Source organism: Temnothorax nylanderi, unplaced genomic scaffold (genome assembly GCF_030848795.1).
Source record: "Temnothorax nylanderi isolate EJ_2023f unplaced genomic scaffold, tnyl_v1.0 TNYL_tig0507_pilon, whole genome shotgun sequence".
Classification (NCBI taxonomy): Eukaryota; Metazoa; Arthropoda; class Insecta; order Hymenoptera; family Formicidae; genus Temnothorax; species Temnothorax nylanderi.
Window position 1 is genome coordinate 11,598 of NW_027249569.1, and position 72,089 is coordinate 83,686.

Sequence of the window (72,089 nt, forward strand, 5' to 3'; positions counted from 1 at the left end):
GGAAAAAAATAGTTTGAAATAACTATAATGTTTAAATTTATAATTTTTTAATTCAAGTCATACAATTAGTATCCATTTCATAGTAAAATAAAATTATTTAGAAATTACTTTTAACAAGTTATATTGTATAGGCAGCATTAATCATACAAAAATTATAAGAATCATATTTCATAATATTTTTAAACATTTTTTATTATTTATACATGTATGATATACATTATGTATAATATAATATACATATACACATTTATATATTATACATATATAAATAATTAAAAATGCTTAAAAATATTATTATCACCAAATTTTATTCTAACGTATATATACATACTTTCTAGTAGGTTATTTCTTGTACGAGGGCGAATCAAAGTCACGTCCTCGACCGTCTCTCGCCGGCGTCGCGTCCTTTCACGAGCGACGGGCCGTCGCGCACACGAGACACCCGCGAACGTGGTACACGATCTCCCACGGACGGGCGCGGTCTTCTAAATGTATATCGTCGCGATCACGTCGCGATCGTGGCACGATGGCACTAGCGGAACTGCGGAAAGAGACCTATATTATAGTATGATATGCACAACGTGTTCTAACCTAGCTTCTAACCTATATGTACATACCTTCAAATAGGTTATCTCTCGTACGAGGGCGAATCAAAGGCACGTCCTCGACCGTCTCTCGCCGGCATCGCGTCCTTTCACGAGCGACGGGCCGTCGCGCACACGAGACACCCGCGAACGCGGTTCACGATCTTCCACGGACGGGCGCGGTCTTCTAAATGTATATTGTCACGATCGTGACACGATGGCACTAGCAGAAGCGGAAAGAGACCGCGAACTTGCGCGCGCCGCTATGGCGCATGCTATCGAGGTTATATAATTCCGGCGGTAATTGAAATTATGTTATATAACATTTATATAATATCAACGCAACCGTTGTTGTATAACACGCATATATTGCAGTTGTATTAATGTGCATTTATTATAACATATAAATAACGGAGCAGCATAATAGTTTTATAACCTAGTTATATTATAATAATAAAGTAAAGTTATATAACTGTTATGCTACTACAGTATAATACCTGTTATATTATCTGTTACTCCTACGTTATATATCAATTATATTTGGTGTTTGCTGGGCATTTTCTATTTTTTTAAATTTATAGGGAATATTCTAGGGAGTATTAGAAAAATATTAAGACTAGTCCGAAGTTGCGCAGAAAACTTGGGAATTTTTTATAGATTTTTTTGTGAGACAGTAGTAATATTTGACTCACAAAAGTGTAATTAAAAACGCGTTTCAGACAATTCTGAATCTATTTAGATATACTTTTTTTTAGTGATTGACGTTACTATGATGAAGATCTCGGCATAGCACACGACAATTGCGATGAGCAGTGTGGGAAAGGCGAAAAAAATAGATTTATGAGGAAATTTAATTCATTAAGTACATTTATTTAAGAACATATTATTTATTATTTTATTATTTTGTGCTCAGTATAATTATTCGAAAATGAGTAATCTTTAACAATTAATTTATAATTTTTACTTGGTATGGCGCAGTGGACATGTTGAGTCTGAGGTATTCTTTTCGTTTGATCGTACCGACCTGTCAAAAATTCGGCGGCGATTTCATAATTTTTTTTGTCCCAATACTTGACAGTGATGGATGGCAGTGTGCCCGGTTCATTAGCCCAGTTAAATAAATACATCGGTTCCAAAATTTGTTGGTCGGTAGGACGTTGAAGACTTGCTCGCGCAGCTAAGCGTTTCAGCGTCCCACCGATTCCATCACATGGCCCTTTGCCATGAGCAGTGGCAAAGAAGTGCCATTCAGCGCGAACACCAAAGTCGACCTCGTGGTAGTAAATGTTTGAGAAATTTTTAAAATTTTTGAATTGCTGCGGTGCTCCGTCAGAAAAATAAATTATTTTCGAGATGTGTGGTACGAGAGACTTCATGAATTCGTTCACAAATCGCGAAAACGCCCAAACCGTGATGGCGTCGTGATGCAAACAATCCGAGATGATTGTAAGACTTTTGTGGCTCAGTATTCCATTGGATTTGTAATATAAAACTACAGGATAGACAGTCGCCTGATTATTGTTCCAATGAAATCCTGGGGCCGCGTCCTGAATGATGATTGCATAGTTTTCGGCGAAGTCGCAAATTGCCATACATTCATTATTTGCTAAATTATCTTTGACGAATCTCCGATAACTAGATTGTTGCTTAGCTATGAAAGATTGTTGCAGAAGAGATCTTGCTTTATTGCAGAAAACTTCTACAAATTCCTCAGCGCTGCAAGTCTTTGTTATTAGAGTGCAGCGCGGCTTCGTTATCCAAGACTTGTACGTAACGGATTCGACATTATTTTCGCTGAATAATCCTGTTATTATTTTTTTTAAAACCGCATCTCCAGGACATTGAGCGCAACGATTGAAATGACAAATAGGATTGAAATCGCGGCATATCAATAGCTGTAAAACATCCTCGTACGTCTCGAACTGGACACTTTGCTGGCGTGAAAGAACTTGTAATTTGCAACCTAAAAAATAAAAAATCTTATTGTAAAATTAAATTAAAAAGTAGACTAATTAATTAATTTGTTCCGGCTGTAGTACTTGATTATAAAATTTTTTAATATTCTCTACACACTATCGTAAAAAAACAAAGCGATTGATAAAAAAAATTGTAGATCACCAATAAATCAATAAATTGATCGGAACGATACATAGCGGATTGTTCGATTGTTTGTCGCTCCAATCGAGAGTGTAATAAATATTACAATTCTTTAGGTCTGAAAAAAGTGAACAATTGATAATGCACGACAGTGTTCTATGAGTAACGTGAGTTTAATAAATTATCTGTTAATTGTTTATAGATCTATGTGTATAAATAATATTTATATTTTCAAATTAACAATGAGAATTTTACCATAATATGGCTGTTTTCCACAAGAATTATTTTTTAAACCGCAAAATCAATCACTACAATAAAAAAAATTTTCGGCACAAATTAATCATTTGCGTGATAAAAAACATGAATTGAATTACCTGTCATCATTAATTTAAAGTTCTGGTGGCTCGAACAAACGCACACAGTATATGGGTTCCTCCACTTCCTGCCAGAACGCAGTAATCAGGACGCAGTTCTGCAAATGATGAGAATCCGATAGACATATCGGAGTGGATCTCTTTGAATCGGTGATATAATTCTCTTAGATTCCCAAGAAGAAGGCGCTTTTGGTGCTGAACTCGAACACCCTCATTATTACGACGAGACAAGAACTCTTTTTTATCGGGCCGGAAAGAACTCACGTCATCATCATGGTAAAAATTGATCACTTCCTGCACTAGCTCGGCTGGCAAACACCTGCCTAAAGTGAGATGATAAATTTTATTTTATTCACTTTTATTAAATTCACTTTTATTTTATTCACTTTTATTAAATTCACCTCTCATTATATTCACCTTTTCTTTTTAGGTCCATGGATAATACTTCTCCCTGTGTTGCGAGGTTTTTTGCTATCTTTGCCATGTGATATGTCGAACCGAGTGGCACCCATTTGACCACGTTAATATTGACCACGGTCCCGATTGACCACGTTGAAATTGACCACGTTGCGATTAACCACGTTGATATTGACCACGTTGCGATTGACCACGGTCCCGATTGACCACGGTCCCGATTGACCACCGTCCCGATTGACCACGGTCTCGATTGACCACGGTCCCGATTGACCACGGTCCCGATTGACCACGGTCCCAATTGACCACCGTCCCAATTGACCACGGTCCCGATTGACCACAGTCCTGATTGACCACATTGAGATTGACCACGTTGAGATTGACCACGTTGCGTTTGACCACGTTAATATTGACCACGTTGCGATTGAGCACGGTCCCGATTGACCACGGTCCCATTTTACCACGATCCCGATTGACCACGGTCCCTATTGACCACGTTGAGATTGACCTCGTTGCGTTTAACCACGTTGAAATTGACCACGTTAATATTGATCACGTTACGATTGCCCACGGTTACGATTGACAACGGTCCCGATTGACCACGTTCCCGATTGACCACGTTCCCGATTGACCACGGTCCCGATTGACCACGTTGATATCGACCACGTTCCCGATTGACCACGTTGATATTGATCACGGTCCCGATTGACCACGGTCCCGATTGACCACGGTCCCGATTGTCCACCGTCCCGATTGACCACGGTCCCGATTGACCACGGTCCCGATTGACCACGGTCCCGATTGGCCACGGTCCCAATTGACCACCGTCCCGATTGACCACGGTCCCGATTGACCACATTGATATCGACCACGTTCCTGATTGACCACGGTCCCGATTGATCCTATATAATATATCAAAGTACATGTATGGGCGGGGGGGGCTTTGCCCCCCCCTCCACCCCCCCATTGTGTGAGTAAACTTAAAAGTGTGGGCGGGGGTGCCTCGCCCCCCACGCCTTCGGCGTGCCCGGCTAGGAAATGTATTTCGCTTTAAGCGTGAGCGGGGGGGGGGCTTCGCCCCCCCTGCACCCCCCATGCACGTGAGCCTCACTTTATAAATTATTCGAGACCGTGGTCAATCGGGACGGTGGTCAATCGGGACCGTGGTCAATCCGGACCGTGGTCAATCGGGACGGTGGTCAATCGGGACCGTGGTCAATCACAACGTGGTCAATCGCAATGTAGTCAATTGCAACGTGCTCAATATCAACGTGGTCAATCGGGACCGTGGTCAATATTAACGCGGTCAAACGGGACGCTCCCGTCGAACCAATTGTCTGCGCCATGTGCGAAATACTCCAAGTCTTTGGTAGCATTGTCATCAATTCAATTTTCCGTTCATATAAAGTCCCCGAGGCATGGAAGGCTTCTTTTATTTGGGCGATCATCAGAGCTAAGTCGTGAATAGCTATTTCAGCTTCCCCAAACTTGACGCCAAACATTTGCTTCAAGCTTTGTGATACTCGTTGTATCTTGGTAGCCATCCAAGAGCTCGATCCCACATTCTCGCGACAACGTCTTTTTGGAATCGGAGAGTTTCCAATCAATTTTAGTCCCTTATTGATCACTGGTAATTGTATCGAGACACTGAGCTCTGAAACTTCTCGTTTCAAACATCTAATTGTTAAGTAGTGTGAGTAGACCAAGAACAGACACCTCCGGACTCGGGTGCAACCGAGGGGAAACGGGGGGGGCCGCGCGCACGCGGGGGAACGCCATAAGAGATGGGCGAGGGGGACGAGGGGGGCATGGGGTGGGGATGGGTGAGGGGGGGGGGTGAAGGGTGGACAGGTTCAAGGGGAAACAGGGGGGGGGTGAAGTGGACAGGTGTGAGGGGAAATTTCCCCCGTAACCGGACAAACATTCCCCTGGAACTGGACAAAGGTGTATCGCTGTCCAATCAGATCGCGGTACGAAGACTCGAGGCTGTCCAATCAGATGCGAGTATTTTGTGGGAACACCTGTCCCTAGGCGGGTGATGGGGAATTTCGCACCGCAGTGTTGCCACCTTGCAATAACCTGAAAGACGTATATTCCCTAGGCGGGTGATGGGGAATTTCGCGCCGCAGAGTTGCCCTTGGGGGTTGGGGGGATCGTCGTTCCCGGACGCTCCGAGAGGGCGCTCGGATCGGCGTTATCGACCGCGTTATCGGGCGCGAGCGGAAATCCGCCCCGATTCGCGCGTCATCGCGAATAATGTTATCATCGCGCGCGTTCGAACTCGTTCGAGGTCGCTCTTGTCAGTTCCTCCTTTTGTTTTTTTCGCAGGATGCGGCGAGCGGATGTCCCCTTCCCGGAAGGGTGTATCCTGTAGGTACATTCTCCGTTGAGATAACAGCGGATGTCCCCTTCCCGGAAGGGTGTATCCTGTAGGTACATCCACCGTTGAGATAACGAACGAGTATAAATTGAATTGGCGCGACGGCGTAAAGCGCATCGGAACGGGATAAGTTAATGTGGGTTTTTTTCTTCTAACGTGGTATGAGCGACGAGTACGTAGAACTTTGCAAACCGGTGCGCGTGAAAATCGGAAAACCGATCGCGAAAATCAACGACCCGTTCGTGAGGAAGTGTTGCGGATCGGATTTGTGGAGAGTCAACGTAACGAGATATCTGATCGATCGCGAAATCGGAATTCCCGATCGTCGATCGAACCGGAGGTCTCTTCAATACCAAATATTTTGGAGAAGAGTGGCGGAGAATGGAATCTGTTACTATTGACTGAGACGCGTTAGCGGCGCTATTGCAGCAGTATCTAGAGAGAGTGGTGCGACGTAAAGCGCACCGGGAATGGGATAAGTTACTGTTGTTTTTTTTATTTTTTAACGTGGGTATGAGCGACGAGTACGTAGAACTTTGCAAACCGGTGTTCAATTCTAAAATCGGAAAACCGATCGTAAAAGTTAGCGAACCGTTCGGGAGGAATGGGGATCCGCGGCGCGTCGACGTAACGAGATATCTTATCCGTCGCGAAATCGGAATCGTCGATCGCCGATCGCACCGTACGTATCTCTATAACGAGATACTTGATAAAAGAATACATATACGCGACGATGTCGGGGATGTAGTTGGTTTTAATTTCGACGTGTTAGCGTTGCTGTTGTAGCATTAGCGATGCGTACTCGCGAATGAACGATCGCCGTTATTACTCGTCCGAGGAATCGGACGGCAAACTGCGCTGTTACGAGTCCATGCCCAAGTTCTCGTCCGATTCGGACGACAAATCGGCGAGAGTCGACGCGTCCTTGCCGTCAAACGTATGCGCGTCGGTGGCGAAGGAGGACGCGCGATGGAATCTGGCGACTCATCATCTGCGAAGGGAGACCGGGGCGCGAACTGCGCGCGAGCGAGCGTGGATAGAGACGACAATGGCAAACTCCGTTAGGGCGAAGGATTATATGCGTTGTCTGCCGCTCGAGTATTATCTTTACTATCAGACGGTGGACGGAGGAGAGAAGATACTTAGGATTCAGACCTACAAGTCTTGTCGTCTTTTCGAACGAGTGAAATCGTTCAGTGTTCCCGAGGGTGGAAGACCCTTCTGGATGGGATGTGGGAAGAGTGCGACGAGTTGCTCGCCGCGGACGTCCGCGACGCGGACGGGTACCGCGCGTGGGGACGACGATGCGACGAGTGTCTCCGGCTCTTGCGGGAGAGGTGTCGAGTCAGACAATCTGGGGGGCGAGGAAACACGGGAGCCGTGAACGCTCTGGTGGCTCGATTAGCGCGATTGGAAGGTTCGAGGGAGGATCTGCGCCGACAATTCGAACGCGTCGTAGGTGCCGGTTTGGACGGTGGGGACGGCGGTAGCGGCAGCGGCGTTAGCGGAGGATTTTTGTGGGTCGAGATCGATACGGCGTTCCAAAGTCGCGTACTCACCGGCGCTGTGACGAACTCTACGTACATCGAACCAGCGCGATTTCTCGAGGATGCGAAGGGCACCGTGCTCGAAAAAGTGCAGGATAATTTGAACAGATACGTGTGTCTGAAGGTCAATACCATATTCAATGGGGAATTCGTAGCGGACGTTAAGACCGATGTGAAGAGTATCGCTACGCGGAACGAACAGCTCTTCCAAGGATCCGATCTGGGCGAGTGGTACGAAAAGCACGTGCGCGACGCGATTCTAGCGACGTTGGACGAATTTCAGGAACGCGACAGCGGATGGGCGTTGTCGCGAATACTCAACCTAACGGTGAACGTGAACAAGTGTAATCCCATGCGCGTGGGATGTTGGATGAAGATACCGCTAGGTATAAGACTTAAACAGGCGGTAATCAACGTGCTGTCGGAGAACGACACGTGTTTCGGGCGTGCGGTGGTCGCGGCTCTGTATCCCGCCAAACACAACGCGGAACGATGCGGCTCGTATCCCGATTACGCGACGGTGCTGAATCTCGACGGGATCAAGTTTCCCATAGATCTGAAACAGATCGAAAAGTTCGAACGTCAAAACGACGTATCGATCAACGTATTTACAACTCGGGAAGGAATCGAAAAAAAAAGATAAGTTCGGACGGGGCGCCGACCGCAACGCGATCGTGCCTCTGCGGTTAACCGACGATAAAAGGGATAGACACGTAAATCTCCTGTATCTGCGCGATACGCTACGCGGCGTCAACAGGGGCCATTTCGCCTGGATAAAGAATCTGTCGCGATTGGTGAATTCGCAACTGACCGCGAAACGGTGCGCGAAGCACGTTTGCGATCGGTAAGTAAAGCAACCTGAGGAATAAGGAAACGACGCGGTGTTATTTTATATACGCATAGTAATCGCACGCACGTTACTTCGCAGATGTCTACACTATTTCTATACGCGTGAAAAGTTGGCCGCTCACAGCGTCGACTGCGGCCGAATGAACGACTGCGCCATCGTTCTTCCGAACGAGGACGATAAGTGGCTGTCGTTCGACAATCACGACAGAAAGGAGTGACTCCCCTTCGTAGTGTACGCGGATCTGGAGTGTCTTCTCGAACAGCGGGAGAGGGAGAATGCCGAAGAAGGCGCGAAAACGAAAAGATACGCTTATCAGCGTCACCTACCGTTCAGCCTGGGCTACTATCTGTGCTGCACCTACGACGATACCGTATCCACGTACAGATATCGTCGCGGCGACGACTGCGTTTCGTTGTTCGTGAACAAGCTTCGCGTTCTCGCACGTCACGCAAAGATTAAATTCTCCACCAATATATCGATGGTAGAACTTACGGAGGACTAGAAACTCGAATTTTGGCGCGCGACGCATTGTCACGTGTGTCGGAAAGCGTTCCAACCGGAGGACAAGCGCGTGCGAGATCAATGTCATCTAAACGGACGGTACCGAGGTCCGGCGCATTCTCGTTGCAATCTGAATTACAGAAACGTGTACGTGATTCCCGTGTTCTTCCACAATCTGTCGGGTTACGACGCCCACTTTATCATCGAGAAAATCGCAAACGATTTTGAGGGTGGGGTCGATCTCCTGCCGCTTACGAAGGAAAATTACATATCTTTCTCGAAGACCGTTAAGGAGACGCAAACGGACGGAATGTATAATCGATTCGTGAAGCTTCGATTCGTAGACTCGTACAAATTTTTAGCCGCGAGTCTCGAAACCCTGGCGTCCTATCTGGACAAGGACAAGCTGAGAATAACGCGCTCGGAGAACGCGGATTGGAGCACGGAGGATCTCGATCTGCTCACTCGCAAGGGAGTATTTCCGTACGAGTACGTCGACAGCAAGGACAAACTGCGGGAGACCGAGCTTCCACCGCGCGAGGTCTTTTACAGCTCCCTGACCGACGAGACCGCGAGCGAGAGCGATTACGAGCACGCGACGAGGGTCTGGCGACGTTTTCGCGTGCGGGATCTCGGCGAGTACAGCGATCTGTATCTCAAGACCGACGTGCTTCTTCTGGCGGATATCTTTGAAAATTTTCGGGACACGTGTTTAGCGAGTTATGGGCTGGATCCCGCGTATTATTATACATTGCCGGGGTACACGTGGGACGCCATGTTGAGGTACACCGGCGTGCGTTTCGAGCTGCTCACCGACATCGACATGGCGATGTTCGTGGAACGCGGAATACGCGGCGGCCTCAGTCAATGTTCGCTCAGGTACGCGCGAGCCAACAACAGGCACGTACCGACGTACGACTCGTCCCAGCCCACTACGTATCTCATGTATTACGACGTGAACAATCTGTACGGTTGGGCTATGGGCGAATCGCTGCCGTACGCGAATTTCCAGTGGCTCGACGACCCCGAGAATTTCGACGTGACGACCGTGCCGACGGACAGCGAGGTCGGTTACATTCTGGAGGTGGATCTCGAGTATCCGCCGGAACTGCACGACGCCCACGCGGACCTGCCGCTGTGTCCGACGCGCGATAAACCGCCCGGTAAGCGGCAGGAGAAACTGCTCGCTACTCTCTACGACAAATCGCGCTACGTAACGCACTATCGAAACCTGCAGCAATGTCTGCGACTCGGTTTGCGTCTGACGCGCGTTCGTCGAGTGCTGCGATTCGCCCAGTCACCGTGGCTTCGCGGCTACATCGAGCTGAACACGACGTTCAGGACGCGCGCGAGCAACGAGTTCGAACGGAACATGTACAAACTGATGAACAATGCCGTCTTCGGCAAAACGATGGAGAACGTGCGCGCTCACGTGGACGTGCGTCTCGTGACGCGATGGGACGGGAGATACGGCGCGGAGGCGTTGATCGGCAGGCCGAACTTTCACAGCAGAAGCGTCTTCTCGGAGAATCTGGTCGCGATCGAGCTGCGGAAGCTCGAGGTAAAATTTAACAAGCCGGTCTACGTGGGTATGTGTATTCTCGATATATCCAAGACGCGTCTCTACGAGTTTCACTACGACTACATGGCGCCGCTCTATCGCGACCGGTGTCGAATTCTGTACACTGATACCGATAGTCTGATCTATTCGCTGGAGTGCGAAGACGCGTACGAGCGTATGAGACGCGACATAGACAGGTTCGACACGAGCGATTACGCGGAGAATAACGCGCACGGTATGCCGCGCGTCAACAAGAAGGTGCCCGGTCTGATGAAGGACGAGAACAACGGCGCGATCATGACGGAGTTCGTAGGCCTCAGAGCGAAGATGTACACCTACAGGGTACTCGGACGCGACGACACCAAAAGAATAAAGGGTGTTAAAAGAAACGTAGTCGCGAAGAAGATCACGTTCGAGGATTACGTGGCGTGCTTGCGGGACGCGCGCGAGCTGAGGACGCGCCAGTCGTGCATACGCTCGACGTTGCACGAGGTTCACACCGTGTCGGAGCAAAAACTAGCTCTCAGTCCGCACGACGATAAGCGATACGTGACGTTGGACAGCGAGGAAACGCTTCCGTGGAGACATTACGGAATACAGTTGTAAAAAAGAAACAATATCATGCGCTTTCTAAAACTGTTTTATCGTAGAAAAATCAATAGCACGTAAGAAACAAACCAATGAATGTGTAAATTTTTTTTATTAACAATAAAATACACAGTGCGCGTATTTACGAATGTCTAATTATTTCTGTTACACTACAGACTTATCTATCCAGGAATTGTGCGAACTGTCCATCCCCAGCCACTTCACGTACGCTCGATTGCCGCGCTTACGCAGGACTTTTTCCACGAGATAGACGTCGGGATTGGAGACGCGCAGCAACTCGTGTTCGTAGAATCCTCCGGCTATCGCTTCTCCGCGAACGTCTTTCAGCAGATACGTAACGGGATTGGTCCTTTGTACTTTGGCTACGCGAAATATCTCGGTGGTCCAATTGGGAGTGTAGCCCTTTTCGAAGATCGTTTTGAATTTGCTCACTCGCACCGGATCGTCGACTCGAAATCTCGCCGGTGCGGCGATCTTCGCGCGACTGTACACCGTACGCAACAGTTTTTCGGCGACGGTGGGCGTCACGTCCGCCGGACGCATTCCGATCGTTCTGTGTCTGCGACGATTGTAATTCGACAAGAGGCGCGGCAGCGAGTCTATCCATCTGTACGATCCCTGGAGCCATGGTGTAATAAGACAGGTGAAACATTGCGCATAATGGCGGTGGCTTGATGGAACAACCAATCACATTTGGGTCCAAATGCAACCGCGAAATTTGAATACAAAATTAATGACATGAATAAAATATAATGACATGAATAAAATAAATGTAAAATTAAGATTTGCAATCAAGTACAATATATAAATATACCTGAAATAATAAGAAATGAGTAAAAAATAATTCTCGCAATAAGAAAAATTGTTGTCCATTTTCATAAATATATTATATATATATTCTCATTTTATATATACATATAATAAACATATTACTTTACTAAAAGAAATAAATAAACGAAATGTATTAATTGTTTTAGTGGTTCAAACTTCTCTTTTTGAAGTGGAGATAATTCAATTGCCTTGTTCCAATAACACGTATGGCATGATATCCTAGAAAATAAAATCAATAAATATAAGCGTCAGAATTTTTAATTGAGAACAATACGTATTATTCTATACTACTGCCAGTTTTCTCCTAATCTCATATTTTCTTATTAGCATACGTATTGTTCAGAAACAGATAAATGATTATAATCCATAATTTTACCTGGATCAAGTTATGAGTTATTTTTTATATTATATATCAATTTTTTTTCTTGACCCAGCATAAATTATGCATATAGATTTCAAAATTAACAGTTGGTACCTGAGAATCTATAAAATATATTTTTTAAAGAGATAATTCCAATACGTTTTTTATATTTTAGCGTCCATTGCAATATTTTTCTTATTGCATATTTTATATGTCTTTTTGCCTCTCTTTTTAATCAAATTACTGTCGGCAATTTCTTTATTTATTACTCTTAATCGAATATATGTTCGAGTACGTACAAGGCATGCAATTACTTTTCTGGGAAAACTATTGCCAATTTTTTTACATACTATGTCTGTTAACTTATCAAATATATATTTTTCTTTATTAAAGAAATCGCCGTGGAATTGCACGAATTCAATATTCATAATTTCTGCTGCTCTTTGGAATTCTGGACTAGGATACATGCAGTTTCCTCGGGATATAAAGGAAAGCCAATCAGGTGGCATATGAGAAAATGTTTTAGTAGGGGAACCCAAAGTGCTATACGAATTCCGAAAACGGTGTGCAACATAACCAGCAATGTACAATAAAGCATTTTGTTCTATTATTTCATTTGCTGTTATTTGTTCAAAATTTTTTAATAATTGTAATTCTTGTAAAGTAGGTTCGTAACTACTTAAGTTTATTGCTGAAAATGAAATAATAATAGAAAGTACCGACATGAACAAATAGAAAATTAGAAACATAATTTAACAATACAAAATGTTAATTGTATACTAAACCAAATAGAGATAAATAGCTTATTAGTGTTATTATATATTTATATTTCTATTTATAGACAGACATATAATTTAACTGTCAGCTTACCCATCGGTTGTAGAAAATAGAAATAACAAATTAATAAAGATAAACATTTCAATTTTTTTACCTTTACTGTTTTCTGCCTCTCTCTGTTCTATATCATTATCTTTTCCCATTAATATTTCTTCAATTTCATTTTCTATTTCCTCTTCTTCAGACATTTTCATAAGCATTTCTTTTTCTTTTTTTTCTTCATTGTCATCAAAGACTTCATCATTTACTGATATACCAAGTGAACATGATGGTTCATACACTTCATCATTACTCGTATCTTCCATATTACTAAGAATTGTGGAACTGTTATCTCCCGCAGTATTTTCGCCTGATGAAATAGAATATCCGGAATGTTTCCCTAGTATGTACCACTTTAATCGATTTTTTAATTCTACAGGTGTCGGGTGATCGTTTCCTCCACCCATCATTCTCAAATATGAAAATAAATTTTCCAGTACGTCTTGATTTAATCGGTTCACAGATCGGTGAACAGATATTCCATTTGGAACGCCTCAGATGAATATTTTTCTTTAAGATATAGAAACATCTCGACTAGAGATTTGTTCGATATTAAAATTCCTTTTTGGAATTGTAGTAATGTTAACCTTTCTCCAACTCGCATTTCTGCTATAAATTGATTCATGTTATCAATTATTTTATTTTGGTCTTCTAAATTTACTCCGTATGCATGCGAGCCATTATGACCATATTTCAGTTTGCTGTTGAAAATATCGAACCAATCATTGAATAATTTCAGCACATTAGCAGTTTCTTCCCAATAATTACAAGCAAGTAATTTTTTTTCTCCGCACCACTGAATTGCTGACGCATTTTTATTTGAAAAGACTTGTGCTGCCATTCTAACGTTTTGCCTCTGTGTTCCTCGGACATCCAGGTGTGCTCTGCTTAACTTGTAAGCTATTTTCAAATCTCCAGCATTAATTGCCAGTAACTCCTCCAAACAGCTCTTGTTCAATAATTTTTTTTGCACTTTAAAACCAGAGTCAAATAAGTTGTTTCTAGCCAATTTCAACAAGTGAGGAACATCTGCATAAAAATATATTTTTAAACTGTTATCAGCTGGATGTGCAATATAATTTAATTTCTCGATGTCTTGTTTCACATTTCTTTTTCCGGAATGTGTTGAAATATTTATTCCAACGTTCAATTCGTTCCACAATTTCATATTTGTAGGTCCCATGTCGCACGTTACAGCTACAACTATATAATTTATTTCGTAAAGACTTTTTAACACTGTCAGCAAAGTATCTGCAGACATTGACTTATCAAAGTCATAGTATATCGGCTGTTTTCATTTATCGAATAGTCCTCGGACCATTATGAATTGGCATGTTTTATGTGACCCATAAATTTTTTGTTCTTTGCGATCCAAGTCTACTTTATTTGATATATATAATTCATCAAATGTTAATACAATTAATCTTTGTTCTATACTTAAATTCTGTCCTTTTTCTTTCATTATCTTAAGGACATCTTTCAAAATTCCGGGTGGAATGTTGAAAGATGAACACCACTTATGTAGAGTTGTTAAACACGGTAGTGGAAATTTTTTTACGTCTCGTAAATATCGGTATGCCTTTGGACTTAGCGATCGTAACGCTATAGCAGATGTAATATCCTCTGGCGTCCATCGAATCCGAACATTCTCATTTTGCGACATTAATATTTTAATTTGTCCAATAGTAAATACTTTTCCCAAAACTTTATTAACCATTTCTTCCACCTGTTTCTGTTTATCAAATGCCATTTGATCATTGGTATTCGACTTTTGCACGAGATTTGTTTCTAATTCTTTAATATGTAAACTTAATTGTTGATTTTTTCCAATAAGTTCTTGTCGTTCCTCTAAAAGTTTATTTTTTTCTTCTTCTGCTTTTTTCAATAGCCTCAGTAATGTTTCTTTATTTTGATCTGTTTCGTGAACAATTATTTTATTTCTGCAAAAAAACACAATTGTATTTTAATATATCGATATATGTATATATGTAATGAGAGAGAGAAGAATGTAATGAGGACAAAAACATATATTTGTGCATACGTTGTGCTCTCTTCTTCTGCAACATTTGATTCAAAAATATCTCCACTTTCGAATCTCTCCTTTGCATCTTTTTGCTGTTTTGTGTTTTTCGTAGTGATTGATACATCTTTATGTATCTTGATCAGTTGTTTTCCTTGTATGCATTTTAAAAGTTCAGTATTTGTCGACATACTTGTTCTTTCTCTGAAAAAGTTATTAATGCGACTACACCTGTTTTATAATATGTCTAATGTTCTTTTCATTTCCTCAGAAGTACATGTATGTACATATTTTATAAGCTATCCTATTTTACTTTAAGATACTTAAGCATATAGAATTAAGTACTTATATATTCGGTCCTAAAACGATTTGCATATATTTTTCTCAATGAAGTAATAGTATTTCACATTGTCACAGTTGAAAAAGTCATTGTTACATTACTATATAACTCAAATGCGCATAGTGCCTCTCAATTATGACAACCTGAAGTGCTGTAATTTCATTAGGAAAAATATACGTAAATCGTTCAGAGACAAGTGTAATATTTACTTGTTAAAATATTACGAAAAATACCTCTATACTTTAATGCATAAGGTGGTACACACACACACACACACACACACACACACACACACACACACACACACACACACACACACACACACACACACACACACACACACACACACACACACACACACACACACACACACACACACACACACACACACACACACACACACACACACACACACACACACACACACACACACACACACACACACACACACACACACACACACACACACACACACACACACACACACACACACACACACACACACACACACACACACACACACACACACACACACGCACGCACGCACGCACGCACGCACACACACACACACACATTTATAAATAGGAAGTACTACTTACGCTAATTTTATCTTTTTAATTGCTATTATATTTGTTTCATCTCTAGTTTTTCTTCGTCTTTGTTCCACGTTTAACATTAAAGTAGGTATAGAATTCTTTTTCAACCTACACATCTGTTTCTTTGGTATATTCGTTGAACGTGGCTTTGTACACTTTATTTCAAAACAATCCTCTTTAAAATGAAGATTGCATATTCTTGCTAAAATATTAACAGGTTAAAAACAAGTAATATTATACACATACGCACACATATACTTACCAGAATCAATTTTGATTTCTTTTTCATTTCTTCTACAGGCTTCAAGCCATTGCTGGCGTATAGTTAATTCTTTTGGGAAACGAAACAATTTTATATTTCTTGTGTACGTACAGTCTGTGCGACTTTTGCAATTGTGCACACAACACGCTGGCATGGTTTCTATATGTAGGAGAAAAAAAATAATATATATTACATATAAATAGGTGCTTTCCATTTACATCAAAACTCAGATAAATCTCACTTGTGACGTCATAACTCAGTTGAATGAACGTTCCTTTTGATGCTGGCAAGTGAGATTCAACTGAGTTTTTGTGACGCTACAGCACACGATCGAAACCGTGTGCTTTAATGAGTCTAACAGACTCAGATTAAAAGTGAGGTTATTAACCTGTATTGTTATGGGATAGTTTTATCACCAAAATAAGCAGATATGACGTCATTTATCCGTATCTCCTATGACCCTCTACTCACCCTCAAAAAATTGGCTTGTCAATCCGTTTTGTAGATATTCGGTGTTTTTCGAGCTAATTTTACTGGCCTATTAGTATTTAGATTTAAATATGGTTGATCGAGATCCGTACTACTGCGCATCCACGGAAATGAATACCTGTCTCATTACGTCATTGTTTAGCTCACCACTAATTTCACGTATTTTTTACATTAATCTTTCACAAATCTTAATTAGAAATCCATTTTAATTATATATAATTGTTTGCGTATTCAAATTTCGCGGGTGTATTTGGACCCAAACGCGATTGGTCGAAGCGCGTACTACTGCGCATCCACGGGAATGATTCACCTGTCTTATTACACCATGCCTGGAGCGTGAAGAGCTTCCACATGTCGTTTTTCAACGTGCGATTGAATCTCTCCACCACCGACGCTTTCATCACCGAATACGTGGAGTAGTGATTCACCTTGCGCGCGTCGGCGTTGTAGAATTCCTTTCCTTTGTCCGTTTGCAGATTCCTAGGGTGTCGCGCGTCCTCGCGAAAGATCTTTCCGAGAGCCGTCGCGACCTCCTTTCCGCTCTTAGTCTTGAGCGGGATCGCCCAGGCGTACTTGCTCAGCACATCGATGACCGTCAGAATGTAATTGTGACCCGCGTTTTTGCGCGAATAGGGACGCATCTCGACCACGTCGGCCTGCCACAGGTCGTCGTAACCGCGCACCACGACGCGGCGGCGAGGAAAGTTTTTTCGCGCCGGCGCGTGCAATTCCTCCACGAGTCTCCGTTTTTCCACGCTCATTGCTCAAGAAGGTTCAATATACTCAGAATTCTGGCGATCTGGATTTCGTGCTTATCCACGGTATTCTTCACAGTTACGAACTGGCTTCTAAATTCTCTTATCAGATCTTTGAAGTTCTTTCTGAGCTCCGCGATCGCTCCCTCGACGTAACCCATGTTCGTCGCGTCGGTGCCGACCTCCGGCGCGGCCACGCGTCGTATCTTGCGCTCCGACGCGTCGTAGGAATCTTCGCGCAAGAGAAGCGCGTCGTTTCGAAACGTCGCGATTTCGTCTCTCAAACCCTGGTTCGCGTTTGTCACGATGACGCCCGTGAACTCTCGATCGACGGTGTTCTTCTTCTCGATCTCTTCGATCACGGCGCTCTTGAACCGTTCGATCGCGTCCTCCACGTAACTCCTGTTCGTCGCGTCGGTGCCGAACTCCGGCGCGGCCACGCGTCGTATCTTGCGCTCCGATGCGTCGTAGGAATCCTCGTTCAAACGGAGCGCGTCGTTCTTCAGCGTCGCGATTCCGCCTCTCAATTCTTCCGTCGCGTCGTTCTTCTTGATCTCTTCGATCACGACGCTCTTGAGCCGCCCGATCGCGCCCTCTACGTAGCTCTTGTTCGTCGCGTCGGTGTCGACCTCCGGCGCGGCTACCCCTCGTATCTTGCGCTTTCTCGCGTGGTAAGAGCCCTGACTCAAGCGGAGCGCGTCGTTCCTCAGCGTCGCGTCGTTCTTCTTGATCTCTTCGATCACGACGCTCTTGAGCCGCCCGATCGCGCCCTCTACGTAGCTCTTGTTCGTCGCGTCGGTGCCGACCTCCGGCGCGGCTACCCGCCGTATCTTGCGATCCCGCGCGTCGTAAGAGTTTCGATTCGAGAGAAGCGCGTCGTTCCTCACCGCCGCTATTTCGCCTGTCAATTTTTCGGTCGCGCTTCTCTTCGATCGTCCGATCGCGTCCTCGACGTAGCTCTTGTTCGTCGCGTCGGTGTCGATCTCCGGCGCGGCTACCCGCCGTATCTTGCGCTCCCTCGCGTCGTAGGAACCCTCGCTCATAAAGAGCGCGTTGTTGCGCGTGTAGTTACGCAGGGATTCGATCGATGAGCGTAATCGCACCGTGGACGCACCGTCGATTCCGTCACCGTTGCTCCGATTTGTCAAAGACATGCCGAATTTGTTCACGGACATCGCGCGCGCAGGGGAGGCGCTGGAGAGCGCGCGATACGTACTGCCGTCGCGATCGACGCGACCGATCAATTTACGACGAAACCGGCCTCGCGAAGTTCCTCGATTATCGACAGAATTTCGTTGTCGTGAGCGTTGTTGCCGGCCCGACGAGAAGCGTCTAGCAGTCGAAGTCGATCGACCAGCTCGTTGGGATCGTCCCAGTGAACGTAATCGATCGCGTTGTCGGTCAGTCGGATGGCCGACGGTAGTCCGGCGCCCTTCGTAGTCCCAACTGTGTGAGACGGGTGTACGAGCGGCGCTATTATTTTTGTGTACTTGTGTCCCCTGTTACCCTTGACAGACATGCCGGCGCTGCGACCGCGTTTGTGAGCGCTGGTGGCGAAAAGTATACTCCTGTACGTTCGTTTGTCCTTCTCCGTGTAGACGCGAGCGTTGGGAATTCGCATGAAGATCAACTCGTACAGACCGCGCGTGCCCTTGTACCGTACACCGTGGATGATCACGGAGTCATCCGGGGCCACGTCAAATCACTTGTTACCCAGCATCGTGCCGTGCTCGCCGAGATACACTCCGTAGACGTGGTCGATCTCCTTTTTACTGTCGCCGCTCAGAAGAGCGCTCACGTACTCCCGCCCTAACGGTCCTAGTTAGCTATTCAGAGCGTCGCGACCTTCCGCCGTGCTCAAAGACTCCCTGACGGACGTCTCTAGCGCGGGGGGTGGAGTCGTAGTCTCCGAGACGATCTCGTGTTCTCTGGGTAAAAACCGGACCGAATCGGCGTGGATCGGCGTGGAGCTCGCGATAGTCGTCGTCGCGGGAGCCGAACTCAACCGTGCTGGACGCGACTCTCCTTTTTTTCTCGCGGTCGTCGTTGTCCTTATTGGTGTAAATACGTCGTCGACGTCGTCGTCCTCCCCGTAATCGCGCTCCGGGTCGGCGCCTGCATGGTCGTCGTCATCACCGTAGTCACTATCCTTCTTCGCTCTCTTCGTCGTTTTCATCTTTCTCGCGAGCGTAAAGCTGCCGTCGTCGTCGTCGTCGTCAATCTTGCCCGGTCCTTTACCCCTGCGGTCCACGTCATCGGCGAGCCGTTTCAGAGGTTTGACGATGGGCTCGTACCTCTTTTCCAGAGCGATCTCGCTCTCCATTTTTCCGACCCTGAGAGCTGCGTACTTCCTGCAAATCGAGGCGCGCGTTTTGGCTATCTCTCGCGCGGTCCTCTCTTCCGCGATCGCGCTCATACTCGCGTCGTTCGGCGAAGCGCACTGATTGGCTCTACAGCACGGCAAAGTCGTGGAACCCCCGTCTGTACCGTCCGCCTCGCAACGCGCTGTCCTTGTCTATCACGGCGAAACCGTAGGTGTGTCGCCAACACTCGCGACAGAAGGCTCGAAACTCGTTGTTCAACATGTCGATGTTCACGTGATTGTCGTACACGTGCCGCAGATTGGTGCCGTCCTGCCTGAACAGGATCATCAGATTTTCGTTATCGCGCACGAGATGTTTCGGTATTTTGGCGTACGTCTGACAGAGATAGAAGCAATCGATATTCGAATGTCGACCCATAGAAAAGTACTCCCTCATTCTGTCCTGCTTGTCGCAGGCCACGTCGTCAAAGACGAAGACCGAGTCGGGAAGCGCCTCGTCGGGCGAAACGACGTCGCGATTGTCGGAGAACGCGCGATAGCTGATCTCCTCCATAGGATCGAACAATCGTTCGAGATATCGATACTTCGGTTGTTGCAGAGATTTTGAGTACACGTATACGTTCTCGAAACGAAGACCGTGCGCTTGTTCCAGCAGACTCACCAGAACGTTCGTCTTACCGCAGTTAGAGGGACCGCAGATGATGCAACGTACGACGTTCGGCAAGAGAGGACCGTGTCTGCGCGATTCTCCGTTTCCTCCCTCGGTCGCGCCCGAGCTTGCCTGCGTTTTGCGATCCACATTCGAGACTCCTATCGTCACCGACTGTCGCACGAATCGCATTGCGCCCTCTCTCTTTCGCTCTCTCTCTTTCTCGGTCTTTTCCGCAAGCGCGCGCTCGTTCGCGCGATGAACGCGCCCGAGCGCCGGGGCGGGGAGGGCAGCACGGACGTCGTTTCGTTTCGTCGCGCGTGCGCAAACGCTTCGCGCGCAAGTATAAGTAGCGCGAGCGCGTCGTCGTATCCGTAGAAATTCGATCTCAAAAGCAACGAATCGTTCGCGCGCGCGTCGGTGATCGAGATGTTTCCCATCCTACTGACGGACAGGCGCGATATTCTCGATCTAACGGCCGAGGAGCTGGAATTCGTTCCGAAGATCGTTCTGTTGCGTAAATTTGAGAAATACGTGCAACTGCTGTGGGACCGTTTGCCCGAACATATAAAAGCGGATCCCGAGGTGCAGAGATATCGCTCGTGTATGGAACATTACAATCGTCCGTGGCAGCGAACGCACATAGACGGTCCACCGCCGCTCGTCAAGGACTGCTACGAGTGCAACCGCGCGCTCGCTCTGAACGGTGAGTCGTCGAACGTTTCCGTTCGAATTGAGAAGAAGAAAAGACCCTCCCGCAACCGCGACCGAATGCGCGGCGCCGGTCTACTCGATCGCGCGATAAACGCTCTTCCCTTCGAGCTGCATATACCCGGCTATCAGTTTTGCGGACCCGGTACGCGTCTAGCGAAGAGACTAGCGCGCGGCGACAAAGGCATCAATCCGTTGGACGCGGCGTGTCGCGAGCACGACATAGCGTATTCGCGAAGCGGCGAGCTCGCCGAACGACACGTCGCCGATCGACTGCTCGCCGAGAGGGCGCGCGAGCGCGTCACCGCGAAGGACTCGCCGGTCAGTGAGAGACTCGCCGCGGCGGCCGTATGGGCGGCTATGAAAGCGAAGACGAAACTGGGCATGGGTATGGAAAGGAAAAAAGGAAGAAAGAGGACAGGAACGGGGAGAAACGCGAAGACGAGAAGGAAGAGGCGGAGGATACTTCCGACGGCGAAACGCGGCGGCTTCTTGCCTTTTCTACCGATGTTGGGTGCGCCCGGTTCCTTGATCGGTGGCGCGGCTGGCGTGGCCAAGGCGGTGAGCGCCGGCAAAGCGGCGCGACGGGAACTCGAGGAACTGCAGCGACACAATCGCGCGATGGAGGGTCGCGGGTTGTACCTCACGCCGTATAAGAAGCGCGGAGGTAACGCGAGGAAAATCGCCGAAAAAAAAAATTTCGCGGAAGAAGGCGACGTTAGCGGCGACGTCGGATCTGCCGCCGTACGGCGTCACGACGAACGAGCAGCTCGATCGATCGGCGCGTCGCCTACGCATACCGTTCTTCCGTGGGGTGTTCATGCGCGACGCTCTGCCGACGAGGGTGCGACACGCGGAGTGCGGCATCGTGAATCTCGACGACGCGGCGGGTCCGGGCACGCATTGGGTCGCTTACGCGAAGAAAGGGAACGCGGCGATCTACTTCGACGCGTTCGGAAATCTCCGCCCGCCGAGGGATCTCGCGCGATATCTCGGCGGTGGCGGCGAGAGCGCGATCGTGACGTACAATTGTCGCGCGTTCCAGACGTTTGAGCAGAAAATCTGCGGACAGCTGTGCCTGCGATTTCTTCGCGAGATCGATTGGGGGAGCGGTGGCGAACGATCGACGTTCTCCCGCGATGTCACTGACGCTCACGTTAACCGGAACCAGCAGCGTTCTCACGGCGAGTCACTTTCCCGCTTTGGATCTGAGCGACGGCGAGTACGAGCTGGGTTTGGCGACTTTTGAGACGTACAATTCGATACCGAACGTTACGCCGGCGAACAATCAATTCTACTTCGGCGAGGACGACCGGAAGGGTCGTACGAGCTGCGAGCCGTGAGCAGATATTTGCGCGCCGCTCTTCTTCATCGCGAACGTCGCGCCCGCGAGAGAGAGAAAGAGAAAGAGAAGAGAGAAAAACTGCAGGCCGATGGCGCTGGACGGGTAAAAGAAAATAAACGAACGGAGAAGAACGACGACGACGATAACGACGACGCTTATCGCATATACGAGGACGAAGACGACGACGACGACGACGGTTATGGCATATACGGGGACAACGACGGCAAGAACGACGACGATGACGGCGGCGATAGAACGATACTCGCTCTTCGCGCTAACGAGAATACCATGAGGAGCGAAATAAAGTGCGCCTACAGAGTGAATTTTACAAAACCGAACAACATCGGTTCTCTTTTGGGTTTCTCGCGCGATCGTATCCTAAAACCGAACAAATGGTACGTTTCCGACGGACCGGTTGACGTTATGAGCGTGAACATAATTCGCATCGAATGCAGCATCACCACGGGAGCGTACAGCAACGGACGCTCGGTGCACGCGATACACGAATTCGCGCCGAAAGTTCCACCGGGATATAAACTGTCGGAGACTCCGACGCAGATCATTTACCGCCCGATCGTCGCGCGAAACGTCACCGATATCACGGTGCGAATCGTGGATCAGAACAATCGATTGATCGATTTTCGCGGCGAGGAGATAACGATTAGACTGCACGTACGTCGTCGCCGCAGTTAGTGTGTGTGTGCGCGTATCTCCGCGACCTGAAGAGAGAGAGAGCGAGAGGGATGCTCGTTCTGAACGGATCGAGCGCGGATTGTACGAACGAGCGAGCTAGCCCGTTCTACGACGTAATCGAAAGCGTAAGGAAGAGAAGAGGTGGTGGTGGTCAAGGAGGAAAGAGAGCCGTTTTCAGCAACGCCAACGTCAGGTTCCTACGATCGCTGGGTCTCGCCGTGAGAAACGCGTCGTTTCTACTTCGAAAGGAAAGACCATGGCCGACATCCTGAGTATCGGCGGTGAGCCGATCTTCGACGAGCGCATCGTCGGAATCGAGACTCACACGTATAACCCGTACGTGAACACGACGTTCGGGCACAACGACGAGATACGGATACCCATACAGCAACAGGATCTGTATACGCTGCCGTGCGACAGTTTTCTGTACGTCGAGGGACGACTCTATGACGACGGCGCGGGCGCGACGACGTCGGAAGCGACGGATGCTCAAAGGCAATACGCGAAATTGGTCAACAACTGCGTGGCGTTTATGTTCGACGAGATTTGATACGAACTCGACGGCGTGGAGATCGACCGGTGTAGAAACGTCGGCATAACCAGCACGATAAAGAACTACGCGTCGCTGACCGCCGAACGAGCCAGGAGACTGCAGAACGCCGGATGGAGTTATCCGACGAACGAATCGAATCTGAACAACGCGTCCCGTCAATTCAACTTTTGCGTACCTTTGAATATTCTTTTGGGTTTCTGCAAGGACTACAGACGCGTGGTGATAAACGCGCGACACGAACTTATCCTGATACGCGCTCGGAACGACGTCAACTGTGTCGTAGATCCGAAAAAAACCGTGCCGAGAGATCCCGCCAAGGATCCTAAAATTACGCTACTGAAGGTGCAATGGCGTATGCCGCACGTGGCGTTAAACGACGTGACTAAATTGTCGCTTTTGCGAACGTTGGAGAGCGGACGATTTCTGAGCGTGGGCTTTCGCTCTTGGGACTTGTACGAATTTCCTCTGCTGCAGAGCACGACCAAGCATTCGTGGGCCGTGAAAGCCGCGCCGCAGTTGGAGAAGCCGCGATACGTCATATTCGCGCTGCAGACCGGACGGCGAAACGAATTCACGGAGGACTCCTCGAGGTTCGATCATTGCGCGCTCGCCAACGTGAAATTGTATCTCAACTCGGAATTCTATCCCTACGACGACGTGAACGCGGATTTCGAAAGCGACAAGTTCGCCGTGCTGTACGAGATGTACGCGAAATTTCGAGGAGCGTACTACGGGGACAGTCGCGACGACGCGCTCTTCTCCCCGCGCGAGTAGCGCCGCTCGTGGTAATCGATTGTTCCCGCCAAAACGAAGCGGTGTAGAGCGCCACCGTGGACGTGCGCATCGAATTCGAATGCAAGGAAAACGTTCCGCCGAAGACCACCGCCTTTTGTCTCATCGTTCACGATCGCGTCATCGAGTACGGTCCGCTGACCAATGTGGTGCGCAAAATCATCTAGCGGAAATGGCGATTGTAGGATACCACACCCCGGAAACGGGAGATATATATAAAGACGGGGATCCTTCGATCGTTCCTCAGATCCCGTTAAGAACGAGCAGTTTGAGCGTGAATTGTTCGACGCGCACCGACTCGATGGCCGCAGCGGCAACGACGATCTTCGTCGACCTGCAGGGATTCGTGGTGAGCGACAGATTCGTCGCGAAGGAGGTGGCCGTGCTCCGAAGCAAGACGCGCGAACTCGCGCATCACGTGTTTCGCGCGCCGATGAAGTGGGACCTCCTCACGAACGCCGAAAAAGCAAGGGCCAACTGGCTGATGGCGAACCATCACGGCCTCCGTTGGAAAGACGGGGACGTGGACTATCGCCTAGCCAGGTCGATTATTCGACGCGCGGTGTGCGACGACCTGGGCGAGAGAGAAGAGACGCCCAGTGCGCGAATATACGTGAAAGGCCTCGAGAAGAAGAGGTGGCTGGAGGAGATTCTCGGCGACGTCGACGCGACGATCGAGACCATCGACGCCGAGTACGACGACATCGATCGGCTGGAGTTTCTTCGCGCCGATCGCGCGTTTCGCTGCGGACGCCATCAACGGTGCTGCGCGATGGAGAACGTGATGAAGTTGCGCGACTGGTGAAACGAGCGACGCGAGTGTCTCTCCAGCATCGACTCCACGGATCAAATATAAATGTGTATCCATCCATCCATCTATATATGTATATATTTTAATCAATAACAAAAAGATCTATCTATCTATCTATATTTTAATCAATAAAAAAACTGATGCAAAATCAACGAACGAAGTTATTCATCCTCCTCGTCGTCGTCGTTGTTGTCTTCGTCGTCGTTGTCATCATTGTCGTCGCAGCATGTATCGGGACGCTTCGCCGATGAATCGAGTCGCGCGGCGTCCCGATACATGCTGCGAATCCTCACAGCGTACAAACGCATGTGGTTCCTCGATTTTTTTAACACCGATACGATGAGTCCTCTTCGCAAAAAATACATATTATTACTAAATATATAAATGAATATATATAAGTGGATTTATAAATAAATATATAACTGAATATATAAGTGAATTTATAAATAAATAGGTAAATAAATAAATAAATATATAAATAAATATATAACAATATAATTTTACATTTACAAACTTACATTCGATCGAACATCCGTGCGTCCTCGTCGACGCGGATCGTGACTTGCAGACAGGGCGGCGCTCCATCGACGATATTTCTGAGGCGATGCTGCAGCTGCAGCACCGCCTCGTGTAAGTCGTCCGTAGCCCTAGCTACGGACGTTGCCTGGATTTGCGCCAAATCGCACACTCCTTTCAGTTTGGATATTTTGTCCATTACGTGTTCTTAGGAAAAATTCACGTTACTAGCTCGAAAAACTGTGAACGAACTACACCCGAGTCTAGCCTCGAGTCCTTATATATATCGAGGATGTGCAATCGAAGAAGGATGCGGAATCAAAGAAGGGATGTGCAATCATAAAGGATATTGCGTGTGTAATTAAAACTATGTAAAAAATTGACCTTTGCACACAGGAAGAAATGCATTTTTCTAATCAAACCGACTCATCCACCGGAATCGTCGACGCATTTCTTCCACCCCGAGACCCCCGCCGCCACCTGTCCGCGCTATCGGTAGCGAGCATGCCCTACACGGGCCCTACACGGGCATGCTCGCAGCGTGGTAACTGCTCTACCGAGTACAACACCCCGCCAGGTACCTAAGTCGTCTACAGACGATTCCGAGTCTCGACATCGAACTCGCGAAACTCATGTTCGACCGTTAGACGCCGTGCCGTCGTAAGCGGTGAGATCCCGACGACGGGCAGAGGCGCCGTACGGCAAACCGGGCTCGTGCGACGACCGGGCCCGCGAGGACCGGCCGCCTAGTAGTGTGTCACATTGTTTTGAGCCTTTCGACTTACGAGACTTCTAGAGATATCATTGCCACCTTTGACTAGAGAGAACACGGCCTTAGAGGCGTTCAGGCATAATCCCACGGATGGTAGCTTCGCACCACCGGCCGCTCGACCGAGTGCGTGAACCAAATGTCCGAACCTGCGGTTCCTCTCGTACTGAGCAGGATTACTATCGCAATGACTGGTCATCAGTAGGGTAAAACTAACCTGTCTCACGACGGTCTACATACTTACACAGTCGCTCGTATCGCGACGCATCGTCATCGTCCATAAAAGAAGCAGGATATTGTGTAATGAAAACTATTTTTAGAAACTTTGCACACAGGAAAAAATGCATTTTTTTTTATCAAACAGACTCATCCGCCGGAATCGACGCATTTTTTCCACCGCGAGACCCCGCCGCCACCTGTCCGCGTTATCGGCAACAAGCGTCACCGCGTGAACCGCGCGTCGCGATCGCGCTTATATCGCGAAACGCCGTTATCGCAGTTCCGCCGTTTCTCTCGCTCTCTCTCGCCCTCGACCATGTAGCTCGCGCGCGTAATCGCGTTAACCGCGTGTTTTATCGCCGCGAGGTGCGTCAATCCCACGGATGAGAATTACGCACATACGATCGATTACCTGCGGAAATACGGATATCTGACCGAAGTTGTGGACGCGTTTCCGGCTCAGAGACGAAACGACGTTCTTCGTAACGCCATCGAGGAATTTCAACGATACTACGGTCTGCCCGGCGATGGAACGCTCGACGACGAAACGCTGTAATTGATGCGTAAACCGCGATGTGGTTTCCAAGATATCCTGAAGCACGGAACGGCGGCGAGTCTATCAAAATGGCCGAGGACTCACCTGACGTGGGATTTTTACGTAGCCGCCAAAGAGGAGCTGAATACCGCGCGGGCCGCGTTCGACCTGTGGTCGCAACATTCGGCGTTGACGTTTGAACGCTCCGAAACGAATCCTGACATTATAATATCTTGGCGAACCCGACGTCACGGTAACACGAATATCAACGTAAACGGCCCAAATTGCTCGGCCAAATTCGACGGTCCCGGTAACGTGCTGGCCCACGCGTATCTCCCGACGAACGAAGCGGGATTCGTCTCCGAGGTGCACGTCGACGGTGACGAGCCGTGGCATATTCACGTCGGTAAAAATCCCTCGAATACGTTTTCCCTGCATTTCACGCTGACGCACGAGATCGGTCACTCTCTCGGATTGCCGCACAATGAGCGCAAGACCTCGGTGATGTTCGCGTACTCGCCCGACAAGCAGTATCAGGTTAGGCTCGACAGATTCGACATTATCGACATTCAACGTTTGTACGGTGAAAAACTGACAAACGCGCCCTCACAGACGCCGCCGCCGCCGCCGCCGCCGCCACCGCCGCCACCGCGGTCACGGCCGCCGCAACCATCGCCGGACCTGTGCGCCCTTGGTCGCGTAAACGCGATATTGATTTTGGAAAATCGAATATACATCTCGTACGGGCGTTACGTTTGGTCGATCGATCTGGACGGTAGGACGTACAATGGACCGTTAGCCCTGTCGAATCACATGAGCTTTCTTCACGACAATTACACGCACATAGCTGCCGCCTATCAATCTCCGTCCGGTGATCTCATGGTGTTCGTAGATAATTTGGTATACATGGTTCAATATCCGGAATTTTCTCTGAGGCCAAAATGGGCGAAGACCTTGCGAGAACTCGGATTTCCCGCAGATGCGAAACTCAACGGAGCGGTAAACACCCATAGAGGCCGTTCCTTCGTGATGTACAACGGTAACTCGGTGGGCGAGATAGACGAATGTACGAAGAAAGTCGTCAGACGTACGCCTCTCGAGGCGACGTTTCCCGGAATACCGACCGGCGTGACGTCGATCTTCCGATACGTCGACGGCAATCTGTACTTCACCACTCGGACGCAGTTCTACAGATTCAACGAATTTACGAAAACCGTCACGGCCGCCGGTAAATTCGATCTACGGATGCTGAATATCGTCTGCCCTAAGACCGAACTGTTGCAGCAGTTGCGCGATCTTCTCGATCGAATCGTACGCGTCGGCGATTTAACGTCACCGGCGAGCGATTCGGACAACGACGACGACGATGACGGCGGCGGCGGCGTTCAGCTTTACAATCGCCGTATCCGCCGAAGGAAGTAGAGGACTGCGCAAATCCCCACACCACACCGCACATCGCGCGATATAAGTGAGAACTTTTCTACTTATACCGATGTGTTCCCGCCAAAGCATCAGTATTGCATCGTCAGCTGAATACGACGCGTCGAAACAGAAATCAGAAACGAACGATACTGCAACGCGCGTGCGAAATGTTCTCGACGTTGGCCGATCGACCCGCGCTGAGGGATCTTACCCCTCGCGAGACGGATTCGGAGGTGAACGACAACGGCAAAAGACGAAGGATCGAATCGACGGACGATCATCATCAGCATCATCATCATCGGGAGTCGCGTTCCAGCTCTCACCCCCCCAACGACGTTCGCAACCCCGTCGTCGCGCCTGCGGTGCGCATCCTGGCGACCCGTTATCCGCTGACGACGACTGGCTACAAATACTTAGCCATCGGTGTCACGGTTAAGTCACCGTGGTACGGTATACCCGCACCTTCGTACGTGGATATCGCCCTGGGAGATAAGCAAGGCAAGGAGATCTCTCTGACGCTCGATATGTGGAAAGGACTACTCGAGCGCAAACACGACATATTGGCGTGTCTACGATCCAACCTCGTCGATGGAACCCGCCCCCCCTCGCCAATATCGATCGGAGACCTGACGCTGCGATTTGGATTGATCAACAACCTGTCGATCTTGCGTATGGAACTACCCAACGCGGCTCGTCTGGCAATGTCGCTCGCCACCCTGCTCTCGCTGTACGATTTACAATTTTGCGTCGATCGCATCGTCTCGGCACTGAGCGCGGTCACCGAGGAAGTCGACGCGAAGTATTCGCGCTATCAGGAGATAGCCGCCAACGCGATTAAGACGGGAACTTCGGCCAAGACTGCGATACTGAAAAGCGAATTTTTCGATCCTAACAAGATCGTCGACTGTGAGATTACCGCGCTTTGTTTCAAATCCTGAACGTCACGACGCACGTTTACAAATTTATATATATATATTTATACACACAGAAACAATGTAAACGAGTATCGACGTATGTAAATACATATTTTATTTTTCAAAATAAAAAACTACCGCTCGTACGCGGATATCTCATATATGTGTTTTCTCTCTTTCTTTTCCGTATCTATCTCGTATTCCAGAGCAATTTTACGGATGAGCATTTTCTATATGCTAAGCGCATGTTACATTATATTCGTGGAACCACTACTCTTGGGCTGAAGTATTCATCACAGGAAGATTCAATCGGTTTAATTGGGTATGCAGATGCTGATTGGGCAGGCGATTCTACTGATCGAAAGTCTACAAGTGTTCAACTGCATGGGTGCATCGTATCTTGGCTCTCAAGAAAACAGTCAACTGTTAGTCTGTCATCAACTGAGGCGGAATATGTTGCACTGAATCACGCAGCTTGTGAGGCAATTTGGCTGCGGAACTTGCTTGCGGAGCTCGGATGCAAGCAAGAGAAGGCTACTGTCATCTTCGAGGACAATCAAGCGTGCATAAAAATCTTAGAAGAACCTAGAGAACACAAACGAATGAAGCATATTGACGTAAAGTACAACTTTATTCGTGAAGTGATTGCCGATGGTCTTATTCAGGTTAAATATTTGCTCTCGTCTGATCAACTGGCGGACATTATGACAAAATCATTGCCAGTTGCATCATTTGAAAAACTAAGAAGTGCATTAGGAATGGCAGATTGAGAGGGGGTGTTAAGTAGTGTGCAATCTGATCACCCTGTATATATACCCAGACAGCCAAGTCTGTCGAAAGCAGATCTTGCAAATATCTGTTACAAAAGTTTGTGGTCAGAAACACTACAGATTGGATGCAAGTTCTGATATATCATAAGATGTCGGCAGAAAGCCAACAGAAGTATAACAGAGTCCATATAACATAATCAGACAACAGATTAGCGGTAGAAATCGAACAGAGTCCGCACACATAATCTGAGAGCAGATTGGCGTCAGAAACCGAGCAGGGTCTGCTAATAGAATCTGTTGGCAGATTGGCAGCAGAAATCGAGCAGACTCTGCTGTTTGGTAGCAATTTCTAAATAGTGATGCTCGGGGGGCGGTAGAGCGATCCCCGGATTGGCGATTGAGGCAGGCAAGCAAAATGCACATAACAGTGGCAAGCAGAGCGAGGCACGGCACGCGGTGCTCGGTGAATCGGTTCCAGTACAGACTCGATCACGTCCAAAAGTGTGTTGACTCGACGACTTCCGAAGGGAGAGTCGTGTTGATCGGACGACTTCCGAAGGGAGAGTGTCGTGTTGATCGGACGACTTCCGAAGGGAGAGTGTACTGCTCGCGTCGCGCTCCTGTTGAGAACCGGCGCGAGCGAGTATTTGTTCCAATAATTGGGGGTGCCACCCGCGGGCGGGCAGCACGAGTCGGGTGAGTCGCGCGAATATTGACTTAGATCGCGATCCGCCAACGTTTCGCGCGAGTCACCAACGCGGGATCTATTTATTGACGGCGCGACTTTACCGTCGAATCACGAACACGACAAATTACTGTAACGCGAATGATCGCTAATGCTATTGCGGACAAATTAACGATTAACACTAATATGTACAGCTATGTACAGGGGGCGAGCGCCAAACATACCCGCCCACCAAAATACGCGGTATTTTCCTTAAACCGGGGCAGTCGCCGGTGGAACAGGGCCCGTTGGCAAGGGGCACAATTTCACCAAGGGACGCACCAGAGAGCCATCCGCCACCCGCACCGTGGCGACGCGCGGAACGCCATCGCTACCTGGATGTAGCGCCTCCACGCGTCCGCGCCTCCAACGTAAGGGCGACAAGTTGGAGTCCTTGATGAGGACCAGCGAGCCAACGACGATCTGATTAACAGAGGTCCACCACTTGGGACGCTGTTGTAGAGTAGTGAGATACTCCTGGTGCCAGCGTTTCCAGAAGTCTTGGTGGATTCGTTGAACGAGCTGCCATCGACTCAAGCGAGTAATCGGCAGCGAAGTCACGTCGTGCGTGGGAACGGATACCAGGGGCTCCATCGTGAGGAAATGTCCCGGGGATAGGACTTCGAGATCCGAAGGATCGGTGCTCACAGGGCAGAGGGATCGGGAATTCAAAACGGCCTCGATTTGTGCGAGAACGGTAGTAAACTCCTCGATCGACAGGACTTGATCCTCCACCACCCGTCGCAAGTGAGTCTTGAATGATTTAACGCCTGACTCCCAGAGGCCCCCGAAGTGGGGTGCGGAGGGAGGATTAAATGTCCATTTTATTTTTTCCCGCTCCGCCGCAAGGCTCATGTGAGTTTCAAGTTCGCGCGCAACCCCTACGAAATTGGTGCCGCAGTCACTGTAAAGGAGTGAGCAGCGTCCGCGTAGTGCCACGAAGCGTTGCAGCGCAGCAAGAAATGAGTCTGTGAACAACGAAAGTACTACTTCAAGGTGCACAGCTCGTAGATAGACAGACGTATGCCTTGAAGGAGGAGACGCTACGAGCTCGGCGAGTGACCAACGAGAATGGTCCAGCAAAGTCGACGCCAGTAATCGAGAAGGGCTTGACCTGACTGACTCTTTCGGTCGGCAGGGTCGCCATGAAGGGTTGAGTAGCACGCGGATTGGCTCGAAAGCATCTATAGCAGCGCGAGAGTACGCGGCGGATAGCGCGGTGTACCCCAAGAATCCAAAATCTCTGAGCCAATAAATACTGCATCGCGCGTCGACCCGGATGTAGGTGAGCGCGGTGCACCTGGTCGATCACGAGCTCCGTGAGCCTATGTTTATTGGGTAATAGTGCAGGGTGTTTGTTCTCGAAGGACAGTGCGGATTGCACGAGCCTACCGCCCACCCTGAGGACGCCCGAGGGATCGAGGAAGGGAGCGAGTTTGAGAAGCGGCTTAGGGATCCCTTTCCCGATCCTAAGTCGGCCTGTTTCTTCTCGAAATGCATCCGCTTGCACGACCTTTACTACGACTAGTAATGCGGAATGCAGCTCGAGTTGATCAATGGCCAAAGTCGCGTGATCGGACTTGGCACGGAATTTATTTACAAACCTAAGACTATACGCGATTATTCTACAAATTTTGTCCAACGACGAAAATTTATCTAACAACGAAAGTACCGCGTTGGGCGTATCGAGCGCGACAAGAGATGTGACTCGTTCTTCCTCGATAGGAAGGACGTCTAGCTGAGGTGAAGGTTCAACTCGAGGTTCGAAGCGCACGAGCCACTCGGGGCCCGTCCACCACATCGAATTAGCCACCAGATCGCGGGGATAAAGTCCGCGGGAGCAATGATCCGCCGGATTGTTCTCCGTATCGACGTGGCCCCAGGATGAGACCGGTACCTTCTCTTGAATGAGAGCAACGCGGTTGCGAACAAACGTCTTTCACCTATGTGGAGACGAGCGAATCCAGGCAAGGACCACCTCGGCATCCGACCATGCATACTCAGCATCGATTCCGAGGTGTCCCTGAAGGACTTGACGAACGTAAGCGATGAGCTTCGAAAGAAGCAAAGCTGCACAGAGCTCTAAACGGGGAATCGTGACAAGTCGAAGCGGCGCCACTTTAGATTTAGCGCAGAGTAGGCGAATAACCACACCATCCCGGGTGACAAAACGTAAATAAATCACGGTTCCGTAGCCCAATTCACTGGCATCGCAAAAGCCATGAATCTCACAACGAACGACATTGCGTGTGTCAAACGTGCGAGGGATGCGAAGCGAAGCTAACGCGTCGATTTCCGCCTGAAACCGATTCCAGCAGCGACGAATATCTGCGGGAGGCTCGTCATCCCATTCCAGTTTAAGCGTCCATAGACGTCAGATGAAACACTTCGCGGTAAACATGAGAGGAGCCAGTAAACCTAAAGGGTCGAAAATACGCGCCACCTCCGACAGGATAGTACGTTTAGTGCATCTGCGATCCAACGGATTAACCTGGAATCCGAAACTATCGGATTGTGAGTACCACCGAAGGCCCAGGACTTTAAGAGATTGATCCTCGCTCGATTCAAACGATAACTCGGATGGGTTACATAACTGCGGGTCGAGTCCATCCAACGCGGCAGGATGGCTGCTCGCCCATTTTCTGAGTTCGAAGCCGGCGCTTCGGAGAAGCGATAACAACTGATCTCGAAGCGCGCGAGCCTGCTCCACCGTACGAACACTAACCACGACGTCATCCACGTAAAGCGCCTCGAATAATGCGGCGAACGCTAAAGGATATTCTTCCCGATGTAGAGTCGCGAGCTGGAGCAAGCAATAGATCGCCAGGAACGGTGAACAAGTTAAGCCGAAAGTAACTGTCTTGAGAATGTAATCCAGGATAGGATCCGATTCCAAAAACCGCCAGACAATGCGTTGGTAGTCGCATTGCTCCGGGTTTATCCATACTTGGCGAAACATCTGTTTCACGTCCGCAGTGAGAGCCACCGGTTCGGCGCGAAATCTAATCAAGATCGCGAGTAAGTCTTGTTGTAATTTCGGACCGCTAAGTAACGTGTCGTTCAACGATAGCCCGTTCGCGCATCGCGACGAGGCGTTGAACACTACCCGTAATTTGGTGGTAATGCTATCGAGTTTGTACACGCCGTGGTGTGGCAAATAATAAATATGACCATCCGACGGGAATGGATCACGAATTACTTCCATATGACCGCTATCGAGATAGTCTTGCATGAATTTATTGTAACCGATTCTAAACTCGGGGTTCGATTTGAAACGACGTTCAAGTGCGCGGAGACGACTAACAGCTATAGAACGCGAGTCGACGAATGTAGGAGGATCTGACGCGAATGGATACGAAACCACGAAATGACCCGAGTGGTCACGATATGTGGTCTTGGCGAAGATCTCTTTGCAACGCCGATCTTCTTCTGAACAAGGAGCGTGTTCCGGCACCTCCTCTAATTGCCAAAGGTTGCTCACGGATCTCTCGATCGACTCGAGGGTGGTAGCGAACGAGCGCAGGGGTGCCGATTGCACCGTTGAGGATACCGCATCTGTCAGTACCCAACCGAAAATTGTATTGAAAGCGTCAGGTTCTCCCTTCCTTCCCTTACGGCGGCCGTCGCGCAACACAGATACAAACGATTCAGCTCCCAAAAGAATGTCAATATTACCGGGCACACAATATTCGGGATCTGCGAGCGACAATCCTTTCAAATGATTCCACGACCGGACTTCGACTTTATCATTAGGCAACGGCGAAGTTATACGCGAGAAGACCGTAGCCTCAATGAAGAAACGAGTATCGTCCCGACCGCGCGCACGAATTACAAAGGAGGTGAGGCCCCTCGTTGTAGCCGCCTTAGTCTCGTTTACAGCGAATACGGTCGCACTGTGCTTGGTGCGACGGAAACCGCCTCTCTGAAGGCAGCCTTCTGTAATGAAATTGGCCTGGCTCGCGCTATCCAACAATACGCGAACGGGTAACGCGTTGCCGTAGGCGTCTATCACCTCAGCTCGGACGGTGGAAAGCAGGACGACCCGATTGGCTAGACTAGCCATGGTGACGATTGGTTTGTCCTCCGATTGAGGAGCGTTTGCGGAGTCCGGAATGACCGGAGGCGCGGTCACGGATGCGGGCGTAGAATCAGAATTAACACTCCGATCAAAATGTAAGAGCGTATGATGTTTCACGCCGCAGGTTCTACACGTCCACGTGGAAGGACAATTGTTCATGCCATGCCCCGGTCGCAGGCAATTGAGGCACAATTTCGAATCACGAGCCGTCGACTGTCTTTCCCTCGGCGAGAGTTTGAGAAATCGCGGGCACTTCGATATATAGTGCTGTTCCTTGCACACCGGGCAATCGGCCGTGTGCGTTACAAATGACGAGACCGACGTAGACTTGGATTTGTTCGACGAGGTGGACGGACCCGCGATGGCCTCGAGAACCTTACAGTGCTCCGAAAGAAACTTCGTGAGTTGATTGTATCGCGGTATCTCCTCAGTCCTATGCGCTGATTCGAATTTTTCCCGAAGGGAGCGGGGAAGCTTGTCTAACAAAAATTTTAATAGAAGAAAATCCCACGAATCCGTCGGGAATTTCATCAAGGAGAGCGCGCGCGTATTCTTGGAGAACGCATCTAACAGGTTGCGGAGGGCCTCGGCCGATTCTGTCTTCAATGGCTTTGAGTCGAGCATTGAATTTAAATGATAGTCCGCGAGCTTTCTTTTATTCCTATATCGAGAGAGTAGGGAGTCGTAAGCGATCAAATACTGATCCGAGGAAAACGGCAAGTTTTTAATTACGTTGAGGGCTTTCCCTTTTAACGAGGCCAGCAGGTATTGATACTTTTCTATCGCGGAGAGCTGCCGGTTCTCGTGAATCGACGTATTGTACAGGGCGATGAAGGACGGCCACAGCGAGAGGTCACCCGAGAATTGCGGCAGCGCGATCTTAGGCAATTTGACAGCCGAACTATGGCCCGCGGGCTGCGTCTGAGCGTTTCCGTGCGGTGCGCCGGTGATAAGGTGATACCGGCTCTTTACGGCATAGTGCATTTTGTCGAATTCGGCTCTAATCACGTCCTCGGCCTCGAAATCCGCGGTTTCCTGAATGATTTTCAGGTGAGCGTTCTCGAAATCCTCCGCGAGTTTTGCCACGCTCGGATAGCGAGCGAGAAAATTCGCGCGGATCGCCGTGTCGGTCGCGGCTTGCAAGGAGAGATCGTGAATCTCTCGTATCCGCCTAATGCACAATTCGCGACGAGCTTCGGCGTTCTTAGGCATGGTGCGAATAAAAGATAAGAAATAGATATATGATATTTTCCCGCGAGGAGGCAGAGAGGAAGAGAGTGATTCAGCAAACAATTATTATAGCAGAGTATATACGAAGTCAGAACGGTCGAAGGACAGCGAAATATAATCTCGAGTCGACGGCAGCTCGAAACGATCCACAATATAGTCGAAAACAACGAGACACAAAGACTCTGAGTTCGACCGACAGAAAAACTGAGGCAAAACAATAACGTCCGCTCGCCAAGGTGACGAGTAACGGATGGCTCCGTTCGAAATATCGGAGTAATGGCACGGTGGAATATTTGCGAAAGAATATTCCTTAATTCTAACGTAATAAATCGTATCGTGCACTCGAGCGACAATGACGATTTGATTGCACAATTAATTCGACGGCAAGAGCGATCAGCGATAATGGCGCGCAAGGCTCCGCACGTGTATTCTCGTCGCGAGCGGTTGCGAGCGAGAGATATCGAGGCGGGCGAGCAAGGCCGATTAATACGTAGATGCACGAGCGCGAGCGAATTAATTTAACGATAGCGATCCTCTATAAGGGATGCTAGTACGAGGACTTTGATATCGAATTTACGAGGTATTCTAGCGAAAGGTCGGCGGTATTCACTAACGCGACGATCCGGCTCGAAGGACCAATGCTCGGGGGGCGGTAGAGCGATCCCCGGATTGGCGATTGAACGTGACTCGAAAGACCAGCGGGGGTGTGTCTCGGTCCCCGCAACGCGAATGAACGATAAAATACGTGTAACGAGTAGTATGCAAGCAAAAGCGACTCACCGTTTCGTTGCCCGGTGCCCTCTCGGGTGTGTACTCGAGTCGTCCGTCTCCCGTAGGCTGGCAAACCCTCCGTGATAGCGGGAAGATGTACGGCAGGCAAGGGTAGAAACAGGCGGCAGGCAAGAAAGGCACGCAAAAGAGGCAGGCAAGCAAAATGCACATAACAGTGGCAAGCAGAGCGAGGCACGGCACGCGGTGCTCGGTGAATCGGTTCCAGTACAGACTCGATCACGTCCAAAAGTGTGTTGACTCGACGACTTCCGAAGGGAGAGTCGTGTTGATCGGACGACTTCCGAAGGGAGAGTGTCGTGTTGATCGGACGACTTCCGAAGGGAGAGTGTCCTGCTCGCGTCGCGCTCCTGTTGAGAACCGGCGCGAGCGAGTATTTGTTCCAATAATTGGGGGTGCCACCCGCGGGCGGGCAGCACGAGTCGGGTGAGTCGCGCAAATATTGACTTAGATCGCGATCCGCCAACGTTTCGCGCGAGTCACCAACGCGGGATCTATTTATCGACGGCGCGACTTTACCGTCGAATCACGAACACGACAAATTACTGTAACGCGAATGATCGCTAATGCTATTGCGGACGAATTAACGATTAACACTAATATGTACAGCTATGTACAGGGGGCGAGCGCCAAACAAGTGACGTCATTGGTATTGCGAAAGTTTTACTTCTCTTTTTATTATTTTAAAAGGATTAATTTTTAATAATTATAAATTAATAAATTATAAAAATTATATTTTTACATTATTTAAAAATACAATAACATGCAATTTACATACAATTTTAAAATACAATATAAATTATATTAAAATAAATGTTAAACAATAATATATTATTAAATGTAAAAAATTTTTAAATTATAATATTTATTTTAAAAACTATTTTCTTCTCCGGTCTTCGGTCCGTAAGTAAAAAGAAAGTCAAGTCTTGAAATTTCTTCTAGCAGATCTAAACAAATTAAAACACATAATTAAAATTTTTAAGTTGTAATAAAAAAGAGAGATAATGTCTTTTTGTTCAATATGTCTGTGTCGCGCATTACACTGCTTTTAATTATAAACTGACAAAAAGACATTAAAGAAAAAAAACATGATACAATACATGTAACACTTTTCTTTAATATTTTATTATTAATAACTTTATCAAAGAAACTTTCACAGCTATAATTATTATAAAAAAGTGTTAATGTAACGTAAAGTTAAATTTATAAATTAGCATTGAAAAATGCCGATTGCGATAATCGAGATCAATTTTCGTCAAATCAATTAATGGGCACTGAAAAATGCCGATTGGTCTCCACCGAGACAGATTGGCTCTGAAAAGTGCCGATTGAGACAACCGGGATGATTCTCGTTGGATCAATAAAAATAGGTACTGAAAAATACCGATTGGTCTCCACTAGAACTGTGCGAGGAAGTCTTAGTCTTGAACAAAGCACGTAAAATCAGATCAAGTAATCGTTATACTGAAACAACAGATATTGAAGTCGATACGCGACTCAGTTCAAGTAATCATTTGAAACAACTGATTCTGAAATCGGTATCGTTATCGCATAATTCGATAACCGATATAGATTTCAAATTCAGTCATGTAACGATTATTTTAACTAAATCACGTATCGATTTCAAAATCAATTTCGATATATAACGATTACTTGAATTGATTTTACGTGTTCATGACCAAATACTTTCTCGTACTGCAGTTTTAGCCAACTGAGACAGGGCATTAAAAAATGCCAATAACTTTTCCGTTGTCCTCCGTTGTCCACCATCATCCTCTGTTATCCTCCGTTGTTGGTCCATCGCTGTTGGTGGACATCAACGTCTTCCTATCGGCATACCTGTAACTATAGACATTAAATAATTATTGTTACATGTAATATGTACGTGTGTGCTTATATGTTTGCATGCTCGCGTGTGTATAATTATTTTTTTTTTTCATATATTACTAATCATTCTTGAGCATTGTCTCTGTTTTCTTCTGGCACTACGTCGTCCCAAAAATTGCGTTGGTTCCTCGGGACTCTTGGGTTAGGCACCTGCGCACGTGGACGCAATTTGCTCCTAACTCGTTCCTTTGCCGCCCGGAGAGCTTCCTTAGCCTGGGCCTGAAACTCTGCCCGACTCGGTTTCGGAAAATGTTTATTATTGCACATGGCCTCTGTAAAAAAATGTAATATATATCAAAATTAATGACACATGATAATAATAATAATAAATACAAAACATAAAGAAGATCGTACCATATATTGCAATAATAACACGTGCATTATATAATGGTCGTTGTCGTTGCTCTCCTTCGCGGCCCCACCATGTGAATGACGACGTTAGGAAGTCCTTTAAAGCTTCCTTCAGGCAGAGATTTGTCGCTTCCTTTAAGTTAAAGCCGCCTATGTAACGAAAGTAATTCACCTAAACAAAGAAAGTAAGTACAGATTAGATAATGCAAATACATACATAAAATTAAGTGAGGGAATGAATGAGTGAATGAAAACGCGCGCGCGCGCGCGCGTGTGTGTGTGTGTGTGTGTGTGTGTGTGTGTGTGTGTGTGTGTGTGTGTGTGTGTGTGTGAGAGAAATAGAGAAAATGAGTAAGGAAAATAGAATAATAATTATATCTTCTTCTTTACTTACAACATCAGCGTAAATATTTTCATCTATATTTTCGAAGTTGTCCATCTCTGCCAGGGATGATATCGGAAGAACTTCGGGCTTGCGTGGTACACCTCGATCATCCTGTACGCATCTCAGAATATTTTGAAGCAAGGTATTCATCCGCCTGCAAATAAAACGCAAAATTTTATTGCCGAGGTATGTTATATATTGATAAATACGAAATACATACAATGCTTACTTCAATTCTGCCTCAATGCCATCTACGCGTCTTTGTAATAAATTAATGGACCTGCAAACATTAACTGACGATTATTGATATTTTTATGATGCGTACGTAACAAATCTATTTCTAGATTTTATCACCTTGTTCTATTATATTCTATTTTTACAACTATAAATATTATATTTTACTGATTAATTTTCTCGCTACTCCGTGGCAGTTCGTTGTCTTCGTGTAAATTACGTGTTGATCCTGGTCCTATATTTCCCTGAGACTGAGTTTGATATGTTGGATTATTACTGTAAATAATTCCATTCATACATATGTGTCGGAAGAGGCGCAGATGGATTTAATAAATTAGCGTTATAATTGAGAGTGAATGTATCTGAAGGGAAAAGTGTTTGTAGGATTGTGTATGTAGGTTGATATGTTTGTGATGTATGTGGTGTATGTCATGGTGTAAGTAGACAGGTGAAGCATTCCCGACGCTGCGCACTCGTTCAGTTTTTAAGCCAATCAGCGCGCGACCCGTTTTGCAAGAAAAGCAATATGGGTGCTCCCGTCAGCGCGTCTGTTGTGCGGAAAAAATCGTGTGCGTAACTTTTTTTTTTTTTTTTTTTTGACGGGGGGAAAATCCGCACGGATACCCCCTCCCCCGGGGCGGGGAGGGCGGTTATATATATATATATATATATATATATATATATGTGGGATTCCAACCCCCCCACTAAAAACCCCCCGGCTGTCCCTCTCGGCACATTTTACCTGACGTTGGGGGGGCAGCGGAAAACGCACTGATTCGTCCGCCACCCCCCCCCCCCCGTGTGTGTGTGCGTAACCACAATATGTGTACGTAATCCAACCATAAATATAAACTGATAAACAATTAAACCTACCTAACTTAAACAAGGTAGGATAATATTTGATTAACATTCCTGATTTGCTTACGCAAATTTAATTGTCATTATAGTTTATTTATGTATTAAACTCCTTTCTTCTGTCTGTGATTTGGTCAGGTAGGTTTAACCCTTAAGGGTCGGCAGGAGACCCAGGCAAACTCAGGTGCACTCAGGTGCACTTTATGCACTAAGTGCACGTTAAACTGCACTTTCACTCCGTATTTTATTTATTATAAATTTTTAAGAGCAAAAATGCAAAATCGGACTCTGTAGCGGACTGCATTATTATATAAAGAGTATATAAAAAAAAATTCACGAATCTATGTAACTTATTTTATGAGAAATCTTGTTACTATATTACGAATTACGTATTTGTAATAACAAGATTTCTCATAAAATAAGTTACAGATTCGTGAATTTTTTTTTCATATACTCTTTATATAATAATGCAGTCCGCTACAGAGCCCGATTTTGCATTTTTGCTCTTAAAAATTTATAATAAATAAAATACGGACTCGCAGCGAGTCGCAGCTAAGCCAACCCGACAGAGGTCTCCACCGTGTCTACTGCCGACCCTTAAAGTGCATAGGTTTTTTTGGTACCTTCTAAGTGCATACGTGGGTCTGTCACGTTTAACGCTATTTTTCCCTACCTTAAAGTATTTTTAAAAATATAAAAAAATTCATGAAACATCTGTCTACATTGCAATTGACGATTTTATAGTAATTTTGATAAACATCGTTTATTTAATATCTTCTGACAGGCTTGCAAGTTTTACAGTTACAAGCAGATATCACTTTGGGTCGGACGCCGTATGCAGCTTAAGGGTTAATCGTTTATTAGTTTATTCATTTATTCCGTTTTTCCTGCCTTAGTTGGGTTACGTAGGTTTAATTGTCATTAATTAATTAATTAATTTAAGGTTATTTCATTAAATATATATTTAAAATTTTACATGATTCACGCATTTTTATTTCTTATAATCGAATTTCACTTTAAAGTGAGCGCCTACAAAACGGGTCGCCTCCTGATTGGTTCAACCGCCAAACCTGCCGCCATTATGCGCAATGCTTCACCTGTCTATTTACACCATGGTGTATGTGATGTATGTGGTGTCTGTGATATATGTGATGTATGTGCTGTCTGTGATGTCTGTGATGTCTGTGATGTATGTGGTGTCTGTAGTGTATGTGATGTATGTAGTATCTGTAGTGTATGTGATGCATGTGGTGTTTAAGATATATGTAGTGTCTGTGATGTATGTGGTGTCTGTGGTGTATGTGATGTATGTGGTGTATATGGTGCATGTGATGTATGTGGTGTCTGTGATGTATGTGGTGTCTGTGATGTATGTGGTGTCTGTGGTGTATGTGATGTATCTGGTATCTGTAGTGTATGTGATGTATGTGGTGTCTGTGGTGTATGTGATGTATGTGGTGTATATGGTGTATGTGATGTATGTGGTGTCTGTGATGTATGTGGTGTCTGTGATGTATGTGGTATATGTGATGTATGTGGTGTATGTGATGTATGTAGTGTATGTGATGTATGCGATGTATGTGGGTGCGGTGGTGCGTTTGTGGGAATTTGCGGGAAATCTTGTGTATTAGATTTATCAGAAAAATTAATATTATTATCAATATCATCTATATTAGGAGATCTGTTATTTAAAATCCTTCGTAGGTCCCCGATGTCATCGTCGATCTCTGAATCCGTCATTGGTGATAGTTCACGAGTTCTTTTTCGTCGTCTGCTTAAACGATCTTCCTCTGAAGAGGTTGTCTGGTAGCGAGATGGCTTAGTAATAGCTCGCTTTGTTCTCTGCATCTATTTTTGTAAGCAAAAACGTTTATCTGTTAGAACAATACAAGATGTAGTATATACAATTTTATGTTACAGCTACGATATCAATTGACTCTTCTTTGAAATATGTACCTACACGGAAAAAAAATCAAGTTGCTTTAATTAAACGTCGACGTCACGGACTGCCACAAACATAAATAGTTAATTCAATTGGATATTATTAAACCAAATATTTAAATTATTAAAACAATTATCTGATGTTTTTTGTATATTAATATTGATGCATCAATAAATTTTATCTCAATTACACTGATGCTGTTCATACAAAAAATGATGCTGTTGATACATTATTTTTCTTCCGTGTATTAAAAACTAAAATCTTTAATAATCTTTAATTAATTTTCTAAACTTTGATTCTTTAATATTTGTTATTTGTTAGATTAACCCCTTCGTTGGCATTGACGCAATAGTGCGTCAAATTAATCGGTGCCCTGTGTGGCATTGACGCAATAGTGCGTCAATCTTTTTTTTCCTATTTAACTTGCTCCGATTTGGCATCCAAGTCTTACACGAGGGTTTTTGGGGTCGCTGATTACGAATCTGAATTCAAAATTTGCAAATTCAAAATGGCGGATCCAAAATGGCGGATAAAAATGCAAAAAATTACTTGATTGGGATGAAATTTGCCACTCGGGGGTTTTTGGGGTCGCTGAGTGCGAAGCTAAACTTAAAATGAAGAAATTCAAAATGGCGAATCCAATAACATGGAGCGAAATACAAAAAATAGGTGGAAATGTATGAAGCTTGGTACTCAATGTTGTTTTAAATGATATTAAGAATTCCAGTTTTCAAGCCGTTTTTTGTATTTTTGTCCGCCATATTGGATCCGCCATTTTGAATTTTCGAATTTTAAGTTCAGATTCGTAATCAGCGCCCTCAAAAACCCCAGAGTACAAATTTTCAGGATAAAAAAATTTTCCTGCCATTTTGGGCACTTTTTGTCGAATTCTCTCTGCCAACGAAGGGGTTAATTATTTGTACAAATATAATTAATTTTATTAATATACATATGTGCATTTTATTTTAGAATATTATATATATACTGCAAGATTGATATCATAATTGAATGAGATATTCTTGAAATTACATTTCTTTTCTTATGCCCATTCTAGACCTAAGGATGATCCTACTTGTGGCTTATCCTAATAAGTAGTGTAGACGGGTAAAATCATTGATTATCCATGATTTTTACCCGTCTACACTACTCACTAGGATTAGCCACAAGTAGGATCATCCTCAGGTCTAGAATGGGCATTAAGAGTTATAATTACATGCAATAACTTTTATCTTATTTATTCTACTAGATTATCTCTATCTGTTTATCTAATTTCCGAGAGTATTATATATTTACAATCATTTTAATTTTTTAAAATAAAATTGTAACAAAATATTCACGAATTACAATTCATGTATTTTATAACCCTTACATCTTCTAGACGAACTTACAGTGATTTTTGCGAGGTAAAAAATCTTGTATTCCACATTTACTTGCCTTCATAATGTTCTACTGCAAGCGATGTCTCTTGCAGAGTTTCGCGCTGAAGAATTTTTCGTCTACCCACTACTGTGAATCACACTGCTACTTGCTTCTGCGATGGTTTAACTCAGAATGATGAAGATCGCAGCTCGTGCAAACTGCCGGGCCTGCCGATCGAAGTACAGCCAATCATAGGCTTTGACGAGATAATTCAGCCTATCCAAGAGGCTCTCTATTTTTGCGCCTAAAATTGCTGTTGCTAACCAATAGATTGAGCTTAGTGTCAGAGACTGCCTTTTGATATATACTGTCAATAGTAAAAACCTATAATATAATATATGTGACAGAAATTATATATAATTACAGTTACACAATTTACAGTATCACAGTGTATATCGAAAGGCAGCCACTATCTCTAAGACAAAAAAAACAGCTAAATGAAGCAACAGGTTAGTAACAGAAATTTCTGGCGCGAGAATAGAGCTGTCCGATAGGCTAAACACGTCTTCAAAAGCTGTGATTGGTCATATCTTTACCGGCAACTTGTACGAGCGCCAGTCATACATCATTCTGAGTTGAACCATTGAAGCGAGTAGTGGTGGATAAACGAAGAATTCTAAGGAAAAGTATAAAGGAGACACGCCGCGGTTACATCGTTTGGCACATCGTCAAGGAAAGTATAAACATGGAATTTAATAATTTAAAACTTTCTACTTCGCGAAAGTCATTACATACTTTGTCTAAAAAACAACGAGGTAAAGTTATGAAAGAGGTTAGGAAAAATTTACGTTTGCAGTATTGTAAAAAATGTAGCACTGCTATTAAAGAGCCGATTATAATTAATAATCGTGATTTTGAAGATATTCCTGGTCCGTCAGTTGCCTCTTTCACGGATAATATTAACGATATAAACGATTATAGGCATGATATAAATGATGATTTGTCTTCTTCTTCTTCGTCTTCATCATTTTCGTTCGATGCTTCATTCTGCGAAGCAATTCGGGTTGAACCGTCTTTCCGCGAACGTTTGGCATCTTGCTTTGTAAATAATAATTTGACGCACGCACAAGGCAATAATATATTACATCTTCTTCGTACACATTCTTGTTTTAATAATAAATTACCGAAAGATGTTAGAACGCTTCTAAATACACCACGTGCACGTGTTACTACCTTTAATGTAGAACCAGGAGAATACGTTCATTTTGATCTCGAAATAGGAATAATTCAAAGTCTTTCTCATGTTTCCATTATTGTTAATCAATTAGAATTAGATTTTAATATAGATGGATGCAGCTTAGATAAGTCAGGTAGCATTCAGATCTGGCCTATTCAATGTAAAATTGTAAATGTGCAACATACAAAGCCAATAATAGTAGGAATTTATAAAGGTGCACACAAACCATTTGATCCTAATATTTTTCTTCAAAAATTTATTGCAGATATAGGGTCCGTTCCGTTTAACGCATATGCGCGCGTTTTCTATAGTAAACGTTACGTATGCTATAGATAAATGCGCGCATATGCGTGAAACAGAACGGACCCATAGAGAGAATCATGTCTAATGGAGGCATTAATTTTCATGGCAATAAGGTGCCGATACGATTGAGATGTTTTGTAGCTGATGCGCCAGCTCGAGCTTTCATTTTAAATCATCGTGGTCATATAGCTTGTCATCCTTGTTCCAAATGTAAAGTTTCAGGTATACGTTGTGAAGGTCGTTATGTCTTCATCGGTATTAATCATTCTCTGCGAACTGATGAAGAATATACTAGATGTTTAGACGAGGATCATCACAGAGGTAACAGCCCATTATCAAGGTTACCAATAGGTATGGTTTCACAAGTTCCTTTTGAATATATGCATCTTGTATGCTTGGGCCTCATGAAAAAACTTTTATCTGCGTGGGTTCATGGAAAATACTCACGTTTGTCAAAATTGTCAGGAAGATCCATCTCTGTTTTATGTACAAGACTAAATATTCTCAAAAAATATTGTCCATCAGAGTTTGCGAGACGCCCTAGATCTGTCGATATGTGCTCTAAGTTCAAAGCAACAGAATTTCGCCAATTTTTGCTTTATACAGGACCAGTTGTAATGTTTGGTATACTGGACGAACGGTTGTATAAACATTTTCTATTCTTGAATGCAGCGATAAGAGTTCTAGTATCCAAGTCATTGCCAAGGCAATACTTAAGTTTCGCAGAACTTGCATTGCAAAAATTTGTTTTTCGATGTCCGAATTTATACGGTCCAACCTTTAATTCTTATAATGTACATGTTCTTCTTCATCTTACCGACGATGTGAGACGTTTTGGTTCTTTAGATTCTTTTTCTGCCTTTTTTTTATGAAAACAACATGTCTATTTTTAGGAAATATTGTCGGAAGCCAGGTTTACCTCTTCAGCAATTCTTCAATAGGATGACAGAGATAGACATTGACGGAACAGGCGATGATCATAATAAAGATTCATCTATTCACGGAATCGCATTGCGTAATAATGATATTAATTGTCATCAATATCGTAAGATTCGATATAATGGAATATCGCTAAGTATAGAGACACGTGACAACTGTTGAATTTTACATGACGGATCCATTGGTATCATTTCCAATATTGTCAGGGATAATAACTCCTATCGTTTAGCAGTAAAAAGATTTTCACAGGTTGAGGATTTTTATGATATCGGCATGTTATCTTCAGATCTACAAATATATAAATGTTCCGCATTGAGTAACGAAATTTTTTATGTTTATTTGGACGAAGTTCTTGCAAAGTGTTATAGGATGCCTCTTTGGAATTCGATGGAAGATAGCGACAGTGATGAGGAAGATGATTCAGAAATATCTGGATATGTTGTTGCTGCTCTCATACATAGTGAGAAGCCATAAGAAATGTGTCACAATATGTTTCAAACGTCCTTATTATTTTTAATAGCGAATTCGGGCGCTTGCACTGGTGCACACTGGTGCGCACTAAGGCTTAATTGTTTATAATCTGTTCTTATATTTAAAATCACTGAAATACACGTTTAAAAACTTTTTAGCCGATAAAACAATCTGTATGGATGCTGTACAGATCATTTTACTGCTAAGAAATATTTCAAGAAGTATTTAAGATGATCTGTAAATATAAGAATTAACTAAGAACAAGCTTTAGTGCGCACTCAGTATGCACTAGTGCAAGCGCAGGAATTCACTATAAGATTAACACATGTTATTATTATTGTTTTTGTCACGTTTTAATTAATACTTAAAAGGAGATTGTGTCACAGTTTTATTTTGGCAAGGTGCGAATATAAACTCATGGAAAGAAGATATAAATATAGGTAATATCATAAAAAAAAGGTAAAGAGTTACCGCCTATAACTAAGAAATGTAATTTCGAGAATATCTCATTCAATTATGATATCAACCTTGCAGTGTATATATAATATTCTAAAATAAAATGCACTATATATATTAAAATTAATTATATTCTTACAAATAATCTAACAAATATTTAAAGAATCGAAGTTTAGAAAATTGATTAAAGATTATTAAAGATTTCAGTTATTAATAAGTACATATTTCAGAGAAGAGTCAATCGTAGCTGTAATATAAAATTATATATACTACATATTGTATTGTGCTAACAGATAAACGTTTTTGCTTACAAATAAATGCAGAGACCAAAGCGAGTTGTTACCAAGCCATCTCGCTATCGGAGGACGAATCAACTTCTTCAGAGGACAAATTTCCCAGACAACCTACGAAAAGTACTTATAGACCATCACCAATGACGGATCGACGAGGACATTGGCGACCTACGAAGGATTTTAGATAACGGATCTACTAATACAGATAATATATTAATATAATAATATTATTTAATTAAAAAACTTCTTTTCTTCGTCAGTGAAAATTTAATAAGCAGTATTGTTTGACCAAACTGACGTTGCGTATAATGTCGTAATTACATTAATTCAATCCTCGACGTTTCGACACTCGTTTTGTGTCCTTATCCAGAGTACTAAAAACTACGAAGTCATGTTACATAAAATAATATCGCAACGAGGAACAAAGGGCGCAGGAACGGAAAATATATCTACCTATCTCATATTAGTCGCACGCGAATTTCTTGCAGTTTAACACTTTGTCAGATTTCGAAGTTGTCTAATTATTAAAATGAAGGAGCCGCAATCCATCCTGAATTATAATGCGATGTAGCACAAGAGGTAACCGGAACGGAGAACGTGTGAGAGCAGTCATTCCAAGTCAAAGGACGGCATCGAACTACATACCGAATACACGAGTGGGTCGCAGAAGAAAAACAAACAAAGAGAGAAATGTTATGTAGCATTTATGATTCGGTCGTATAGCGGATTAAGATTCTCGGTGTCTTTTTTGAGATTATTTAATCCCGCGCAAACTCATGTTCGACCGTTAGACGCCGTGCCGTCGTAAGCGGTGAGATCCCGACGACGGGCAGAGGCGCCGTACGGCAAACCGGGCTCGTGCGACGACCGGCCCGCGAGGACCGGCCGCCTAGTAGTGTGTCACATTGTTTTGAGCCTTTCGACTCACGAGACTCCTAGAGATATCATTGCCACCTTTGACTAGAGAGGATACGGCCTTAGAGGCGTTCAGGCATAATCCCACGGATGGTAGCTTCGCACCACCGGCCGCTCGACCGAGTGCGTGAACCAAATGTCCGAACCTGCGGATCCTCTCGTACTGAGCAGGATTACTATCGCAATGACTGGTCATCAGTAGGGTAAAACTAACCTGTCTCACGACGGTCTAAATATAATAAATATAATATAATATAATAACACTTTGAAAGTTAAGTCAATCAAAAAATTCAATTGGATAATGAGAAAGCGAAACATCTCGGTAGATCCCTTTTCGAAGATTGATAGATCGAGGTGGTTAGTCAATATTAGTAATAAACAAATACCGGATTCTGTTTCGAGTTTTCTGAGCTTGGGTGATAAATTCGCGTTACCAATCAACCAATTAGACAAGAGAGACCGCGCGAATTCGGTTTTAGAAGTGATTAAAAACTTCGAAGTAAATGCACACAAATTTCCGGATAGTGCTGTTAATAACGTGCGAGGCTCGTTGACAGATTCGTTACATAGATTTTTAGTAGATCAAAATCATGTCGATAGGGTTGACCGCTACATTTTAAATAAGTATGCCAAATGCAAAAAATTTTTGCGAGATAACCAGGATGTCTTTGTCACGAGAGCTGACAAGGGTCAAGTTACAGTCATTATGGACAGAGATGAATATCTCGAGAAAATGACTGAATTGCTTAATGATGAGTCCACTTACAAAAAACTAAAGAAAGACCCTATCAAACAAATTTCATCGAAACTTAATGAACTTGTCAGATCTTGAAGGGACGGAGGCATCATCGAGGACGTAGTTTACCGACGCTTAAATTGTACGAACGGCAATCTCCCACGCTGTTACGGGCTGCCAAAGATCCACAAGAATGGTTTCCCGCTACGGATCATCGTTTCGGCTCTGGGAAGTCCACTTTATAACGTAGCTTCCTTTCTCCATGAGCATTTACAAAGTTTTATCCGCATCCCCGAGTCTCATATCAAGGATAGTTGGTCCTTCGTGAAAGAAATAAATAACATAGAGATCAAGGCCGACGAGGTACTCGTTTCCCTTGACGTAACGGCGCTCTTCACCAACATCCCTAAGGAGTTAGTTCTTAAAGCTATAGAGAAACGTTGGCAGGACATTTCCAAGATCACTAAGCTCAGCTTACCGCAATTTTTGCATGCTATTGAGCTGGTACTAAGATCTACCAGTTTCAGTTTCAATGGAAACACATACGAACAGATCTTTGGCAGACCGATGGGATCTCATCTATCACCAGTATTGGCCGACATCGTAATGGAGGATCTGGAGACTCATTGTCTCGCCTCGCTCGATTTTTGTCTGTCGTTTTTCCGCAGATATATCGATGATGTCATTGCCATAATACCTAAAGACAAAATCGGGGACGTTCTTACAGTTTTCAATAACTATCACCCGCGTCTAAAATTTACACATGAAATAGAAGTCAACGGGGCTATCCCCTTTCTAGATGTTCTAATTATCAGAAACGGTAACAGGCTTTTGACAAATTGGCACAGAAAACCTACATACGGGCCGGTATGTCAATTATTTCTCCAATCATCCACTGAGGTACAAAAATAACACGATTATAAGCTTAGTAGACCATGCAATTTTACTTTCTGATAAACAATTTCACAACTCCAACATTAGAACTGTAAAGGACATCCTTATAAATAACTGCTTCCCTGAAAACTTTATCGACAAGCAAATTAACAAGAGGCTAAAAAAGTTAAACTATCGCAAGGACATCGTCGATTCGAGTAATGTCGGTAGTACTTTCGATGCCCGGAGACATATTGTGTTTCCTTATGTTAAGGGTTTAAGCGAGAATATTCGCCGCACGGTGAATCGATGTGGCTTGGAAGTCCTTCACACGATTCCTAAAAAACTCGACTCAATTATAAAACGTGGGAAAGACAAACTGGACAACATGAAGGAAACAGGTGTTGTGTATAAAATCGACTGTAACGATTGTAATGCATCCTACATAGGACAAACATTAAGACACTTGGAAACTCGTGTGAAGGAGCATCTGAGTGACATTAAAAAAGATGAGAGCAGGCGCTCTGTAGTCAGCAAGCACCGATTGATGCACGGGCATGATTTCAAATGGTCCACTGCCGAAGTTTTGCATAGGGAGAAAAATGTGAGAAAGAGAGAGATAGCGGAAATGTTTTATATCAAAAAACACAATAATACAATTAATCTCAAAAAAGACACCGAGAATCTTAATCCGCTATACGACCGAATCATAAATGCTACATAACATTTCTCTCTTTGTTTGTTTTTCTTCTGCGACCCACTCGTGTATTCGGTATGTAGTTCGATGCCGTCCTTTGACTCGGAATGACTGCTCTCACACGTTCTCCGTTCCGGTTACCTCTTGTGCTACATCGCATTATAATTCAGGATGGATTGCGGCTCCTTCATTTTAATAATTAGACAACTTCGAAATCTGACAAAGTGTTAAACTGCAAGAAATTCGCGTGCGACTAATATGAGATAGGTAGATATATTTTCCGTTCCTACGCCATTTGTTCCTCGTTGCGATATTATTTTATGTAACATGACTTCGTAGTTTTTAGTACTCTGGATAAGGACACAAAACGAGTGTCGAAACGTCGAGGATTAAATTAATGTAATTACGACATTATACGCAACGTCAGTTTGGTCAAACAATACTGCTTATTAATATTATTTAATTTTTCTCAGTTTGATAAATATAATTCACAATTAAGATTATCCACAACTTTCCACAAACGCATGGCCGTACACACATACATCACATACACTACATTACATACATCACATACACCACATACATCACATACATCACAAACATATCAACCTACATACACAATCCTACAAACACTTTTTCCTTCAGATACATTCACTCTCAATTATAACGCTAATTTATTAAATCCATCTGCGCCTCTTCCGACACATATGTATGAATGAAATTATTTACAGTAATAATACAACATATGAAACTCAGTTTCAGGGAAATGTAGGACCGAGGTAATCAACACGTAATTCACACGAAGACAATAAACTGTCACGGTGTAGCAAGAAAATTAATCGGTATATAATATTTATAGTTGTAAAAATAGAATATAATAGAACAAGGTGATAAAATCTAGAAATAGATTCATTACGTTTACGTATATTATAGAAATATCAATAATCGTCAGTTAATGTTTGCAGGTCCATTAATTTATTACAAAGACGCGTAGATGAGGCAGAATTGAAGTAAGCAAATATGTATTTCATATTTATCAATGTATAACATACCTCGACAATATTAATTTTGCGTTTTATTTGCTGGCGGATACATACTGTTGTGAGCGCACAACGTATTCACGATAAAGTATGGCACCTGGCAACACCGAGGGCCGGATTACTGGGTAATCCGACCCTAGCGACGAGGACCGATGACGCGAAAGCCAGCACGCGTCGCGGTAATGACCATATATGGTCATTCGGGATATCACCAGCCCGCTAGGACGTTGATCGCGAAGTCAAAATTGCTGACTGCTAAGTCAGCAATGCCGAGGCGATAAAAAGCCCGCCCTTCCAAGGAACGGCGGGCAGTCTAAGAACCGAGCGCGTACCGCGAGTCAACGAAACGTTAATTGTAACCCGCAAGTCAGGGTAGTGCAAATCCACAAGTGTATCAATAAAACTATCTTTTATTAAACGAGACTGCAAACTACATATCGCCAGTGTCCTCTCTCCCTCTAATCGGCGGATCCAAAGAACTCGGTGCCGGCCCTGATCTCCAATTCAAGGCGGCGGCACAACAATTGGTGGCAGCGGTGGGATCTGCTAACCGGACGAGAGGACATCCTGCCAGACTTACGCCTGCAAAAAGGAGCGGATCATTACAAGGCGGTAAAACATCCCGGAGAGGAACAGCCGACCAGATCCAGAGCGAGAAAAGCCACGGTAATAGCCCCCGCGTGTTATCAGCGACACCGGAGAAGGCCCCGACCTACCGCACGGACTCGCCAGCCCGAAGCAGCGAAGCAGGGACGCAGCGAAGCAGCGAAGCAGAGACGCAGCGAAGCAGCGAAGCAGAGGCGCAGCGAAGCAGCGACGACGAAGCAGCGAAGCGGCCCTGCAGGACAACGACTCAGCGGAAAACGGACGCGATGCGCTACACGGCGTTACTGTAAGTCCGTTACAATTTATCATTGCGAACGCCAAATGTAAAACTTTGCGAGCGACGCGAGACGGTCCGCGAACGCCGATAACAAAAATAGTGAGAGCCAATAGATGTCAGACGGCGAAATCACCCCGTTCCGCCCCGTCCGAAACGCATCGTTCCTACACAGCGAACCAGCACTGCGCGCGATAGAATATAGCTCGCGAAGTCCCGTGCGCGTCAATAGAAATACCGATAGCGAAACATTAGACCGCGTGCGACGGAATTTAGACTCACAATTTTCGGACGATAGCACACCGGTACTAGAACTGCACCCGAACGTCATAATAGAGCGGGAATTCCCGTTCGATGAAATAGACGCAAGTTTAGCGCGCGAAAATAACAATAATAATTGCGGTAACGGCGACGATAGACTGACCCCGACACAAGCAGACGCACACTCCGACGTCGCCAGCAGTACAATTAGCAGAATCTCCCTACAAGGAGAATTCTCCCTGACCTCTTACGACAGCGACATATTCGATCCGACTGAAGAGGATTATACACCCCGGGCCAACAAAATGAACCAGCAAGGAGGAGCGGCCCAAAACGTTATACCCCGCGACGACATTCAAGACATGCCGACGACTCCCGAGCGGGTCAACGCGGAAATAACGCGAGCTTGACCCTCGGTTGACAGGCGACCGTCCGAGATTGATCAAAGTCGAGCCCCCGAGCCGACGCAAATAAGCCCAGGAGCAATCGGCTCCGTGCTCAGCGACCTCCAGCACATGATGCGCGACATGCATGATCGCATAAACCGTGCAGAGGCCGCGGAATTCGATCGTTCTGTAGAACTCCTTCGCGCAATGCGCGATATGCAGGACCGCGTAAGCAGGCTAGAAGCCGCAAATTACAATCGCCCCGACGAAATAGGTCGCCGCGTGCGCAGCCAAGGTCCCCTCGACATAACGTACGGAAGAACGTTGGAAGACGTCAGAAACCAACACGATCCCGTAAATACGTACCTTAAATTAAAGGAAGCTCGCGATATGATTCCGGAAATCGACGGAACTTCGCGCAGTCAAGTACAGAAATTCTTAAACGCAAGCACCTATGCGATGAACGAAATTAACCCCGCAGAGGAAAAATCATTATTGAAAGCGATACTTTGCACGAAATTAACAGGAAAGGCAATGTACGATTTCCAAACGCGAGACATACACTCGTTTGCTCAATTGAAGCAAGAAATAGAAATGTGCTATCTAGCAAAGCGAAGCACCACGCACATTCAGAAAGAATTTAATATGCTCCGGCAAAAGCCAGGCGAAAGCGCGAGAGAATACGGACTCCGCGTAGACAAATTATCAATGGAGCTATATCAATCGATGATCGAAGGCCGGGAACAGTCTTCAGAACAGAGAAAAGCGATATTAGATACGATACAGGAACTAGCGCTAGAAAATTTCCAGCTAGGACTCCGAGATGACATTCAAACTATCGTGAGGTCCCGAAACTACGCCAACCTCACAGCAGCCATTTTAGGCGCCACTTCCGAGGAGAAATTGAAAGGACCTCCCCAACGTTCAACATATAATACCGATCGAAACCAAAACGGTCAGGAGCAAACCCGACAAACTCAGAGCGTCGGAGTCAAGTGCAATAAATGCGGAAAGCTCGGCCATAGCGGACAAGAATGCCGTACTAGCCGATACGCCAATAGATATTCTCTCCCGAGAGCGGAAAAACCCCACGGAATGAATACCGTGGAGAAATATTGCTTCCACTGCAAGAAAGAGGGACACAAACGGGAAGACTGTTGAACGCTTAACGGATGACCCGAGAAAGAACGGACTTGCCAAGCCAAATATGATGCACAGGAAAAGAAGCCGATAAATGCGACCGAAAGGAATCAAGGCAATAGGACCTCAGAAACGGATGAGGACATGTCAAATAGCGACAGCAGCAGCAGCAGCCGCAGTAGCGGTAATGACAAACAAGAGAAACGGAGAAGGCATAAGACGCGACACGCGCTCGAGTACCGAGTAGCTCAAGTGAGCGGTAAAGCAAATAAGAATTCTAATCTGGACCTCGTCACTCTCCCGATGCGAGAAGCAACTAAGGGAAAACTGAGTTTTTTGCTTGACTCCGGAGCCGCAATAACTTTCATCAAGGTCGGAAAATTAAAAGATAAGACTAAAATACGAGAAAAGAAAATAGCGCTAACCGGCGTAACTGGACATCAGATCTACACCCTCGGGAAAATACGAGCATCAATACTAATAGGCAAGGAAACAATCCGGCACACAATGTACGTGGTACGAGACGATTTCCCGGTCGACTACGAAGGAATTCTGGGAATCGATTTCCTGAAAAAGCATCAAGCCGTGCCAAATCACGCCGAAAATCGATTAAAAATCGGTGCCGCGACATTTAAACTACAGCCGTATCGAAAGTTTACCTTACCACCGCGTAGCGAGACAATAATATCCGCGATAACCAACACGAATAAAGTAGGTATCGTAAGGGGTAAAGAGATAAGTCCGGGAGTATTCATCGGTAATTGTATGGTAAAACCGATAGATTTCCTCTGTCCAATAAGCATAGTAAACATAACGGAGAAGCCCGTCGAAATAATCACGCCGCATGTAACTCTAGAAGAGGCACCGGTGACTGACAAGGCCGACATATTCACATTACAGCCGACAGAAGAGCGCGAATCAATCACCGAGCGACGCGAACAATTGCGCCGTAAATTAAGAATGAGTCATTTAAATAACGAAGAAAGAAAAACGTTAGAACAAATATGCGAGGATTATTGCGATATATTCCATTTAGAAGACGACAAGTTAACGTGTACCCCGACGGTGAAACACGAGATCCCGACGCGAGCAGATAGCGCGCCGGTGAACGTCCGACCTTATCGCTTGCCAGAAAAGCATAAGGAGGAAATAAATCGACAAATTAACAAGATGCTAGAGGATGGAATTATCCGCCCTAGTACGAGCCCGTGGAATTCGCCAATACTAGTAGTACCTAAAAAACCTGACGCTTCAGGAAAAATAAAATTTCGAATCGTAATAGATTTCCGCAAGCTTAATTTCCTTACAATCGGAGACTCATTCCCATTGCCGAATATTGCAGAAATACATGATAAATTAGGAAAGGCAAAATATTTCACAACTTTAGACCTCGCATCCGGGTACCACCAGATACCGATGCATGAGAAAGATAAAAGAAGACAGCATTTTCCACTCCCAATGGACACTACGAATTTAACCGAATGCCCTTCGGACTAAAGAACGCGCCAAGGACTTTTCAGCGAGCAATAATAGCAGCATTAATGGGTTTAGAAGGAATCAAATATCTCGTCTATCTCGACGATGTCGTAATATACGGAGCAACCTTGGCCGAACATAACAGGCGCCTAATCGAAGTATTACAGCGATTACGAAAATACCGTTTCAAGCTTCAACCCGATAAGTGCGAATTCTTGCGTAAAGAAGTATTATATTTAGGGCACATTATTTCAGAAAACGGAATACTACCAAACCCTGCCAACATACAAGCAGTAATAAAGTGTAAAACGCCTAAACGATCAAAGGATATCCAGACTTTTCTCGGATTTGCTGGATACTATCGAAAATTTATAAAAGATTTTTCTAAAATTGCAAAACCTTTAACAAAATTATTGAAAAAAGGGGAAAAATTTAGTTGGACAGCCGAACAGCAAATGGCGTTCGAAACACTAAAGGAAAAATTAACTACGGCACCCATATTAAATTACCCCGATTTTAGCCAGGAGTTCTTAGTAACTACAGACGCATCCGACTACGCAATCGGAGCCGTGTTATCACAAGGAACAGTAGGACAAGACAGACCGATAGCATATGCCAGTAGAGTATTAAATAAAGCTGAGCAAAATTATAATACGACAGAAAAAGAATTGTTGGCAATCGTATGGGCCGTAAAACATTTCAGACCTTACGTGTACAGAACAAAGTTTAAAATAATTACGGATCATAGACCACTAATATGGCTATTCAATGTAAAAGATCCCGGCTCCAGATTAATTAAATGGAGACTTAAACTAGAGGAGTACGATTACGAGATCGCCCACAAAGCAGGCAAAATGAATGCAAACGCTGACGCATTGAGTCGAAACCCAATAGTGGAGGACTTACAAGTAAATAACGTGCATCAAGAGGAAATGCCGGGAAAATACTCGGAAGAAGATAAACTACAAATATTACGCGAATATCACGACCTACCTATGGGAGGACACCAAGGAGTCACAAGAACTATAAATCGAATCCGATTGACCCACAATTGGAATGGACTTACGAAAGATGTCGAAGATTATATAAATAAATGTGAATACTGCCAAAAGAATAAATTGAGCAGAAAAACAAAAATGCCCTTATCAATTACGGATACTCCACAGAGACCATTCGAAAAATGCGCCCTTGACATAGTAGGACCATTAACTAGTACGGATAACAAAAATAAATATATTTTGACCTTCCAAGATAGCCTAACAAAATTTAGTAAAGCAATTCCCGTAGAAAATCAAGAAGCCACTACAGTCGCGAAAGCTTTTGTTACCAAAATCGTGTTAGAACACGGAATACCGGAAAAAGTACTCACGGATCAGGGTACAAATTTTACTAGCGAAATGTTCAAAAACGTGTGTAAATTATTAAAGATTGAAAAAATACAAACGACAGCTTATCACCCAGAAAGTAACGGAGCATTGGAGCGGTCGCACCGCACATTAGCAGAATATTTAAGACACTATATAAATGAAGATCAGACGAACTGGGATGAATGGCTGCCCTACGCGATGTTTACATATAACACAACGCCCCACACCACGACAGGATTTACACCGTTCGAATTAGTTTACGGTCATCAAGCTATATTACCGACAGCCCTAACGAAACCGCCAAAACTGACATATACTTACGACAATTACGCACAAGAACTTCGAGAAAGAATACGCGCAACAAACGAATTAGCTAGAGAACACATCAAACATGAAAAAACCAAAGCAAAGCAACAGTACGATAAAAAGACGAATTCCGGAACATTTAAAGCAGGAGATCCAGTACTATTATACGACGAAACGGTTCGAAGAGGAAGATCAAAGAAACTAGAAGCGAAATGGATAGGACCGTACACAGTAATAGAAAAAATTAATGACATAAATTATATAATCAAAAAGGGACGAAAGACGTTACGCGTCCACGCTAACCGTCTAAAGGCCTTTATCGAAAACTAAGAAGGCAAAGAGACGAAGCATAAGCAAAAGACATAGCATAAGGACAACACAGTAATAAATATAAACGAAACTTACGATTAATCCCGACGGGGAGCACCGTGCCCCCGCCCAGCCATCAAACGATCGCGACCGGACAGCATAGGAGCACGACCCCTTCCAATCGGGGGGAGGCCACGAGCCCGAGAGCGCAAGAACGCTATCATGGGGTCGGTAGAACGATCCTCAAATCTCCAATAACGGCTTAAATTCAGCAACCAATCGGGCGCGGGCCCGCCATGCCGAATCGCAGTCTCCCAAAAAGCGGGAAGGAGACGAGCAGCACGACCAAGTGCCGGCGCGGCCGGCACCACCAAGACCGGGAGGGCATCATCCTCCTCCCCCTCGCCAGCCCGAATTTCATTGGGGTCCACCGCGGCGGCCCGATGTGGCCCCAAATCCAGAGGAGACATATCAACGAAAAAGATAAAAAAGGAAAAGAAAAAACTTCACGAAGACTTCAGCAGCGATAGACTCAGACTGAAGAGACTCTCCAAGCAAGATCAAAGTAACAGCCCCCTGACAGTCAGTGTCAGCGAAATTAAAGGATAACGAGACTCATCCTCTATCAGCACCTCGCAACAGGAGCATCGCCCACACCACCGTACGAGGTGACACAAATTATCAACGAGCCAGGTATCTATCTCGAAAGAATCGGACACCAACAACGATACGAATAGACGCAACCACATTAAACTACTAATAGCCGCTATCCTAGCTGACCTCACGACAGACATAAACGATACGACAGACTAACATTAAAGAAAAACTAATTAAACAAATGTACGCGAGAAACTACTAAATTTATAAGCAAAAAAAGAAAAAAAAATTTTCCGTGTATGTTGTAACTGCGAATGCACCAAGCGAGGTGCAGCCTTATGTAATTCAGTGTAATGAGATGCCAGGTTTTTTTTTTTTCTCGAATAAGAATATCGTATATCCAATAGGTTCCGCGACCATAATAGTAGTAGTAAGCATTATACTTGTAATTATTTACGTAATAAAGGGAATTAGAGTGTAACCTCTCAGGAAAAAGAAAATCACAAATAAATAAATAACGAAAAAACTTCGAACACCTCAGTTTTTCTTTTTCCGCGGGGGGAGGGATGTTGTGAGCGCACAACGTATTCACGATAAAGTATGGCACCTGGCAACACCGAGGGCCGGATTACTGGGTAATCCGACCCTAGCGACGAGGACCGATGACGCGAAAGCCAGCACGCGTTGCGGTAATGACCATATATGGTCATTCGGGATATCACCAGCCCGCTAGGACGTTGATCGCGAAGTCAAAATCGCTGACTGCTAAGTCAGCAATGCCGAGGCGATAAAAAGCCCGCCCTTCCAAGGAACGGCGGGCAGTCTAAGAACCGAGCGCGTACCGCGAGTCAACGAAACGTTAATTGTAACCCGCAAGTCAGGGTAGTGCAAATCCACAAGTGTATCAATAAAACTATCTTTTATTAAACGAGACTGCAAACTACATATCGCCAGTGTCCTCTCTCCCTCTAATCGGCGGATCCAAAGAACTCGGTGCCGGCCCTGATCTCCAATTCAAGGCGGCGGCACAACAATACCTTGCTACAAAATATTCTAAAGTGCGTACAGAATGATTGAAGTGTACCACGCAAGCCCGAAATTCTTTTGATATCATCCCTGGCAGAGATGGACAACTTCGAAAATATGTTGATGAAAATATTTGCGCTGATGTTGTAAGTGAAGAAGAAGATATAATTATTATTCTATTTTTCTTACTCATTTTCTGTTTCTCTCTCACACCACACACACGCGCGCGCGCGTTTTCACTCACTTATTTATTCACTCAACTTTATATATAACGTATTTACATTATCTAATCTGTACTTACTCTCTTTATTTAGGTGAATTACTTTTGTAGACGGCTTTAACTTGAAGGAAGCGACAAATTTCTGCCTAAAGGAAGCTTTGAAGCATTCCCTGACATCGTTGTTTACATCGTGGGGTCGCGAAGGAGGGCAACAGCAACGACCATTATATAATGCACGTGTTATTATTGCAATATATGGTACGATCTTCTTCCTTTTTGTACTTATTACTATTATTATCACCCTGTGGCATTAATTTTAATATATATTACATTTTTTTGTAGAAGCCATGTGCAATAATAAACATTTTTCGAAACTCGGTCAGAGTTTCAGACACAGGCTAAGGAAGCTCTCCGGGCGGCAAAGGAAAGAACTAAGAGCAAATTGCGTCCACGTGCGTAGGTGCCTAACCCGAGGATCCCGAGGAACTAACGCAACTTTTGGGATGACGAAGAGCAAGAAGAAAACAGAGACAATGCTCAAGAATGATTAGTAAATATATGAAAAGAAGATATACACATACATACATGCAACATATATGCACACACGTACATATTATATGTAACAATAATTATTTAATGTCTAGTTACAGGTACGCCGATAGGAAGACGTTAATGTCCACCAACAGCGATGGACCAACAACGGAGGATGATGGTTGACAACGGAGGACGACAAAAATCCTCTGATTGGCGCGCGCAACAACATGTCCGCTCGCCAGGTCGAGCTTCAACACAGTATAACCAGTAAGTTTACTCGACCAATTATTCTGCTTTGCGCTGATCTGTACTGCACATCGACATGTTGTTGCGCGCGCCAATCAGAGGATTTTTGTATGTGTAGTAATGCAAAGTCGGTGTGACACCACAGTAGATTTTCGTATGTTTCCGGTTAAATATTTGAAAACTTTGTGAAATCAGTGTGACGTGAAGAGACGCTAATTAACTGATTTTGTACGTGTATTTCTCCGACTGACGTGAGTGCTTCGGTGTGATCGTTGAGATAAAATATAATAGTGTAATTAATAAGGCTCTGCGTTATGATTCCTGTGAATCGAATTAGCGGAAAAATTGATCGGTGTTGCAACCCATTCAATTTAAACCATCATTTAAAAAAAAAAGCCTTACGATGTCCTTCACCTGCAATGATAAAAAAAATGCCAACGTTACGCAGCGATTATTTACTATGTGGTAATTGTGGGGAAAAAATTCTATCGTCGGATGACTCGGATGATTCATCAAGGTTTTCTGGTAAGCTCTCGATAATTATTCTTATATGCTTTCTGTTTGAGATCACGAGTGCATCATAGCGTGCATCGGTCTCGTCAAATGAAAGGGCACAATGCGCGTGCCTTCTCTGTATTGTAAGTTCATCGTTTCAATAAAAATCCTAATCCGAATATGTAAGTTCTGAATACTTTGCATTATAACGTGGGCTTCTCTAAAGGCATTTCGCAATCGATACCTTTCAAGACGTTTCCAAAACGCTGTTTTCATGTCCTTGCGCGATGGAGAAACCCACGCTATAAACAGTCACCGGTGTGACAAACAACAACATTGCTAACGGCCGGTTAGCAATGTTTCGTCTCGCGTCGAGGCGATGCGGTGACGTAGGCAGCCGATTGCCAATCAGGTGCGACTCAATGCGTGTCATAGCCCTTTGCCGCCAATCACAAGGGAAAATCGGAGGTCACCGACAACGCTTCGAAACAATTGGTTATTGCGAGAAGAAGCTCCCGTATAAAAGAGCTTGCTTCGTCGCGCACCGAGCTCTTCGTCGAAAGTCCATCGCCCAGAATCTCCGCTCGCTAAACCGCTTAACTACGCTAGCTAACACCGCTGTATACACCGCTTTGAGTTCGCTCTTCGCTATCGCGCTTCGCGAACACGCTTTCACCACCGCTGCATGCCGTACTAACATCTGTGCGCGCGTTTACGGCTTCTTGCTTTGCTAAAAGTAAAGGAACACTGTATCCATTGTACATATTGAGACTTTATTGTAATATACTTATTTTATTGGACTTATACGTATTTGATTTGTGTGAACCGCTTTCCTCGTGGTCGTCTTCCTCGCGCCATTAAACGCGCATCCGCGCACTCTCGCACATTTTCTTCTCATTATTAACATTATTCTTTAACAAAGAATATTTGGAAATAAATTATTTACTAACTATTTAGTTTACTTCATTATTTGTTTCATTTATTTTAAGTCGATGATCGAGACAAAACGACATCAAACTCTAATATGATTACGCCGATATCATCGTTCAGCACAATTAGATGTTTGAAACGAGAAGTTTCAGAGCTCAGTGTCTCGATACAATTACCAGTGATCAATCAGGGACTAAAATTGATTGGAAATTGGATCGAGCTCTTGGATGGCCACCAAGATACAACGAGTATCACAAAGCTTGAAGCAAATGTTTGGCGTCAAGTTTGGTGAAGCTGAAATAGCTATTCACGACTTAGCTCTGATGATCGCCCAAATAAAAGAAGCCTTCCATGCCTCGGGGACTTTATATGAACGGAAAATTGAATTGATGACAATGCTACCAAAGACTTGGGGAGTATTTCGCATATGGCGCAGACAATTGGTTCGACATAACACATGGCAAAGGTAGCAAAAAATCTCGCAACACAGGGAGGAGTATTATCCATGGACCTAAAAAGAAAAGGTGAATATAATGAAAGGTGAATTTAATAAAAGTAAATAAAATAAAATTTATCACCTCACTTTAGACAGGTGTTTGCCAGCCGAGCTAGTGCAGGAAGTGATCAATTTTTACCACGATGATGACGTGAGTTCTCTCCGGCCCGGTAAAAAAAAGTTCTTGTCTCGTCGTAATAATGAGGGTGTTCGAGTTCAGCACCAAAAGCGACTTCTTCTTGGGAATCTAAGAGAATTATATCACCGATTCAAAGAGATCCACTCCGATATGTCTATCGGATTCTCATCATTTGCAGGACTGCGTCCTGATTACTGCGTTCTGGCAGGAAGTGGAGGAACCCATATACTGTGTGCGTTTGTTCGAGCCACCAGAACTTTAAATTAATGATGACAGGTGACTCAATTCATGTTTTTTATCACGCAAATGATTAATTTGTGCCGAAAATTTTTTTTATTGTAATGATTGATTATGCGGTTTAAAAAATAATTCTTGTGGAAAACAGCCATATTATGGTAAAATTCTCATTGTTAATTTAAAAATATGAATATTATCTATACACATAGATCTATAAACAATTAACAGATAATTTATTAAACTCACGTTACTCATAGAACACTGTCGTGCATTATCAATTGTTCACTTTTTTCAGACCCAAAGAATTGTAATATTTATTACACTCTCGATTGGAGCGACAAACAATCGAACAATCCGCTATGTATCGTTCCGATCAATTTATTGATTTATTGGTGATCTTCTACATTTTTTTTATCAATCGCTTTGTTTTTTTACGATAGTGTGTAGAGAATATTAAAAAATTTTATAATCAAGTACTACAGCCGGAACAAATTAATTAATTAGTCTACTTTTTAATTTAATTTTACAATAAGATTTTTTATTTTTTAGGTTGCAAATTACAAGTTCTTTCACGCCAGCAAAGTGTCCAGTTCGAGACGTACGAGGATGTTTTACAGCTATTGATATGCCGCGATTTCAATCCTATTTGTCATTTCAATCGTTGCGCTTAATGTCCTGGAGATGCGGATTTAAAAAAAATAATAACAGGATTATTCAGCGAAAATAATGTCGAATCCGTTACGTACAAGTCTTGGATAACAAAGCCGCGCTGCACTCTAATAACAAAGACTTGCAGCGCTGAGGAATTTGTAGAAGTTTTCTGCAATGAAGCAAGATCTCTTCTGCAACATTCTTTCATACACGGAGAGAATTTTTTGTTATATTTTACCCTTAAATTCACTACAAACTTGGGACAACTTGGCAACCAAGGAATTTTTAAAATATACAAAAAACATTTTACAAACAACGTGATAAAAATTACCATGCAGATTGGTAAATTTTGAAAAATTATTGAAATTTCCTAGATATATTTTAGTAAAATTAATCAAATATATTTTATATTTTAATGAAATAGATATTAATATTTCTTATTATGGTGAATATTAATCAGTATAGCTCGCATAAAATTTTTGGTGGTACATGTTGTCCCACAACTACCATGATTTCAGGGTAAATTTTAAGAGAAAATTCTCTCCGTGTAGCTAAGCAACAATCTAGTTATCGGAGATTCGTCAAAGATAATTTAGCAAATGATGAATGTATGGCAATTTGCGACTTCGCCGAAAACTATGCATTCATCATTCAGGACGCGGCCCCAGGATTTCATTGGAACAATAATCAGGCGACTGTCTATCCTGTAGTTTTATATTACAAATCCAATGGAATCTTGAGCCACAAAAGTCTTACAATCATCTCGGATTGTTTGCATCACGACGCCATCACGGTTTGGGCGTTTTCGCGATTTGTGAACGAATTCATGAAGTCTCTCGTACCACACATCTCGAAAATAATTTATTTTTCTGACGGAGCACCGCAGCAATTCCAAAATTTAAAAAATTTCTCGAACATTTACCACCACGAGGTCGACTTTGGTGTTCGCGCTGAATGGCACTTCTTTGCCACTGCTCATGGCAAAGGGCCATGTGATGGAATCGGTGGGACGCTGAAACGCTTAGCTGCGCGAGCAAATCTTCAACGTCCTACCGACCAACAAATTTTGGAGCCGATGGATTTATTCAACTGGGCTAATGAACCGGGCACACTGCCATCCATCACTGTCAAGTATTGGGACAAAAAAAATTATGAAATCGCCGCCGAATTTTTGACAGGTCGGTACGATCAAACGAAAAGAATACCTCAGACTCAACGTGTCCACTGCGTCATACCAAGTAAAAATTATAAATTAATTGTTAAAGATTACTCATTGTCGAATAAATATACTGAGCACAAAATAATAAAATAATAAATAATATGTTCTTAAATAAATGTACTTATTGAATTAAATTTCCTCATAAATCTATTTTTTTCGCCTTTCCCACACTGTTCATCGCAATTGTCGTGTGCTATGCCGAGATCTTTATCATAGTAACGTCAATCACTAAAAAAAAAGTATATCTAAATCGATTCAGAATTGTCTGAAACGCGTTTTTAACTACACTGTTGTGAGTCAAATATTACTACTGCCTCACAAAAAAATCTATAAAAAATTCCCAAGTTTTCTGCGCAACTTCGGACTAGTCTTAAAATTTTTCTAATACTCCCTAGAATATTCCCTATAAATTTCAAAAAAATAGAAAATTGGGTTTTCAAAATATTCAAATTTTTGTGTTTTTTTACTTTATTAGTTTAAAATTATTATTATAAAAATTTGGAGTAATTTTTGACGTAGAACTACGTCTTTCTCCGCGGTAGGGAGGGTACCCACGGATGAAACAATTGAACGCGACTATGCAACGAAAACATGTCACACTTTGAACGTTTATATCTTCGAAACTAATAATCGTAGAGTAATCATTGACATCTCATTTTAAAGCTTAAGAAGTCCCATTTATGATAAAACAAGTCCGAACTCTCTATTTTTTACCGTTTAGATACAGTAGCGTTAGAAAGTTTAGTTAAATTTCTTGTAGATGCAACGAAAACATGTCACACTTTGAACGTTTATATCTTCGAAACTAATAATCGTAGAGTAATCATTGACATCTCAATTTAAAGCTTAAGAACTCCTGAGAGAGAGAGAGAGAGAGAGAGAGAGAGAGAGAGAGAGAGAGAGAGAGAGAGAGAGAGAGAGAGAGAGAGAGAGAGAGAGAGAGAGAGGAGAGAGAGAGAGAGAGAGAGAGGAGAGAGAGAGAGAGAGAGAGAGAGAGAGAGAGAGAGAGAGAGGAGAGAGAGAGAGAGAGAGGAGAGAGAGAGAGAGAGAGAGAGAGAGAGAGAGAGAGAGAGGAGAGAGAGGAGAGAGAGAGAGAGAGAGAGAGAGAGAGAGAGAGAGAGAAAAATAGCTTTATTACCTTCTCGGCTATTTTATACATAAAATATTCTTAAATTAATTTATACATATAATAAGCATGGTTTTTAAGATAAAATATTTAATTTTGCGCACACGTATTCACGTACGTACACCCTTACATACACGCACAAACACACACACACACATACTCTCAAATCAAAATATAGAATTCAGCAGTAACAATAATAAAGAGGATTTACAAAATATTAAGCATGGTGTGTGCGTGCACACAAACAAAAACACACACACACACACACACACTAATTCACAAACACAAATACGCTTTAAGAAGTTTAGGCGACGTTGATAAAAATAAATGTTGACATCTCATTTTAAAGCGTAAGAAGTTCCTATTTATGATAAAACGAGTCCGGAATCTTTATTTTTACCGTTTAGATATAGTAGCATATACGCGCGCACACACACACACACACACACACACACACACACACACACACACACACACACAAATTAAAATTTAGAGTTCAGCGATAAGAATAATAAAGAGGATTGACAAAATATTAAGCATGGTTTTGAAGAAAAATATTTAATTTTGCATAAATATGCATGTACGCACGCACACCCCTATATACACTCGCCCGCGCGTGCACACAAACAAAAACACACACACACAAATACACACACACACAAATACATACACACACACACACACACACTCATTCACAAACACAAATATGTTTTAAGACACACACACACACACACACACACACACACTCACACACACACACACACACTCATTCACAAACACAAATACGCTTTAAAATACGTGGGCATTTTAACTTGAATTATATGAGTATCTTATGTTTTCTGACATAAAAGTAAATATAGAAAAACATTTATTGTTTTATTTCTTTAAAATAAATTTATGTTTGAAAAAATCAAACTAGCACAGTAAACAACTGTGCCGCAAACACGTAGAACTACGTCTACTGCACAGTATGGGCACAGCAACAACTGTGCCGCAATCAACACGTAGCACTACGTCAACTGTCAATGATGATGATTGACGTGATCAAGGAAGGCCAAGGCCCACACCGGGATGTAGCGCCGAGTTCATCATCAGTGACAGTTGACGTAGTTCTACGTTGTTGCTTAAAAAATAAACAAAAATATAAATCAAACAGGCACAGTAACAACTGTGCCGCAAACACGTAGAACTACGTCAACTGTCACTGATGATGAACTCGGCGCTACATCCCGGTGTGGGCCTTGGCCTTCCTTGATCACGTCAATCATCATCATTGACAGTTGACGTAGTGCTACGTGTTGATTGCGGCACAGTTGTTGCTGTGCCCATACTGTGCAGTAGACGTAGTTCTACGTGTTTGCGGCACAGTTGTTTACTGTGCTAGTTTGATTTTTTTTTAACTATGATCTAAATAGCGTATTCTATGTCCAATGAATTTTTTTCTTATTGTTAGACGTTGTCTAATAAGCAAAAAAATTCATTAAAAATTTTGCAGTTCTTATTTTGCGCAGGCTCTATTTCGGAAACGCTACATTTATTATAGAAACAATCTTACATGGGTATAGTACTCGTAAAGACCTGTTAAAAAACGAGCAGCCATCAAAAATAAAAAGGTCGAAGTTTGACCCCTTGCGAATTGGCGTGGAATGCCCATATACATATATACCTTAACAAAATTATTATTATATCACAAAATTGCGTTACCAAACTCAATCCAAGTGATACGTATACCAACTTAAGTGGTAGTAGCCTTATTTCTCCTTAACAAAATTATATCACAAAATTACGTTACCTAAAAATATATTAAATCTTTAAATTGCGCCAACTACAAAGAGAATATATATATTGCTTTGAAAAATAATTGTTGTGCTACTTTTAAAAAAATAAAACTCAAGTGGTACGTATCTTTGTATTCCCATTCAAGTGTCTTCCCATTTCAAACCAAGCTTTAATTCTTTTTATAATCAAACAAAGACACGATATAAGGCAAATAAGAGCAATACTCTGATATTAACGAGAGAGATCTAAAATTTATTTAATAAATTTTAAATCTTTCGTGTATTTCCAAGTACACAAATCTCCAACATACTAAACCGCGCGCCGATTTTTATCGGACTGAAAACACAGTTTTCGTTGGAGCATTAGAATCCCTTATCCCCCCCCCCCCTAACGATTAAAATCAATTGATGCTAATTTTAAGCATCTAAATTGATATAAAGAATTTATTGCGAAAAATATTACCTCAGCCAGGGTTTGAACCTGGAACCTCCCGTATACCGTGCGGGTGTCGTGCCAATTCGACCACTGAGGCTGTGGTAATATTTATCGCAATAACAAACTAATTCGCAATAAATCGCAATAAATCGCAATAAATTCTTTATATCAATTTAGATGCTTAAAATTAGCATCAAATGATTTTAATCGTTAGGGGGGGGGGGGATAAGGGATTCTAATGCTCCAACGAAAACTGTGTTTTTAGTCCGATAAAAATCGGCGCGCGGTTTAGTATGTTGGAAATTCGTGTACTTGGAAATACACAAAAGATTTAAAATTTATTAAATAAATTTTAAATCTCTCTCGTTAATAAGAGAGTATAGCTCTTATTTGCCTTATATCGTGTCTTTGTTCGAGTTTCTGGAGAACGTGTTTCTTGTAATTAATTTACGCAGGCTGAAACAATGCGTCCTACAGGTTTCTATTAGTTTGTTATTGCGATAAATATTACCACAGCCTCAGTGGTCAAATTGGCACGACACCCGCACGGTATACGGGAGGTTCCAGGTTCAAATCCTGGCTGAGGTAATATTTTTCGCAATAAATTTTTTATATCAATTTAGATGCTTAAAATTAGCATCAAGTAATTTTAATCGTTAGGGGGGGGATAAGGGATTCTAATGCTTCAACGAAAACTGTGTTTTCAGTCCGATAAAAATCGGCGCGCGGTTTAGTATGTTGGAAATTCGTGTACTTGAAAATACACAAAAGATTTAAAATTTATTAAATAAATTTTAAATCTCTCTCGTTAATATCAGAGTATAGCTTTCATTTGCCTTATGTCGTGTCTTTGTTTGAGTTTCTGGAGAGCGTGTTTCTTGTAATCTTTTTATAATATTACAAAAAATCATTTTAATCACAAACAATTACAGAAATAACAGTATAAAATAAAAATATTTAATTAAAATAAAATAAATAAATTTTTCTTGTAAAAAAAACTTGGCGCTGCTAGACTTCGAAATTTAAACATTAAAATTTAGACATTAGTACTAAGATTTTTGATTAAATAAAAAAACAATAAACATAATTTAGGGAAGAATGCGACAGGAGTAAAAAAGCAGCGCCAAGTTTTTTTACTTCTGTATTGTATTGTTGTATTTTAATATATAATATTACTAGATTTTTCGCCCGCGCGAAGTGCGGGCTCAATATCTATTCCTCTCTTCCCAAACTCACCCATTAATTAGGAGCACCAATAGAACCCCATGAAACCTCCAATTTTCAACCTCATAGTAGCCATCCCCATAAAATTAGTAATCTTTTGATACCAGTTTCATCAAGATCATCAACAAAAAATTAGAAAAATTTTGGCACTGGTTTCAAGAAAATTGATCCATTAATAAAAAATTATCCATTAATAAGAAATAAAACTTATCCTTCAAAAATTAAAAGACTTTTGACACTGTTTTCAAGAAAATCGGTCAATTAATACTTATTATTTCTCGAAATTTGAATAATTTCCAAACCGGTTTCCAAAAAATCGGTAACAAAAAATTATCCATAAAAATTATCCATAAAAAAAATTCAGCTTGATATCTCAAAGTTTGCGGAAATTGAAGCAATCACGTACATTTTTTTTTTACAGAAATTGGAAACCCCTCTACTATTAGCAATTTTTCTAATTCTATTACATTCTTTAGTTCTTTCTACCCCTATTTCATATATGATTCTTTAAGATTCGGTCAATTATTGAAAAATTGAAAAAATTTCGGAACCGGTTTCCAAAAAATCGGTAACGAAAAATTATACACTTTATGGCAGTCCCCGGATTGCCTAAATTATACCATCCCCGAATCACTCAACGGGTGGACGCTTTTATTCGCGGCGATGAAAATTATTTGCTTCTTCTTTTTTCCTCTCCCCGCACTCCCCGGAAAATTCTACCTCTACTTCATATACAATTTTTTGAGATTTGGTCAATTATTTCCGGAAAAATCCAAAAAGATCGGTAACAAAAAATTATATACTTTATAGCACTCCCCGGGAAATTCTACCCCTACTTCATGTACAATTCTTTGAGATTCGGTCATTCGGAACCGGTTTCCAAAAAAATCGGTAACGAAAAATTATACACTTTATAGCATTCCCCGGGAAATTCTACCCCTACTTCATATATAATTCTTTGAGATTCAATCAATTATTTCCCGAAAAATTGGAAAAATTAGAAAAACTGGTTTCCAAAAAATCGGTAACCAAAAACTGTACACATCATGGCGCTCCCCGGACCAAATCTTAAAGAATTATATATGAAATAGGGGTAGAAAAGACTGAAGAATATAATAAAATTAGAAATAGCCCAATATTTCAAAATTTACAAAAGTTAGAGCAACCACGGGCATTTCTAAAAAAATTCAAATTTTTTTTTAAAAAGAACCTTTACCGGTTATCGCCAAATTCAATACCAACCTTCCTTGCATGATACTCTATCGATTAAAAAAAACAGCCCGATATTTAATTATCAATGCAGTTAGAACAACCACGGACATCAAATCCGCACATACACACACACACACACACACACACATACACACACACACACACACACGCACACACACACACACACACACACACACACACACACACACACACACACACACACACACACATACGGACATTTTTTTAATGCAATATTTCGACGTTTTAGAACACTCTGAACATATTAGCATCAAAAACTCAAAACCAATCTTTTCTGTGGTTTTTTCTACCCCTATTTCATATATAATTCATTTAAATTTTGTTGATTAGATCCAACTTTATACGCAATCAAAGGTTCATATACAAAATTTATGAAAACAAAGCTTCCTCTATGAGGAAGCAAAACCGGTTTCCAGAAAAGCGGTAACAAAAAACTATACACATTATGGCACTCCCCGGAAAATTCTACCCCTATTTCATACACTTTTGGTAAAAATTCGGTCCACTAACAAATAAGTAGTTCGCGGTCAGACAGACAGACAGACAGATAGAAGACGGTACTTATATATATAGATCCGAACTGGTTTCCAGTGGCAATTAAACCCATCCTCGAAGAATTAATAACATTTTTGAACCGAAAAATTGTAAAAATTTCTGATACCGGTTTCCAAAAAGATCGGTAACAAAAAATTATACACTTTATGGCACTCCCCGGGAAATTCTACCCCTACTTCATACACAATTCTTTAAGATTCGGTCAATTAATTCCCGAAAAATTGGAAAAATTTTGTAACCGGCTTCCAAAAAGATCGGTAACGAAACATTATACACTTTATAGCATTCCCCGGAAAATTCTACCCCTGTTTCATATACAACTCTTTGAGATTCGGTCAATTATTTCCCGAAAAATTGGAAAAATTAAAATAACAGGTTTCCAGAAAATCGGTAACAAAAAACTATACACTTTATGGCACTCCCCGGAGTATATTTCATATACTTTTGGTAAAAATTCGGTCCACTAACGAATGAGTAGTTCGCGGTCAGACAGACAGACAGACATACAGACGACGGTACTTATATATATAGATTAAAAAAA

The 72,089-nt window shown here is 43.7% G+C and overlaps 7 protein-coding genes across 7 annotated transcripts; 4 read left to right on the forward strand and 3 right to left on the reverse strand.

Annotated features, from left to right (window-relative positions):
- Window positions 1-9,057: 9,057 nt before the first annotated feature.
- On the forward strand, window positions 9,058-10,914 carry LOC139783507 (uncharacterized). The gene has a single exon (XM_071722684.1). It carries the CDS (start codon window positions 9,058-9,060, stop codon window positions 10,912-10,914), a length of 1,857 nt encoding a protein of 618 aa, XP_071578785.1.
- Window positions 10,915-11,061: 147 nt separating this feature from the next.
- On the reverse strand, window positions 11,062-11,460 carry LOC139783508 (uncharacterized). The gene has a single exon (XM_071722685.1). It carries the CDS (start codon window positions 11,458-11,460, stop codon window positions 11,062-11,064), a length of 399 nt encoding a protein of 132 aa, XP_071578786.1.
- An 11,964-nt stretch (window positions 11,461-23,424) lies between these two features.
- LOC139783510 (uncharacterized) lies at window positions 23,425-24,495 on the forward strand. Its single transcript, XM_071722686.1, has 2 exons — window positions 23,425-23,702; window positions 23,754-24,495. The coding sequence occupies exons 1-2, from the start codon at window positions 23,425-23,427 to the stop codon at window positions 24,493-24,495; spliced, it is 1,020 nt and encodes a 339-aa protein (XP_071578787.1).
- Window positions 24,496-27,387: 2,892 nt separating this feature from the next.
- Window positions 27,388-28,785, forward strand: LOC139783511 (stromelysin-1-like). The gene has a single exon (XM_071722687.1). It carries the CDS (start codon window positions 27,388-27,390, stop codon window positions 28,783-28,785), a length of 1,398 nt encoding a protein of 465 aa, XP_071578788.1.
- Window positions 28,786-31,406: 2,621 nt separating this feature from the next.
- On the reverse strand, window positions 31,407-32,048 carry LOC139783512 (uncharacterized). The gene has a single exon (XM_071722688.1). It carries the CDS (start codon window positions 32,046-32,048, stop codon window positions 31,407-31,409), a length of 642 nt encoding a protein of 213 aa, XP_071578789.1.
- Window positions 32,049-33,567: 1,519 nt separating this feature from the next.
- LOC139783513 (uncharacterized) lies at window positions 33,568-36,483 on the reverse strand. Its single transcript, XM_071722689.1, has one exon. It carries the CDS (start codon window positions 36,481-36,483, stop codon window positions 33,568-33,570), a length of 2,916 nt encoding a protein of 971 aa, XP_071578790.1.
- Window positions 36,484-44,800: 8,317 nt separating this feature from the next.
- Window positions 44,801-46,341, forward strand: LOC139783514 (uncharacterized). The gene is given in 4 exon segments (XM_071722690.1): window positions 44,801-44,812; window positions 45,160-45,821; window positions 45,917-46,241; window positions 46,243-46,341. Coding segments are annotated over 4 exon segments (1,098 nt in total).
- The last annotated feature ends 25,748 nt before the right edge of the window (window positions 46,342-72,089 follow it).

Coding starts and splice junctions, on each gene's coding strand:
- LOC139783513 (XM_071722689.1), bottom strand. CDS start 36,483: ATGCCTAAGAACGCCGAAGCTCGTCGCGAATTGTGCATTAGGCGGATA.
- LOC139783508 (XM_071722685.1), bottom strand. CDS start 11,460: ATGCGTCCGGCGGACGTGACGCCCACCGTCGCCGAAAAACTGTTGCGT.
- LOC139783511 (XM_071722687.1), top strand. CDS start 27,388: ATGCGTAAACCGCGATGTGGTTTCCAAGATATCCTGAAGCACGGAACG.
- LOC139783510 (XM_071722686.1), top strand. CDS start 23,425: ATGGCCGACATCCTGAGTATCGGCGGTGAGCCGATCTTCGACGAGCGC. Junction 23,703..23,753: donor AACAACTGCGTGGCGTTTAT/GTTCGACGAGAT, acceptor CGACCGGTGTAG/AAACGTCGGCATAACCAGCA.
- LOC139783512 (XM_071722688.1), bottom strand. CDS start 32,048: ATGAGCCTTGCGGCGGAGCGGGAAAAAATAAAATGGACATTTAATCCT.
- LOC139783507 (XM_071722684.1), top strand. CDS start 9,058: ATGTATAATCGATTCGTGAAGCTTCGATTCGTAGACTCGTACAAATTT.